This window comes from Protopterus annectens, chromosome 10.part0, assembly GCF_019279795.1.
Source record: "Protopterus annectens isolate FY-2018-M chromosome 10.part0, PAN1.0, whole genome shotgun sequence".
Classification (NCBI taxonomy): Eukaryota; Metazoa; Chordata; order Ceratodontiformes; family Protopteridae; genus Protopterus; species Protopterus annectens.
Genome location: NC_056744.1, coordinates 344,644,537 through 344,716,625, shown reverse-complemented (window position 1 = coordinate 344,716,625; position 72,089 = coordinate 344,644,537).

Sequence of the window (72,089 nt, the reverse complement as noted above, 5' to 3'; positions counted from 1 at the left end):
ATCCAGGCCTGCTGAATCTAGCTTTGTTTGTATAACTTGAGCACTAATCCAGGCATTCTTTAAGGCATTCAATTGTATTTATTACTGCTTGGTAGTAACTTGATTAAAGTGTAGCTATCATTCTAAGTCTTTTGGATTAAGCACTTGGGCTTCAGACCAGTTGTTTTACATTAGGAAGGTTTGTGGCCTGCACTGTGGTGGCAGGACAGGTAGTTTACATCCTTCTAAGTTGGGAACTGCTGATTGAGGGCCCAGTGTCTGTTATTCTAAAAGTGTATTAGTTCTGGTTTAAGCACTTGGGCTTCAGGCCAGTTATTTTACATTAAGAAGGTTCATGGTCTGCACTCTTGTGGGAGGAGAGGCTGGACTCTGCCCTTCTGAGCTGGGAATTTCTGGTTAAAGGCTTATAGTGCCTGCATATTTGAACTGTTTCTTACTGAAATTGGTACACCTTGTTTGCTGTAGCACAGACTAGATCCAGGCCTGCTGAATCTAGCTTTGTTTGTATGCTTGTTGTTTGTTTGCTTGTTATTTCCCTGAAACGCTAATTCCATCTAAAATGCATCTTTTCGGTGCTTCTGTGGATCCCTGGTGATATCTGCATTGCTTACTGTACTTATTTCCTTGTTTCACTTGAAAGAAAGTTACTGTTTGTCATTTTTGCATTTAAGTTACCTGTAACACATTGCATTTAAGTTACCTGGCACTTGCTCATTAAAGCAATTATATAAGTCAGCACTAAAAAATTAAAAGCACTACACCCTCACAAACTCCTCTTGAGTACCTTGTTCCCCATTGGCCCTTTTTTCAATTATAAAGGAATTCCCAATACTATTCTAGCATGTCCAAAGGTCAGTTGTCAATCTCCTCTCTGGTCCAGCTGGTGAATCTGGGAATCTTGAGGCAGTGTTACAACTGCCTCATGTACACAGACAACCCTCTCCTCCTCCCAACAAATTCCAACACATGTGAGAGATGCAACCATATAGCCAAACTGGAGGCTAAGCTCTCTCAGCTCAGTACTGGCATAACCAGTCAGGAGGAGAAGGAAACCACACTCACTACAATTCCAATCTCACATAGACCTACCACGACAGCAAACCAAACACATAAACACACAAAAACATACTTGGAGGCTCTAAATACAAATCTGCCTAAGCAGCAGAGACCTCCAAAGCAGACACCCAAGCAACCGCTACCCCAAAACAAAACACGTGCAACACATAGCTCACAAAGCCAGTGTGCCGAACAGTCACAGCCCTTAAGACTAAACAACACACCTGATACACTTGTAATAGGTGACTCTATCATCAGGCACAATGACGTCCCGCTCACCAGGCTGAACAAGGAGAAGGTCACGGTGAGCTGCCTGTCAGGCGCTAGGATCCGCCACATAACACAAGCACTCAGGTAACTCCAAGGCAAGTACAAATATGACTCGGCCATTGTCCATGCTGGTGTGAATGACCTGAGACGTACCTCCCTGGACTACATGAAAAGAGACATAGAGGAGCTCTCTGAGCATGTAGCCCAGGCCGGTATGACCCTGACCTTGAGTAGCATCTTACCCTCACCAAGAATGATGCCACAATATGAAGACAAGATGATCAATTTCAACAATTGTCTTAAGTATTGGTGTCATTCAAAGGGGATCCAATGCCTGTCAGCCTGGGATGACATGCTCGACAAGCCACAATGCTTTGCTAGGGACAGCTTGCACCTGTCACCCCTGGGCTTTCGGATATTGGCAAAGGCTCTTGCATCCCCCATAGTGCCTTTTTTAGGCAAGGCTCAAAAGACAAACCCACCTCCATAGTTATCACAAGGGATAAGAAACTAAGAGTAATGCTACTCAACACCAGAAGTCTAAACCTCAAGATGCACACACTCGAAACTCTCCTTAGCATGGAGAATATCGATATGTGTGCACTAACAGAAACCTGGTTCAAGACTCCCGAGAGCACCCCAGCACAACCAGGTTATACCTCATACCATGCTTTTTGGCCCCAAAACTTGCACCGAAGCACAAAAGGAGGGGGAGTATCAATATTCGTCAAACATACCCACACCTCCAGGTTGGTGGCACAGCACGAAGCATCAGAGACTATCCATGTGCAACTAACAGTGGGTAAAACTGCCTTCCAGTTTATAGCCTGCTACAGACCACCCTCCCAAACCCAGGAACCCCACTCGGCCTTCTTGAGAACACTGGAAAATATGAAGGTCTCTCCAAACACCATTATATTGGGTGACTTCAACTACCCAAATATAGAGTAGGAGCATTACTCTAGCTCCAACACCCTAGCCCAAAGGTTCCTAGAATTTATAAACTCAAATGCTATGGAACAACTTGTTACCACTCCCACAAGAGGGGAAAACATACTGGACCTGATCATCACCAACATGGGGACTCTACGCTCCAGACCAGAAGTGTATCACTCACTGGTAAGATCAGATCATAAACTAATCTCACTGGATATTCACATCCCGACCCCACCCCCTGCCCAGAAAACCACAGTGAAAAACTTCTCTAATGCAAATTTCACACTCCTCAAAACCGAAGTGGAATCCATGAAAACCCCCGAGCCTGTGGAAAATATGGTCCAGACTGCAGAATCCTTTATAAACGCATTCTATGAACACCTTCAGGAATGCATGGATCATGCAATCCCAAATAAAACCAAGACCCAGTCCTCCAAAGGCAGACGTCCTGTCTGGTGGACCCCAGCCATAAACAAACTGTACAATAGAAGGAGGAAGCTACTACATGATAGAGCAAAATCCCAAAAAGGGAAAGCATCTCTGATCAGTATTAGCAAAAAACTACGGGCACTCATAAAATTGTCTAAGGCCAGCTTCAAGAGAAAAATTGCACAGGACACTAAGAATAATCACAAGCCTTTCTTTAGTTATGTTAGGAACCTGGGTGGGAATTCCCAGATATGCTCAGAATTACTCCAAAATGACAAAAAATACATCGAACCCACAGACATTGCCAACATCCTAGCTGACAAGTTCAGCGCAAACTTCTCCCCCCCCCCCCCACCAAAAGGGCAAATATCTGTCCCAGAAGAGTGCTGCTCCCCTGACATCTCAGATGCTCAGGTAAGAGCCGCCCTCTCCAAAGCAAAAAACACAGCATCAATGGGACCAGACGGTGTCCCAGGCTGCTTCCTACATGAACTCCAAGAAGAGCTAAACCCAAACATAAAACTACTGTTCAATCTCAGCCTTACTACAGGATATGTGGCGTACAGCAACAGTGGTCCCTCTCCACAAAGGTGGTGCCTCAACGGATCCTGGAAACTATCACCCCATAAGCCTGACTAGCTTGGTCTGCAAAGCTATAGAAAGGATCATCATGGACCTCATAAATAAAGATATTGGAGACCTACAGACACTGGATCCTACCCAGTTCGGCTTTGTTAAGGGCAGATCCTGCCTCTTAAACCTGGTTGATTTCTTTGAAACAGTCACCAAGGCCATTGACGAGGGAAGGTGGTCCACACAGCCTACCTGGACCTCGCAAAAGCCTTCAATACAATACCCCACTCGGGCATTATAGATAAGCTCACCAGCTTAAATATAAACCCCTATGTCACTAGATGGGTTGCAAACCAGCTCAAGGACAGAACCCACATGGTTAGAATTGCTGGAGCCATGTCAGACTCCAAACCAGTTACAAGTGGCATCCCACAAGGCTCAGTCCTGGGACCTCTCTTGTTCGGTATATATTTCTCGGAGGTACAGGCCAACATGGAAGGACTGTGGCTGACCAAGTTTGCAGATGACTGCAAACTGGGCACCATAATCGACTCTCCAGCCGACACAAGCATCCTCCAAAAGGGCCTCATAGAAACAGACAACTGGTGCCAGAGCCATGGCCTCAAGCTAAACACCAAAATGTGTATAGTCATCCCCTTTGGCAAAACAAAGTGCCCACAAATTACCACATAGGTGGTAATCCATTAAGTACAGAAGAAGTAATTAGGGACCTGGGGACCCAAGTTGATAGCAATCTCTCATTTGACAACCACGTGGCCAAAGTGGTTAGAAAAACATTTTATATAGCCCACCTAATCATGAAGGGATTCACATCTAGATCAGGGAGGTCATCGTGCCTCTTTACTCATCCCTCATCAGGCCCATAATTGAGTACAATGCCCCTTTTGGGATGTACCTTACCAGACACCTGCAGCAACTGGAAAGACCCCAAAAGTACCTCACCAAGAGGATCAAAGGGCTCAAACAGATGCCATATGCTGCCCGGTTAAAGAAACTCCAGCTCTACTCAGTGGCATACCGCCTGCTCAGAGGCGATCTGTGCCTGACGTATAAAGCCATGTCCAAACGGGAATTAATGGACATGCTGCACCTCAGAAAATCCAAATCCCATCGAGCTACACGCTCGAGAGACTTGAACCTCAGCACTGAAATAAATAGGACATGCTGGAGGGACAGATTCATAACCCAGAGGATCCCTTCACTCTGGAATAAAATCCCAGTCCAGGTTAGGCAGAGTCCCTCATTGACTCTCTTCAAGAGGAATCTTGATGAGTGGATGGGAGATCGTAGGTTTAACCCGGGTATCACTTCTGTGTTACTGTTAGACAGAGGCACAGTATACTAACCTCGAAAAAGTGCATAGCAAAATTAATTTAAAATGGGTGGCGAAAGCCAAACACATTCTGTCTAGGCTTATAAATGCCCTAGGGCAGATAGCCTAGTATGAATCTATGAACCTATGAACCTATGAAGAAGGTGTAACAGAAACATGCCTGTGCTCAAAAGGCTATGCAGCATAATGATTTCATTACATAGCTACACTCAGAAAAAAATAAAAACTGGATAACACCCAAACAACAACAGTGCAAGTACCGTCCCCCAGGAAGTTCTACACCCAGGTTATGTGGCAACTCATAACTGGTCAGTAGCATGCCTCATATTGTGCTAAGTGAGCTACAGACACCACTGGGGTATGGCGGGGGCAGGCTTTAAGAGAAAAAAAAATATCCATTTTTGTAAATTATCCATAGACTAATTTAGAGACAGGGTTATATTAACCTTCTAATATATGGGTCTATATTAGAACATCAAAGTTTGAAAACATCGAATGTTCCAATAGCAAACCCAAAACAGTGAACGCTGAAAATAGCGAAGCTGCAGAAAACCAAATTTTTTCCTAGGGAAAGAATTTGGTTGGCCGTTTCTGTGGCTTCGCTATTTTCAGCACTGTGGTGGAAAGTTACTGGTGGGGTTCAGGTAAGTGTGCCATTGTGCGGATGTTAGGGTTAGGGTGCAGGTTAGGTGAGTTAGGGTGAGGTGAGTGTGCGATAGTGACAGACTTTAGGGTTAGGGCACAGGTTAGGTTAGTTAGGGTTAGGGCGTGAGTGAGGTGAGTGTGTGATAGTGGTGGACCTTAGGGTTAGGGTTTGGGTTAAGGTAAGTGGATAGATAGTAGTGTATGAAGAGTTTAGTGTAGGATTAGATGTAGAATTTTAAGTGTATGTGTGTGTGGATTGATGTTTTTTTGGTGTGCTTGTGTTGTGTGTGTGTGTGTGTTTTTCGGAACAGTGAATTTTTTCCTAGGGGAAAAAAATTTGCTGTTCTGAGCTTTCAATGATATCATATTTCGAGATTCCAAGCTCGAGCTTATGGTGTTCGATGTTTTGGAATTTCGATAATATGATATAGACCCCTAATATATTAGCCATGCATTTAGCTTAACAGCTGTTCTAGAATAGGCAACAGATGGCGCAGTGGTGCAGCAGTACCATTGTCGCCTCACAGCAAGAGGTTTTCCAGTTCGATTCTTGGCTGGGGTGCCTTCTGTGTGAAGTCTGCATGTCCTCCCTGTGTTCGTGTGGGTTTCCTCCCACATTACAAAGACATGCATCTGGAGTTTTTCTCCCTGGGCCTCCACTGAAAATTGGCTTTGTTCCAAGTTGGACTTTCCTGGTTAACAAATGATAAATACAAATTTCTGTTATATCCTGACATGTTTTGCTGTGAGAAGAATCCTTGTGACATGACAAGATATCACTCTGCTGACCATTGCTAAGCAGCAAACCTAAAGCTACTTTTCCATCTCTAACCACTCTGTTGCCAAACTTACCAGGATGTATGGGTAAATGAGCTGCTCTTACTCAGTAGGTGACCCATCAGTACCAGCCACAGTGACACCCCTGCATCACCAGGCTAGTCTCCAGGTCTGTAATGAAATAGGACTATATGCCGAAAACCACATCATCATCATTCCAAGATTATATCAAGTAGATGTAGATGTTACTTGCTGGAGGCACAAAACTAGGTATGGTTACCAATGTGTCTACCACCTACGAAAGCTTGGCTGTAGATGTGATGGAAGAGAAGCCTGAGAAAAGGATACTAAGATGCCAAGAGATTCTGGGAGTCTACCTCCTTCAGGGGAATCTTAGTATTTTCTGTCTCTCTCTCCCTCCTGGAGTTCAAAGCTTGAGAAGTCTACCTTCTGTCCTTCATTTCCTTGGGTGAACTTTTGATAATTCTCCCTAGGTTCTTCCTTTCCTCTAATTTGGAGATGGGAGTTGGAGAAGTCTTTCTCTGCTTTTACTTTCAGGGGATGGGAGTTTGAGAATGATATCTTAGTCCTCCTGTTCTTGGGGTGAAGGTTGAGAAGTTTATCTCTGTCCTCCTTTTTTTGTGGTGGACGTTTTAGAAAGGTTCATCCCAGACTGTATGGATGCAGCTTTATGGAGCAGAACCAAACAGTTGTTGTTTGACGCACAACAAGACCCCCTAAGGGATATTTTAATTCCACCTTCTTCTACCGGTGATCATGAAGTCGCCCATCATGACCACACTGTGGAACTTCAAGGCGGAAGGTGCACTCAAGAAAATGATGGCATGAAGATAACTGAAAAAATTAAAAACTTAAAAGAGCAGTTAGCAATCTTTTTTTCTAAGTGCATTAGTGAAAAGCAGTTAAAGTAAACACACATGATTTGGGAATGAGTATCAGTAAAATTCAGAAGGCATGTTGCGTTCTCCAAGACTCCCTTTATTACTGTTTACTTGTGTTCAGGAATAGTTCAATACCCTACATGCTCTTCTCCTTCAGAGTTGTGCCTGTGTGCTACCCTGCTGTCCTAACCAGATTATGTTTTAAAGCTGTGTTCATCATCGCTTAGGTTCATCAGTCTAAGTTCCCATCTCACTTACCTATAAACCTATCTGCTACCTGGAAAGACTGGCTTTGAGAAAATCACCTACCATTTCAATATGTTCCTGTAGTCTATGCCCCCCTATTGATTTTCGGTAAAAAATGATTTATGATGCACAAATTATGTAGATATAACTTTTTGTGTGTGTATTCATCAGATTAGAGGTGTCTCACTGACACTTGTATACTAGTTCACTATCGATCATACTATGTGTTACATGTGCCAGCCTTATACTGGTTCACTATACTGGTTCACTATCTATCATACTCTGTGTTACTTGTGCCAGCTGTATATTGGTTCACTATAGATCATATTCTGTGTTACATGTGCCAGCAGTATACTGATTCACTATCGATCATACTCTGTTACGTGCCAGCCTTATACTGATTCACTGTCGATCATACTCTGTGTTACACATGCCAGCTGTATACCAGTTCACTATCTATCATACTCTGTGTTACATGAACCAGCCTTATACTAGTTCACTATCAATCATACTCTGTGCTACATGTGCCAGCTGTATACTGGTTCACTATCGATCATACTCTGTGTTACACAGCCAGCCTATGCCAGTCTGCACTCATGCTTCTGATAATGGACAAGTTATTAAGTATATATTCCTACTACAATGTTCTAAGTAAATAAACATATCTGCTACCTGGAAAGACTGGCTTTGAGAAAATCACCTACCATTTTAATCTGTTCCTGTATTCTATGTCTCATTGATTTTCAGTAAAAAATGATTTATGATACACAGAATATGCAGCTATAACTTTTTGTGAGTGTGTATTCATCAGATTAGAGGTGTCCCACTGACACTTGTATACTAGCTCACTATCAGTCATACTCTGCGTTACAAGTGCCAGCCATTACTGGTTCACTATCGATCATACTCTGTGTTACATATGCTAGCCGTATACTGGCTCACTATCGATCATACTCTTTGTTACACGTGCCAGCTGTATATTGATTCACTATCGATCATACTCTGTGGTACACGTGCCAGCCGTATACTGTTTCACTATTGATCATACTCTGTGTTACATGTGCTAGCCGTATACTGGTTCACTGTTGATCATACTCTGTTTTACATGTGCCAGCTGTATACTAGTTCACTATAGATCATACTCTGTGTTACATGTGCCAGCCGTATACTGATTCACTGTCAATCATACTCTGTGTTGCATGTGCCAGCCATATACTAGTTCACTATCAGTCATACTCTGTGTTACATGTGCCAGCCGTTACTGGTTCACTATCGCTCATACTCTGTGTTACATGTGCCAGCCATATACTGGTTCACTATCAATCATAATCTGTGTTACACATGCCAGCCGTATACTAGTTCACTATCGATCATACTCTGTGTTACACATGCCAGCCATATATTGGTTCACTATCAATCATACACGCTTCTGATAATGGACAAGTTAGTAAGCATATATTCCTACTACACTGTTTTAAGCCCTCAGGAGAATTTTCCTATTATCACTGTGTTTGCTGCTCATTTTTCATGTTATCGTATAACACGGATCCCTAATATCGCCCCTCATTCAGTGCATTTGGTGCATGGCTCCCACCGCTTAAGACAACTCAGCTCCATGGTAGTTAATGCTGCTGATTTACATATCCACATGCTGCAGAACGATTCTAGCTTTTGAATAATGTCTGTGTATCTTATGTACTTACATGAGCTTTCTTCAATCATTCCAGTTTTCTTTCACATCCCAAAGACGTGATAGTCAGGTTATTTGGTTGCTATAATAATGAAATACAGTTTCCTATGTTTGTACTGTGGAGTTCATTTCTCCTGTAAATGATCCCTGGGCGTACTGATAGCTATCTAGTTAAACATTTCATAAATATATTAAACTACTGTTTGCACTGCTGCACTTTTTATTAGATTGTTGTTAAGCAGGACATTGTATTTTTCTCCGCATCGCACTGTGCTGAATATAAGATTATGTAGACTTACTGCTTTTCGTTGGTTGAATATAAGATTATGTAGACTTACTGCCCTTAGCCTGAGTAATGGCTCAACAGTGTCCATTTAGATAAGCTCTGCTGACCAATTACTAAATACATACAGAAATACAAAACATACAGCTTTAACGTGCAATGTGATAAGTTTATTAAGTATATTTCTTTGCTCTCTCATTTTACTGATGCCTCTGTAGGCAGATCAAACAGAAAAGAGTAGCTGTTTTAAGAGTGATTGTTTTTACATCCACCCACTACATCTGGCAGACATTTAACCCTGTCAAAATATGATATGCGCATGACCCTCAAATAAAAGAAAACTCTCCAGTCTTCTCTGAGGTGGGGTGCTGTTCATGGAGAAAAAAAAAGTAATATACCCCTACAAATGTGGGGTGCAGGTGGAAGGCTTGCTATTTTTTGTTCTTATACTCTATAGAAATTTGTGAATGTTATCAAACCAGAAACTTAAGTCATCAGTACAGAAGAGAAGTCGCCTGCAAATGGGACAGCAAACAGCATGCCTGCTATTTTTTTTTCATTTCTGTTGATCTATAATGACATGTAGCTCATGTTTCTAAAAAATATTTACAAGGCAATTTCTGTAACAGGCTTTTATTACAGTTTGTTTTCATAGCTATGCACACTGCTACTGTTCAGTTTTCTAGGCCTCATACCTTATTACTTTTTAAATCTAACTTGTTTATCTTAAGAGCACTGTAGTTTAAATCTACACTATGTAACTTAACGGCACTAATAACCGGGAGTACTTCACGGCAGAGAGCTGCCATGCCTGTTGCTACTGTCACGTTTTTTAATAAGATGAGGCTGGAAACTGTAAGCTGTTGTGCTGACTGCAGGCTGAGTGAATATCCAAGTACCTGATATCCTGTGCCAAATGCAAAATGCTCGATTCCCCATGAATAGGAGCTGGAATACATCATAAGATCCTCATTTCTCTGTCAGAGCAAACCATTAGTGCTGATTGATATTTCATGTGAATGTATTGATAACATCAAGTGTTCAGCACAGAGTGGTGTGTTATACAAAGACACAATGTAGAATATATCAGGTGGTTCTGAAAAGCTATGACAAACAATAACAATAATGTATGGAGAACAATGAAGTAAATAACTCTGATGTGTTGTGTGACAGGGTACAGATTTCCTGCTGGATTATTTCATTATACATTTAGTTCTCAGGAACTTAAGTACAATTAAAATTCATCTCATAAATCCTCAAATGTCTGATAAAGAAAATATGTATTGGTGCACCTTGTTGTTTTAGCATAGGAACAAATTCAGGCCTGCTGAATCTAGCTTTGTTTGTATAACTTGAGCACTGCTCCAGGCCATCTTTTTTTGGAGAAGGTTCACCTGCACCCTAGTAGCGGGAGTGTGCAGTTAGAACTTGTCTGATTGAAGACTGCTGGAACAGGGCTCAGTTTTGAGCTTTTTTCTGGTTAATTGGGTAACTTGTTTAAATCAGTTTATTTGTTTTCTATTGTTTTATATATATATATATATATATATATATATATATATATATATATATATATATAAATTGCACTTTATTCATCTGCTTTTACTGTATTTGTGTTTCTTCCTATTTTATTACTAGGGGCATTGACTACAACTCTGAACTGAGAGATATAACAATAAGCATCCTTATCTGCGCATTTAAAGTGTTTTTTTTTTTAATTGTATCTGCTTTATTTTCTGGGAAAAAAAAAATATATATATATATATATATATATATATATATATATATATATATATATATATATATACTTGTTTCCCACCTTTCTAAGCTAGTATAGTCCAGTTTTCAGGTTAGTGCTGAATTCAGAATTCAGGGCTGTGTTACAAATCTCTGTGTTTGCCCATATCTTACTTGGATAGAAGAAAGTTTTTCTGTTCACCTGTGAGAGAGGGGAGCTTTGAGCAGCCTATCTGTCCCTGGAGGAGTGGTTTCAGCCCAGAAATTAGTAGTTTACTGGCCATTTTGGGCTAATTTCTGTCTCTTTCATTTCCCTGCTATAGGCAGCGCCGGTTAGCTAGAGTATAACTATTCCCAGCTCCACAAAGTCTCCTGTTCAATTTTTCCCTTGGCACTAGACAAACTTTCAACTTAAGCACTCAAGCTATTCATTTCTCAGCCCGGCACTTGCTCAAACCTCAGAGCAAGCACTTAGAAACCCTAGCACTAGACCCCCCCTATACTGTACAGAAGGACAAGGCTCTCTATTCGACCTTACCAGCTATTCAGTAAAACAGTTCACTGTACCTATCCAGGCATGTCCAAAGGGCAGTTTCAGGTGCACTCTCCAGTCCAACTGGTGCATCAGAGCATTTTGAGGCAATGTTACAACTGCCTCATGTACACAGCCAACCCTCTCCTCCTACCACCAAACACTAATACATGCGAGAGATGCAATTATACAGCCAAACAGGAGGTTAAGCTCTCTCAACCCAAGACTGGATCAGACAGTCAAGAGGAGAAGGGAAATACTGGCATCACACCACCAGTCTCACACAGACCCATTAAACTAGCACTGGCAAAAAACACACATAAATACACAAAAACATACTCGGAGGCTCTAAATAAAAATCTGCAAAAGCAACAGAGACCTCCAAAGCAGACATCCAAGAAAACTCCACCCCCTAACACAAACCCTGAAACACATGCTTCACAAAGCCATCGTGCCACACAATCACAGCCCTTAAGGCAAAATAACATACCCAACATACTAGTAATAGGTGACTCTATAGTCAGGCACACTGACGTCCCACTCACTAGGCTGAATAAGGAGAAGGTTACTGTTAGCTACCTGTCGGGTGCCAGGATCCGCCACATAACACAAGCACTTTGGTCACTCCAGAACAAGTACAAATACAACTCTGTCATTGTCCATGTTGGTGTGAATGACCTGAGCCGTACCTCCCTGGACTACATGAAAAGAGACATGGAAGAGCTCTCTGATCACATAGCTCAGGCCGGTATGACCCTGACCCTGCGTAGCACCCTGCCCTCACCAAGAATGATACAATGGTAAAAAGAAAAAAAATTATCAATTTCAGCAATTGGCTAAGTTTTTGGTGTCATTCAAAGGGGATCCAGTGTCTGTCCGCCTGGGATGACATACTCAACAAGCCAAGCTGCTTTGCTAGAGATGGCTTGCACCTGCCACCTTTAGGCTTTCGAATACTGGCCAAGGCTCTTGCCACCCCCATAGTGCCTTTTTTAGACAAGGCTCAAAAGACAAACCCACCGCTGTAAATAGCACAAATAACAAAAATCTGAGGGTAATGCTACTCAATGCCAGAAGTCTAAACCTCAAAATGTATGCACTTGAGGCACTCCTCAGTATGGAGAAAATCGATACATGTGCAGTAACAGAAACCTGATTTAAGGGTCCAGAGAGCACCCCAGCACTACCAGGCTACAACTCATACCATACATTTTGGCCACAGAACCTGGACTGAAATACAAAAGGCGGGGGAATATCCATATTCATCAAGGATACCCACACCTCCAGGTTAGTGGCACAGCACGATGCTTTAGAGATCATCCACATGCAACTAACAATGGGCAAAACTGCAATTCAAATTGTAGCTTGCTACAGATCACCCGCCATGTCCAAGGACCCCCATTTCGCATTTCTAGAAACACTGGGAAACATAAAGGTCCTACCAAACACCCTAATATTGGGTGATTTCAACTACCCAAACATTAACTGGGAGAACTACTCAAGTACTAACTCCCTTGCCCAACATTTCCTAGAATTTATAAACTCAAACACCCTAGATCAACTGGTCAGCACTCCCACAAGAGGTGACAACATATTGGACCTAGTCATCACTGACATGGGTGACCGGTGTTCCACACAGGAGGTCAAACCCTCGCTGGTTAGATCTGACCATAAACAAATCACTTTGGATATCCACATTCCGCCCTCATCACTGGACAAAGAAACCACCATGAAAAACTTTTCAAAAGCAAACTTCACGTTACTTAAGATCGAGGTAGTTTCAAAGCCCCCATGCTAAAGGCTAATGCTGTCCAAGCTGCAAAATCCTTTACTAATGCATTCCATGGGCACCTACAAGAATGCATGGATCATGCTATCCCAAGCATAACCAAGACTCACTCCTCCAAGAAAAGGATACCAGTCTGGTGGACCCCTGCCATAAACAAGCTATACAATAGAAGGAGGAAACTAGTACAGAAAAGAGTAAAATCCCAAGAAGGGAAGACATCCGTGATCAGTATCAGCAAGAAACTACGATCCCTCATAAAACTGTCCAAGGCGAGCTTCGAATAAAAAACTGTCAAGGACTCCAAAGATAACCACAAGGCATTATTTAGCTATGTCAAGAATCTAAGTGGCAATGCTCAGATCTGCTTGGAGTTAATGCAGAATGGCACAAAATACACTGAACCAAATTATATTGCCAACATCCTAGCAGACAGGTTCAGTGCAAACGTCACCCCCCTCTCACCCCCAAAAGGGCCCATAACCATACCAAAGGAATGTAGAGCCCCTGAAATCACAAACACTCAGATTAAAACAGCCCTCTCCAAAGCCAAAAACACAGCATCAATGGGAATGGATGGTGTCCCAGGCTGCATCCTACATGAGCTCAAAAATGAACTAACCCATCACCTAAGCACACTGCTCAAACTCAGCCCCTCCACAGGCTACGTACCCATAGAGTGGTCCACAGCAACGGTTATTCTGCTCCACAAAAGAGCCACAATAGACCCCAGGAACTGTCACCCTATAAGCCTGACTAGCTTGGTCTTCAAGGCTATGGAGCGCATCATCATGGAACTCATTAACAGAGACATTGGGAACCTCCAAACACTGGACCCTACCCATTTCAGCTTTGTTAAGGGCAGATCATGCCTCCTAAACCTGGTGGACTTCTTTGAGATAGTTACCAAGGCTATAGATGAGGGAAAGGTGGTACACACAGCATACCTAGACCTCGCAAAGGCCTTCAACACCATTTCCCATTCTGGTATTATAGACAAGCTCACCAGCCTGAACATAAACCACTATGTCACAAGATGGGTTGCAACTGGCTCACGGACAGAACCCACATGGTGAGAGTTGCGGGAGCTAGCTCTGACTCTAAACCAGTTACAAGGGGCGTTTCCCAGGGCTCAATCCTAGGACCCCTCCTGTTTGGCATATACTTCTCAGAGGTACAGGCAAACACAGGAGGACTATGGCTGACCAAGTTCGCAGACGACTGCAAACTAGGGACTATAATTGACTCTCCAGCTGACACAGACATCCTCCAAAAGGGTCTCACTGAGACAGATACCTGGTGTCAAAATCATGGCCTCAAGCTAAATGCCAAAAAGTGCATAGTCATCCCCTCTGGAAAAAACAAAGTACACACAAACTACCACATAGGTGGTAGTCCCCTAAATACAGAAAACGTAATAAGGGTTCTAGGGACCCAAGTAGATAGTAATCTCTCCTTTGATAATCACATTGCCAAAGTGGTTAGAAAATCCTTCTATGTGGCCCACCTAATCACAAAAGGGTTTGCATCCAGATCAAAAGAGGTCATTGTGCCCCTCTACTCATCACTCATCAGACCCATCATAAAGTACAATGCCCCATTTGGGATGTATCTTACAAGACACCTGCAACAGCTGGAAAGATCACAGAAGTACCTCACCAAGAGGATCACTGGCCTCAAACAGATGCCTTATGCAGCCCGACTGAAGAAACTCCAGCTGTACTCAGTTGCATACTGCCTACTCAAAGGTGATCTCTGCCTGACATACAAGGCCATGTCCAACCCAGAATTGATGGACATGCTCCACCTAAAGAAAACCTTATCTCCTTGAGCCACACGCTCTAGGGATCTAAACCTCACCACAACAATAAATAGGACGTGCTAGAGGGATAGATTCCTGTCACAGAGACTTCCCATGTTTTAGAACAAGATTCCAATCTACATTAGGCAGAGCTCCTTGCTAACACTCTTCAAGAGAATCCTTGACGAGTGGATGGGAAACAGAAAGTTTACCCTGGGAATCACTTCAGTGGATCTGCTGGACAGAGCCACAGGGAACTAATCTAAGGGGGCTGCGAAAGCCAACACATTCTGGCTAGGCTTATAAATGCCTTCGGGCAGATAGCCTAGCACCTGCCCATGAACCTATGTATACAGTTATTTTATTAGTCAAATAAAAAAATATTACTTTTATGATGCCGTCAACCTCAAGTTTTTTCATAACAGAAAAATACATAAATTAAGAAATACAACAGATCAGTAAAAGAAAACACAGTGTCAAACAGCTGTTAATATACTAAAACTAGCCAGTAAGTTATTAATTTTTCATAAAGTACCTACTGAAAATTTTTTTTAGAAAATGCATAAACAGACACTTTCCTAAAAACTGTGTAGGAAGGGAGTTTATTTATATATTTACTTACTTTTGTATGTTGTTTAATCTGTACTTTGGTAACTTGGGTGATCATTATGCAACAATTAAGGTTTGTGATGTCCTGTAGAGAAATGGGACAATATGCCATTAACACAGATAGAGACACTACCACCTTCTCATCAACAGTGGCACAGCTGCAAGGGGTAGGTAGCAAAGGAACATCTCTGGTTATGAACCATCAAAAGAAGTGTATCTCATGACAGCCTTTGCAAATTCTACTACAGGACATTTTAAATAGATGCTTGCACCTGTCACACAAAAAGTATGCCCTACCTACGCTGTGCTGACAGCTTGTTGCGGTGCTGTGCTACCACTAGAAACATCTATTCCCTGAATTATTCTGCATTATTAATCTAAGAGGGTCTCACCTCAGCTGAATAGGTGGACCATGCAGTGCTATAAACAGTTATTTTAGGTTTCCCACATGAAATACATGCAGGGGGTTACATACTGACATCTACTTTAAAGCAAACAGCACCACAACTAAAGCAAATTATGCTTAAGAAATGTCAGTAAGGTGAACAATGTGTGCTACTCTGTGTGCATATATATTAATGGACAAGAAACAATATTTCTACAATGACTACAGCAATGTTTCTCTTCTTCATTGACGTCATAAAAGTTTATCTCAACTCAACTGACCTACAACACAACATAAAAAAAAAAACACAAGAAAAATTTATACCAAAGTAGTAGTATCACAGACAGACACAGTAAATGTGTTATTGAAAAGGTGCAATACTTTCAGGAGCAATCAACATCTGACCTTTTGCTTCTGAATAACCATAACCATAACATTTTCCAAAATGTTGACCCAGGACCAACATAACATCCAATGCAGGATCTATAAAACAAAAAAAACAAAACAAAAAAAAAGAATGTAATGTAACTGACATTTTCAATATAGTCTTGTACCTCAGATCATAACTGGCCAGTAACCCAGCAGATCATGGGCAACAATAATAAACTCTCCTCTGCCACCGAAGCAGTGTTTCACAACCTTACTCAGCTCAGACTCTAGAATCTATAGAAGACATCTTTTATCAGTAGATTGCTTAAGCAGTAACTTACATTCATGAGACGCAATGGAGGGTTTATCCATAGGTACTGTGGTCTGATTAGGAGGACAAATTCATAAATTATTTTTAAATTCTCTTCTGCATATATCTACAAATCAAACCAGCGATACTGTTCAACCTCTTAGCACAAGAAATATGGACAAAGACAAAAATAATTAGGGGGGGCAAAACTAGGGACATATTTTAAATATTGCTGTTTATTTAGAAAGTTGTTAGACTAACAAGTTTTACATTAATATGTATTAGTATGCATTTTCTGAAGGATATGAAGTTCAAAACTCAAATGTATGTCATTATTTAGGGGCTTCAATCCTTAATGATTTACCAGAAAACCTTAAACTTTATGAGAAACATATGTTCATAGATGTGTACTTGGCTAATGACCAAAGGGGCCTTTTTACGCCTAGCTATGCATTCAAAAATCTAGACATTCTGCAAAAATCTGGATAGTTGACAGGTATGAAAACAGCAGTTAAAGCAGATGTTTTATTTCTTCTCAAATCGGATAATAACTCACAAGAATCTAAAAAAAAAAATACTTCAAGTTCTACCTGTTCTTTTACTTACAGAATTTGCTTGTAAATCCTTTCAAAACAATTCTGTCTTCTTTGGCACACTACAAAAACCTCATACACTCCACTCTTCTTTTATTAACTGACACCCTGGAATAAAACAATTGTCCCCATCGGTATCTACAAGTACATGGGTGTATACGTAGATCCACATCTCTCCTTTGTTACATTTCGCATCCTCCTGAGTTGTTGCCTACATAAAGTATAAATATAAACCTATAAGCAATTATACTAAAGACACCAAACTAACCATAGTAAAAAAAAAAAAACCTTTTAAGAAATCCCTCAGAACCACCAGTATTTGGACACAGTTTCCAATTAACATTTCAGAATGATCCTTCTCTAAATGTGGGTCTACTATATGGAACTTCACAACTCCAAATACTTACAACGAGCCTTCCCTTACTTCATTTCAAAGAGCTTTCTTCTAACAATATTACTGTGCAGCAAATAGTCGTTCTGGGACTCATGAAATGTTACTGCACCTTGTATACTTTGTATAAATGAGCTTTTTATTTCTATATTTTACATAAGTTTACTGTACATTGTTCTGTTCACTTACATTACTTAGAGGTCATTCTGTCTGGGACTGTCCTGGAAAGATATGTTGGGTCAGCTGCAGCAGCAGTCTGGTTATAAAAATTAAGTAAAATAAATGCTGATAGTATAGCAAGTCACTGTAACATCAAGTTTGAGAAAGGACATGCACAGTGAAAAGGTGTAATATTACTTTACACATAATATGGATTCAGAGACAGGGTACTTACCTAACATGTAGTAAATAAGATACTTACCTAACATGTAGTCATGTAGACACTAGTAAATAAGATACTTACCTAACATGTAGTCATTTACATGTTAGCAGATAGGGCTACTTACCTCATGTTGTCATATACACAGTAACTGATAGGCTACTCTCCTAACATGCCCTCTTGTAGACAGTAGCTCTTAGAGTACATCCCTAGCATGCTGTCATGTACACAAAAGCATATAGCCTACATGCCTAACATCCCACGTACATAGTAGCACACAGAGTACATACCTAATGTTACCATATACACACTAGCTGATACGGTACACACTGAACATGTTCTCATGTGCACAGTAGCATATAGCTTAAATAGCTAAATATTTCTCATATACTTTGTAGCAGTAACATACTTTCATGTGCACAGTAGTAGATAGGATACTTACCTAACATGTTGTCATGTACACAATAGCACATAGAGTACAAACCTAACATGTTTTCATGTACACAGCAGCTGACAGGGTACACTCATAACATATTCTTATGTACAGGACACAGTAGCAGATATGATGCATATCTAATGTTCTCATGTACACAGTAGCAGATAGTGTACATACTTAGCATGTTCTCATGTACACAGCAGAAGTTAGTCTTCATACATAAGATGTTTTCATGTACGCGGTAGCTGACATGGCACACAGCTGACATTGTCTCATGTACACAGCAGCAGACATCATACATACCTAACATGCTGTCATGTACACAGTCGTAGATAGGGTATAGACATAACATGCTCTTAAGTACACCTTTGCAGATAAAATACATATCTAATATATTCTCATGTACACAGTAGCTGATAGCATACATACTTAACATGTTCTCATGTACACAGCATCAGATAGCATATATACCTAAAATGTTATCATGCATACAGTAGCTGACAGTGTACACACTTAACATGTTCACTTGTACGTAGTAGCAGAGAGCACATGCCTAACATGTTCTCATGTACACAGTAGACGATAGGATACATACAAAGCATGTTCTCATGTACACAGCAGCAGATAGCGTATATACTTACCATGTTTTCATGTACATAGTAGTAGATAGGATATGTACCTCAGAGATAGCATACATACTTAACATGTTCCCATGCACACAATAGCTGGCAGGGTATACACCTAACATTCTCATGTACACAGCAGCAGATGGGACACATACCTAACATGTCATATGAACAGTAGCAGATAAGATACTTACCTAACATGTTGTCATGTACACAGTAGCAAATGGGGAACATGTGTAACATGCTGTCATGTACACAGTAGCACACAGAGTACATACCTAACATGTTCTCATGCACACAATACATAACTAATATGTTCTCATACACACAGTAGCAGATAGTGTACATCTCTAACGTTCTCATGTACACAGCAGTTGACAAGGTACATATCTAATGTTCTCATGTACACAGTAGCAGATAAGATACATACCTAACATGTTCTCATGTACAAAGTAGCAGATAGAGCACACATGCAACATGTTCTCATGCACACAGTAGCAGATGGGATACATACTTAACATGTTATTATGCACAGAGAATCAGATAGTGTACATACTGAACATGTTCTCTTGTACAAAGTAGATAGCATACATACCTAACATGTTCTCATGTACACAGTAGTACATAGGATACATACCTAACATGTTTTTATGTTTACAGTAGCATGGAGTGTACACACCTAATGTTCTCATGTATACAGTAGCAGATAGTATACATACCTAACCTGTTCTCGTACACAGTAGCAGATAGTGAATATACCTAACATGTTCTCATATACATGGTAGCAGACAGATCATATACTTAACATGTTTTCATGTACACAGTAGCACAGATGGTACATACTTACATATTCTCATGTACACAGTAAGAGATAGCATACATACCTAACATGTTTTCATGTACATAGTAGTCAATATGGTACACATGTAACCTGCTTTCATGTACACAGTAGCAGATAGGATACATAAACAGTAGCACACAGAGCACATGCCTAACATATTCTTAGCTACACAGTAGTACATAGGATACATGCCTAATGTTCTCTTGTACACAGTAGCTGATAGGGTACACACCTAATATGTTCTCATACACCGTAGCAGATAGTCTACATATCTAACATGTCCTCTTGTTCACAGTACAAGGTACACATTTAACTTGTTCTTATACATAGAGTAGCAGATAGCATACCTACCTAATGTGTTTTTGTACACAGTAGCAGATAGGCTACATACCTAACATGTTCTAATGTACACAGTAGCAGACTGGATGCATACTTAACATGTTCTCATATACAAAGTAGCAGATAACATACATACCTAACATGCTCTCATGTACACAGTAGCAGATAGGATACATATCTAACATGTTCTCATTTTACACAGCAGCAGATTGGGTACACACATAACATGTTCTCATGTACACAGTAGCAGACAAGGTGCACAACTAACATGCTGTTATTTACACAGTAGCAAATAGGATACAAACCTAATGTTCTCATCTACACAGTAGTAGGTAGGATACATACTTAGCATGTTATCATGTACAGAGCAGCAGATTGCATATATACCTAACATGCCTAACCTGCTTCCATGCACACAGAAGCTGACAGGGTACACACCTAACTTCCTGTGTACACAGTAGCAGATAGGGTACATAAATAGCATGTTCACATGTACACAGTAGCAGACAGCATATACACTTAACATGTCCTCATGCACAAAGTAATTGACAGGGTACACTCTTAACATGTTCTTATATACACAGCAGCAAATATCATACATACTTAACCTGTTCTCATGCACACAGTAACAGATAGTAAACATATCTAACATGTTCTCATGTACACAGTACCAGATAGTGTACATACCTAACATGTTCTCATGTACATAGTTGCCGATAGGGTAAACATGTAACATGCCTTCATGTACACAGTAGCATATAGCATACATACCAACAGCATGCACAGCACATACCTAACATGTTCGTAGCTATACAGTAGCACATAGGGTGCACACCTAACATGTTTTCTTGTACATGGTAGCACATAGTGTAAGTATCTAATATGTTCTCCTGTACACAGTAGCTGACAAGGTATACATCTAATTTGTTCTTAATATAGAGTAGATAGCATACATACCTAACGTGTTCTCATATACACAGTAGCACATAGTATACATGCCTAACATGTTAATATGTGCTACATGCCTGACATTTTCTCATGTACACAGTATCAGATGTCATATATATATATATATATATATATATATATATATATATATATATATATATATATATATAAAACATGTACTCCTGTACACAGTAGCAGATAGGATATGCAGCTAACATGTTCCAATGCACACAGAAGCTGACAAGGTACAGACCAAATGTTCCACAAAAATACCAAAAACTAGGAAAATAAGACCACTCAAGAAGAAACATCATGATGACCAATAGTCAGCAGGGAAAACAACAAATGACAAACCAGAATTAGTGTATAAAATCTTTATTACCACTTTCGTCAAGACTTCTTCAGAATGAACATCTCTAACACCAACCAAAATTTATACACATGTTTAATGAATCACACCTACCCTGCTAATTAACATAGCAATTAAGTTAAAGTAACACTCTCATTTATTAAAATACAGAAACATTTAATGCATAAAAACACTCAATTATAGTTAATATAAACCCTCCTATTTTTAAAAAAACCACTTAATATTCACCATATCATTGCCTCACAGTAAGATGCTGTCCGGTTCGATTCACAGCTAGAGCATCTTCTGCGTGGAGACATGCGTGAATGGGCGTACCTTCGTTGAAGGTTGTGCATCAGGGCTGGTAACTCGGCATGTAAAAATCAACTACCAGTCATTAGCGGACCGGAGTTCCGCTGTGGCAACCCCTAACCGGGAAAAGCCGAAAGACACAAACAATTCAACATATCATTTAATCCAGGTAACCTATCAGCACATAATTTTATTTGCTGCAATGCTTTTTTTTGTTCTAAATAATTTTTAAAATCCCCCCTCTGAGATCAGAATACCCCTGTTCTATAACAGCTTAAAGGAATTTTTTTATGTCCCTGACTGTGCAAAGTATGCTTGTATAAGGCACTGTTCAAGTCTTTCTTCTTAATACAATATAAATTTTCCCTTATACGTTCATAAAGTCCTCTGGTAGTCATTCTAACGTAAAAAGCAGAGCAACCAGAACAAACACAGATATAAATAAAACCCCTACTTTTACAATTAAACCTCCCAGTAATGGTTATAGTATAAGATGGATTATCCAGTAGCACATAGGGGCCTTCTAAAATGTAACAACACATATTACATAAACCACACTTAAACATCCCATTTGATTTCTGGGTAAAGAAATTATTGGGCGCAATTTTGGTGTTATCTTGTTGTAACATAGTTTTTAAATTAACATCGTTCTTGTATACAAATTAGGTGAACTTCCAACAACTTTAAATAGTTCTTTATTCCCCCGTAGAATTTTCCAATAATTCTGAGTAATAGTACGTATTCCATGACTATCCACAGTCATTTCTAAACTACAAGCCAATCTTCTCTCAATGCTGTCATGTTTCCTAGAAATAGCCTTCCGACTAATGAAGGGATGTTTTAAAACTGGGGGAAAACGGTATTCCTCTTAGTCATTATTTCTTCTTTAGTATTTTTCAAAAAGGTTTCATTATAACCCCTATCCAAAAATAACTTAGTTATAAAAGAACATTCTTCTCTCAAACATATTTCATTAGTGGTCATTCTACTTGCTCTTATATATTGACCTCTAGGCAAGTTTTTCTTAATAAAATCTGGGTGATTGCTCTTATAAGACAAATAACTGTTGGTAAATGTTTTCTTTCTATGAATTCAACTCTCGAAACTCAATAGAACTGGAATCCCACACCAGGTTAACATCTAAAAAGTTAATTTGGGTACCACAATCACCCATCACAAACTTGAAAAACTCAGACTCATCATTTAAGGCTTTTAAAAACTTCTTACAATCAATCGCTGTTCCTTCAAGCACAAAAAACAGATCATCAACAAATCACTTATAAAAGCACACTTTAAAAGAATCTTTGATAGAATATAAAACTATAAATTCCCACCAACCCAATACATTTGCAAAACACGGGGCAGCTGAAGACCCCATAGCCACCCCTTTATTCTGTTTGTAAAACTGGTTATTAAAGATGGAGTAGTTATTATTTAATAAAACTTCTATTAAACTACAACAGAAATGAATTTGCTGCCTGGAAAAGTAAGAGAACATATATTGAAACTGTCTAACATACTCAACGCCTTCTTCGTGGGGTATAGAAACTGAATAAAGAACAAACATCAGCCATGCAAATAATATTTTTCTCAGGCAAAAACTTGTATGTAACATTGAATTCATGGAATTTATCCAGAAAGTCCTATGAATCCTTGGTATACAAACCCAATTTAACAACTAATGGTTTTAATAAGGCATCTATCAACAAAGAAATGCCCTCTGTAATATAATTAGAGGCAGAAACATAAGCCAAAAAGGGGGGTTTGTCAAATCCTTATGTATCTTTGGAATACTGAATAACACACCTACCCTAGTATTCTCAATATTACAAAAGTTATACATCTCCTGGTCCAAATTGCCCTCCATAAAATTATCATATAAAAAGGAATGTATATATTTATAACATTCATTAACACGTAAACTTGTAGTTCTTACATATTCATCTTCATTACTCAACATCTCCTCAATACTTTCACTATATTTCCCTTGATCCATTAATACAAGACTGCCCCCCTTATCGGCCTTCATTACTCTTAGCTTTTTATTTTTCTTTATTTCATTCAATGCCTGCTTTTCATGAATAGATAGATTAAAAAAACTTTTTCCTTTAATTTTGTTGTTAAGAAGTTCCGTAATGGCATTTTCATGTGTGGTTTCAAACACCCTAATGGTGTAATTCAATGTGGGATTACAACTAGAGGGTTTTATAAACAAAGATTTTTTTTTTACATTAACATCATTCAAAATATAGCTTAAATTTAACTTTCTTGAGAATTCCTTCAAGTCCAATAAAGTTCTGGACAACTCAGCCCTTCGTGCAGAAACAAAAGTTAAAGCTAACTTTAAAATATTTTTGTGAATGTCACTCAGTTCACAAGTTGACTGGTTATATATCTTATTTTCATACTTGTCTAGTTGTTCACTGATGAATCCGACCTGTTTCGTCCCCGTGTTCATAATCGTCAAACCCTTTCTGTCTTCTCCTCCTTCCTTGGAAAAAAGCTTTTGGCCTCGCTTCATTTTTGACAAATTCAATTGAATCTTTCTTTGAGGGGGACAATAACAGCAGTTTGTCAAAATCCTTCTCTGTACTGCATTCCTTCTTTCTCTTGTCGGCTCCATTGCTGTGCAAGCTCTCAGCAATGACATAATGGTCCTTCTCCTTTACAGAATGCATTCCTACTGATTGGTTCTTCCCTCATGAGTCTGTTATATATATATATATATATTACTGAATCACTGTTTGAGTCCTAGTATATTTAATTCTCCACAAAAGTTTTAAACAGTTTAACTGTCACAGAATTTTTTTTCAGTTTGGGTTCTTCAGGACCTGAACCAATCAATAACTCAAATACATTAGTCAGGTGATTTAATGCTCCTCAATTGGTAAACAGTTGGGAACTGCAGCAAACTCCAGCAAGTCTGTGAGTCTCAGAGAAGTTTTTTTATTTTGTACCAAAGAGCTAGTTGATATTAAATTAAAAATTTTAAAAAGACTTGTCAGGTAAAGTGTTAATGTAATGTCACATTGTGTGTTTAGTGCCTACATTTAAAGTGGTGCTTTTACATGTAGTGGTGTTTTTGTCATGTCTGTGTTTTAGTATAAAAGCTTAATGCCATTTTGTAGCTGGTTAAATTTATTAATTTATAATTGATTGCTTAGCTAGCATGTTAACAGTTGAACAGTATAAAATTTATATATTTATTTGAAGTATGATAGATTCAATTAAATTATTTGGCCCAAGATTTAATTTCATGACTATCAGATCAAGAATATGTGTGTGTGTGTTTTGCAGTCTTGATAGGTCTGCAGATGGTGAATGTGTGCATTTTAAATGTTTCAACTAAATGTTTAAAATGTTTGCAGCATATATCATATCTGTATATATGTCTGTGTGTGCATATTTTATCTGTAAATATTTTAATTTCATATGGGGTCCTATTCACCCAGGCTGTGCCTTCAAACAGTCTGAGAGAACAAGACATCTGGACACAGCCCCAAAATTAAGGCCGCTTTTAAATCTTGCTCTTACTACCACTTGTGACAAAATGTACTGGTAGAACATTTAGCAGAGCTATATTATATCCCATACTTTGTGAACTCAGAGCTGTCCTTGACTGTGGTGTGTGAGTGCATTCTCAACTGTTTCTGGTTTTACTTCTCAGAAGAATCTGTTTGTCTTCAATTGTTCCTCAAAAAAATGACTTTTCTGGTAAATCTCTGAAACATCGGAAACCAAAACTGAGATTAGAAATTTAGGTAGCCTGAATCAGGGTATTAGGGTTAGTAATTTACTCACAGAATACTGTGCCATGCCTCTGTTTTGTTATCATGGTGCCATAATGGCATTGTAGATGTGATCTGCAGTCACTGAGTCATGGAGAATCCACTAGCTTTGCAGTTTGCAGTCATCATAATGGTATGCAGGCTGATGGGACCTATTGGGCTTTGAGCTGTGGACAAATTTTTCACTGGATTTCATTATGTTGAGCACTGCTTTCAGGATAAAGTGTGCTACTTTATACTTAAAACATTATTGTAATGAATTAGTAAGATTCAGAACTATCCACCATAGCTATCACTTTAAAACAATCTTAACTATGAATGTCACTAAGATCCCAAATGTGGAACGCCTTGTAATGAGAGGTACCCATAAGAGGCTTGACTTTGCACTGGGCATAAGGCTTAAGATATTCACAGAGCTTTGTACTTGTTGGCTGGGATAACCATTATGTAAATCTATAAATAATGATTTACTGGGAAATGCTTAAGTGAGCCTTTAGATTAGGAAGCTGTTGTAAATATTTACAGTGTAAATAGTTAATCAGTTCACGTTTTCAAAACTCATTCTGCAGATGTCAAACACATGAAAGAAAATGTACATTTATAGGTGCTTGACAAGTTGTTGAGTGTACTATGACCTTATAAAACATCAATTGCAGCTAAAAACAGTATGTAATGCTACAGTGATAAGCTTGACTGGATGCAGTTACAATCAGTATTCATAACAGTCTTTCTGAGCAGGGTGATTTCACAAAATGCACATCTCTTACAGCCCCTGTCACACTGCCAGCAACATGCCTGTCCCAGTCTTCCTGCACCACCCCAAGGGCAGTACCCCATCTCCTTCCTCCACAGTTCAGAAGCAAACCTCTCAGGACCCAAAGAAATCAGCCGACAAGACCAGGGCCTGAATGTTTCAAATGAAATAAGTCCTCCGCTATAAAAGATCAGCCAATCAGCCCACAGCATACAGGAAGGCCAACACTCTTGTCTCCCAAACCTGAAGGTATCAGCACCCAACACTGACACATCAAGGAATGAAAATGGGTAGTGCTTTCTCCACAGTGGTATGAGCTCCAAAACTACATGTGCCCAAGTTATAAGCAGTTAAATGAAACATTTGGTCTGTCATCAAATTGGGATTTTGAGGCTAACCCATTGAGGTTCGCAGTCAGAAAATAATGAGAGACATCTATTTGTGTTTCAGACTTCATACCCTTCAGAAAATTCATGCTGATGCAAAATCTGTTATGCTGTCAATTATGTGTGAAAGAGCAATACATTAAAGTGGCCCAGTTTTGTGCCTTTTTATGTATGGCTTTGGCCAGTTTCTTGTTTTAAGAGGTTGAGAGGTATGCTTTCCATTAATTCCAAATTTGTCACAATAGTCACAAACTGCAGTAGACTATCTCTTCAGATAGCGAATCCTGTATTTACAGTAGAACAAACAGCAGTTCCACACCTCTCATGTGTACCTCATTCAGCCCCTCTGATTCTAGCTTTGACTTTTTCATTCAGACTACCCTTCTCCTCAACCACCCCTCCCAGATACTTGAAGCTGTTTACCTGTTCCACTACCTTCCCATCTATCTATTCTCAGCTTCTTCTGATTTCCCCAATCTGCTGCCATTACCACTGTCTTATCCGTGCTTAGTTTCATCCCATGTGCCTTCAGATTTACATTCCATTCTCCTATCCTTTGCTGAAGTTCTAGATCAGAGACCAGATGGATTAGTGGTTAAGGTCATCGCCTCCAATGCACAAGGTTTGATCCTGACCTCCGACTAATGCCTGTTTGGAGTTTGCATGTTCTCTGTCTCTGTGGGGTTTCTCCCATGTCCGAAAAACATGCTGAGTGTTTCCAACTTCAGTGGGATTTTTTACAAGTTTATAAGAGTCCATATGCCCACTATGCCATGGAAGGAGAATGTGAGTTGGTATGGTCAACAATTTTTTCCAGGCATGCACTGAAAATAGATGTGCTGTATAGGAATTACTTTTTCCTGCTACCACATCCACAGTAAAATCATGTGTAACTGAATGTAAAGTGATGTCTTTCCAGACGTGATGTCAGACCTTTGTGTCCCACTTTCTTGCTTCCACCCCGGTAGTCAACTATCGAGACTGCGCCCCCCCCCATTCTGCAAATTCCTGGATCCGCCACTGTCTGTTATACATTTAAAGTGTTTGTCCTTACCATTTGCATAACAGTAATTACGTACACCCTGCTTAGCTGCTTCTTTCTTGAAAGCGGGATTAAAAACAGTGTAAACAGTGTAGTTTTTATATGCTAAAAAGTCTATTTGTATTTTCCTGTTCTTACGAAAGGCAATCTGATTTTTTATGTGTTCAAGTTGCTCTAACATAGAGCCATATTCTAGCTGGAAAACAGATTCACTGGCAAAGTTACTCACAATACTCCCATCCAGTTTAATAATCTCCTCCCTCAGAGACCTCATTAAGGCCAAGTTACTTTTAATTAATAACTTTAAAAACTCAATCCCAGCATTGTTAAAAAACTCTGTTAAGATACCAAAAAATGGATCAGATGTTTTTATACCATTTAGGCCTTTCGGAACAATTTTCAACTCTATACAACGTTCAAAATATTTGCTTTCCAAGTCCAGAGACCTATATTTCTTAAGTTTTTCCCAAGTTCCACACAAAATTCTTTACACTTACTGGAATCATTGACAGGAGAAATGGTTGCTATCTGTCCGATCCTTTTAAAAGGATCACAGTTTGTGTTGAGTACTGAAGCCACATCCTTATAGTCTAATCCTTCTTCGGTAGTCAAAACCTGAACTCCAGGATTGTTGGCTTCAATTACAGTCACACAATCATCATCAGAGCTAAAATATTCATTCTCCAATGGGAACTCTTGCATTGTTATGGGCTAAAATACTGAGAGATCTTTTAGTGTCTCCCATGGTATCCAACAGTAACTGCATCATACTCTAGTCCATAGATCCAGGTGCAGGGTGAATAGAGACATCCAGCAGAGCATCCCTAGGAGCTTTGGCCATAATGGTGTAAACACAAAATAAACCACAAAAAACATCAAAAAATTAGGAAAATAAGACCACTCAAGAAGAAACCTTGTGATGACCAATAGCCAGCAGGGAAAACAACAAATGACAAACCGGAAATGGTGTATAAAATATTTATTACTGCTTTTGTCAAAAGACTTCTTCATTGCTTATACAAGCACACTTTACGCTGTCAGGGACATAAAAAATTCCTCTTCACTGTTATAGAACTGGGGTATTCTGATCTCAGGGGGGCGGTTAAAAATTATTTAGAACAAAAAGAAACATTGTGGCAAATGAAATTATGTGCTGATAGGTTACCTGGATTAAATGATATGGTGAATATTAAGTGTTTTTTAAAAAAAACAGGAGAATTTATATTAACTATAATTGAGTGTTTCTACGCATTAATTTTTTTCTGTATTTTAATGAATAAGAGTGTTACTTTAACTTAATTGCTATGTTCATTAGCAGGGTAGGTGTGATTGGTTAAACATGTATAAAGTTTGGTTGGTGTTAGAGATGCTCATTCTGAAGTCTTTTCATGAAAACGGTAATAAAGATTTTATATGCTAATTCCAGTTTGTCATTTGTTGTTTTCCCTGCTGGCTATTGCTCATCACGAGGTTTCTTCTTGCATACACACCTAATGTTCTTGTGTACACAGTAGCAGATAAGGTACATACATGACATGTGTAACTGTACACAGTAGCGGATAGGGTATACACTTAACATGTTCTCATGTACAAAGTAATTAACAGGGTGCAATCCTAACATGTTCTTGTGTGCACAGTAGCAGATAACATACATACCTAACTTGTTCTTATGTTACATACTAGCAGATTGGGTACACACATAACATGTTCTCATGTATACCTAACATTTCCTTATATACACAGTAGAAGATAACAAATATACCTAACGTGTTTTCATGTACACAGTAGCACATAAGGTACATACCTAATATGTTCACACATACACAGTAGCTTATAGTGTACACACCTAACATGTTCACATGTACACAGTAGTAGATATGGTACACATGTAATATGTTCTTATATACACAATAGCTGACAGGGTACACACCTGTCTTGCTCATGTACACTGTAGAAGACAGAACAGATACCTAACATGATGTCATGTACATAGTAGCAGATAGGCTACACACGTGATGTTCTCATGTACACAGTAGTATATGGAATAAATATCTAACATGTTTTCATGCAGACAGTAGCACACAGAATGCATGCTTAACATGCTCTTGTGTACAGAGTAGTTTACCACTTCCCAGGCCAGACATTGTTGTGAATGATACGCATGAGGGCTGGGACAGAGTATGTGGCATCTATACCACACAAGCACACAAAAAAATACAATAAAATGTGCCGCATAACAGTAGAAGGTAACAATGCAGAATAGCTACACCAAAGAAAAAGTGGTGGAACTGCTGCTTCAGATCTACAACCCAGGGGTAAAGAAACAAAGGGTAGGGTGTAAGGGTAGGGTGCAAGGGTAAGGTGTAAGGGTAGGGTCTAGGGTGTAAGGGTATGGTGTAAGGGTAGGGTGTAAGGGTAGGGTGTAAGGGTAAGGTGTAAGGGTAAGGTGTAAGGGTAGGTGTAAGGGTAAGGTATAAGGGTAGTGTCTAGGGTGTAAGGGTAGGTGTAAGCATAAGGTGTAAGGGTAGGGTCTAGGGTGTAATGGTAGGGTGTAAGGGTAGGGTGTAAGAGCAGGCTGTAAGGGTAGGGTGTAAGAGTAGGATGTAAGGGTAGAGTGTAAGGGTAGGGTATAAGGGTAGGGTGTAAAGATGGGGTGTAAGGGTGGGGTGCAAGGGTAAGGAGTAAGGGTAGGGTGTAAGAGTAGGGTGTAAAGGTAGGGTGTAACAGCAGGCTGTAAGGGTAGGGTGTAAGCGTAGGGTGTAAGGGTAGGGTGTCAGAGCAGAGGATTAAGTTCAAGATGACAGCAAGACTTGAATATATTGCTAACTATTTTGATTAAGTTACTATTAAGGCTGCAGATAAGCCAAGGTGGTGAAGAAGCAAGAAGAAAAAGTGTAGCAACAGTCATAAGATACAGGATTAGAACTATTTAACAGATCTTGACAGACAGGGAAACACTGAACAGTTCACAATGACAAGCACAGTAATAGGCACCTTACCTCTAAATCTGACATGCAGAAAACTACACAGGTCATCGCTGTCCAATATGAGAAGCCATATGTAGTAATACATACTGTGTACCAGGATATTTAGTCATGCTGACCATACGAGGTCATATCAACTTGTCCTGATATCTGCATTCTTCATTCTGAACCACTTCTTTAATGCACCCAGGTCACTAGAAGTCTGGCTGGTGAATGGGGTGGGGGCAGGTAGCAGCCAGAAGCCAGTTTTCCATTCTTAAGAGAATATGTGAGTGTCTCTTGTCACTTTATCACTAACTATGTCACTATATCACATGATGCAGATCGAGGACTAACCCTGGAGAAGGAGGACCGAGTTAAAGCATTGCTGGCAGAAGGCTTCTGTTGCTGTACAGAACAACTGGACCAGAATAAAGCATTCTGTCCAAGGTTTCCTGTCAGCTGATCCAGGGCCTGTGCCTAATGCATTCTATCCAACATTTCCTGTCAGCTGATCCAGGGCCTGTGTCTAATGCATTCTGTTCAAGGTTTCCTGTCAGCTGATCCAGGGCCTGTGTCTAATGCATTCTGTCCAAGGTTTCCTGTCAGCTGTCCAACGTTTCCTGTCAGCTGATCCAAGGCCTGTGTCTAATGCATTCTGTAAAAGGTTTCCTGTCATCTGATCCAGGGTCTGTGTCTAATGCATTCTGTCCATTTCCTGTCAGATGATCCAGGGCCTATGTCTAATGCATTCTGTCCAAGGTTTCTTGTCAGCTGATCCAGGGCCTGTGTCTAATGCATTCTGTTCTGTCCAAGGTTTCCTGTCAGAGGGGGGGGTTAAAATGATTTAGAACAAAAAGAAGCATTGTGGCAAATGAAATTATTTGCTGATAGGTTACCTGGATTAAATGATATGGTGAATATTAAGTGTTTTTTTTTAAAAAATAGGAGAATTTATATTAACTATAATTGAGTGCTTTAACGCATTACTTTTTCTGTATTTTAATGAATAAGAGTGTTACTTTAACTTAATTGCTATGTTAATTAGCAGGGTAGGTGTGATTGGTTAAATGTGTATAAATTCTGGTTGGTGTTAGAGATGTTCATTCTGAATAAGTCTTTTGATGAAAACAGTAATAAAGATTTTATACGCTAATTACGGTTTGTCATTTGTTGTTTTCCCTGCTGGCTATTGCTCATCACGAGGTTTCTTCTTGCATACACACCTAATGTTTTTGTGTACACAGTAGCAGATAAGGTACATACCTGACGTGTAAATGTACATAGTAGCAGATAGAGTATACACTTAACATGTTCTCATGTACAAAGTAATTGACAGGGTGCACTCCTAACATGTTCTTGTGTGCACAATAGCAGATAACATACATACCTAACTTGTTCTTATGTTACATACTATCAGATTGGGTACACACATAACATGTTCTCATGTACACAGTAGCAGATAGGATATATGCCTAACATTTCCTTATATACACAGTAGAAGATAACATATATACCTAACGTGTTTTCATGTACGCAGTAGCACATAAGGTACATACCTAATATGTTCACACATACACAGTAGCTTATAGTGTACACACCTAATATGTTCACATGTACACTGTAGCAGATAGGTTACACATGTAATATGTTCTTATATACACAATAGCTGACAGGGAACACACCTCTCTTGCTCATGTACACTGTAGAAGACAGAGTACATATCTAACACAATGTCATGTACATAGTAGCAGATAGGATACACACGTAATGTTCTCATGTACACAATAGTAGATGGAATACATATCTAACATGTTTTCATGCAGACAGTAGCACACAGAATACATGCTTAACATGCTCTTGTGTACAGAGTAGTTTACCACTTTCCAGGCCAGACATTGTTGTGAATGATACGCATGAGGGCTGGGACAGAGAATGTGGCATCTATACCACACAAACACACAAAAAAAATACAATAAAATGTGCTGCATAACAGTAGAAGGTAACAATGCAGAGTAGCTACACCAAAGAAAAAGTGGTGGAACTGCTTCTTCAGATCTACAACCCAGGGGTAAAGAAACAAAGGGTAGGGTGTAAGGGTAGGGTGCAAGGGTATGATGTAAGAGTAGGGTCTAGGGTGCAAGGGTAGGTGTAAGCGTAAGGTGTAAGGGTAGGGTCTAGGGTGTAAGGGTAGGTGTAAGGATAGGGTGTAAGGGTGGGGTGTAAGGGTGGGGTGTACGGGTAAGGTGTAAGGGTAGGGTGTAAGGGTAGGGTGTAAGGGTAGGGTGTAAGAGTAGGATGTAAGGGTAGGGTGTAAGGGTATGGTGTAAGGTTAGGGTGTAAGGGTAAGGTGTAAGGGTAGAGTGTAAGGGTAAGGTGTAAGGGTAGGGTGTAAGGGTGGGGTGTAAGGGTAAGGAGTAAGGATAGGGTGTAAGAGTGGGGTGTAAGGGTAGGGTGTAAGAACAGGGTGTAAGGGTAGGGTGTACGAGTAGGATGTAAGGGTGGGGTGTAAGGGTAAGGTGTAAGGGTAGGGTGTAAGAGTAGGGTGTAAAGGTAGGGTGTAAGAGCAGGGTGTAAGAGTAGGGTGTAAGGGTAGGGTGTAAGGGTGGGGTGTACAGGTAAGGTGTAAGGGTAGGGTGTAAGAGTAGGGTGTAAGGGTAGGGTGTAAGGGTAGGATGTAAGGGTAGGGTATAAGGGTATGGTAAGGGTAGGGTGTAAGGGTAAGGTGTAAGGGTAGGGTGTAAGGGTAAGGTGTAAGGGTAGGGTGTAAGGGTGGGGTGTAAGGGTAGGGTGTAAAGTTAAGGAGTAAGGGTAGGGTGTAAGAGTAGGGTGTAAGGGTAGGGTGTAAGAGCAGGGTGTAAGGGTAGGGTGTAAGAGCAGGCTGTAAGGGTGGGGTGTAAGGGTAGGGTGTAAGGGTAGGGTGTAAGAGTAGGGTATAAAGGTAGGGTGTAAGAGCAGGGTGTAAGGGTAGGGTGTAACAGCAGGCTGTAAGGGTAGGGTGTAAGGGTAGGGTGTAAGAGCAGAGGATTAAGTTCAAGATGACAGCAAGACTTGAATATATTGCTAACTATATTGATTAAGTTACTATTAAGGCTGCAGATAAGCCAAGGCGGTGAAGAAGCAAGAAGAAAAAGGGTAGCAACAGTCGTAAGATACAGGATTAGAACTATTTAACAGATGTTGACAGACAGGGAAACACTGGACAGTTCACAATGACAAGCACAGTAATAGGCACCTTACCTCTAAATCTGACATGCAGAAAACTACACAGGTCATTGCTGTCCAATATGAGAAGCCACATGTAGTAATACATACTGTGTACCAGGATATTTAGTCATGTTGACCATACAAGGTAATATCAACTTGTCCTGATATCTGCATTCTTCATTCTGAACCACTTTTTTAATGCACCCAGGTCACTAGAAGTCTGTCCGGGTGAATGGGGTGAGGGCAGATATCAGCCAGAAGCCAGTTTTCCATTTTTAAGAGAATATGTGAGTGATCCTTGTCACTTTATTACTAACTATGTTACTATATCACATGATGCAGATCGAGGACTAACCCTGGAGAAGGAGGACAAAGTTAAGGCATTGCTGGCAGAGGGCTTCTGTTCTGTACAAAACGACTGGACCAGAATAATGTATTCTGTCCAAGGTTTCCTGTCAGCTGATTCAGGGCCAATGTCTAATGCATTCTAAGAAACGTTTCCTGTCAGCTGATCCAGGTCCTGTGTATAATACATTCTGCTCAAGGTTTCCTGTCAGCTGTCCAAGGTTTCCTGTCAGCTGATTCAGGGTCTGTGTCTAATGCATTCTGTCCAAGGTTTCCTGTCAGCTGTCCAACGTTTCCTGTCAGCTGATCCAGGGCCTGTGTCTAATGCATTCTGTCCAAGGTTTCCTGTCAGCTGATTCAGGGCCTGTGTCTAATGCATTCTGTCCAAGGTTTCCTGTCAGCTGATCCAGGGCCTGAGTCTAATGCATTCTATCCATTTCCTGTCAGCTGATCCAGGGCCTGTGTCTAATGCATTCTGTCCAAGGTTTCCTGTCAGCTTTCCAAGGTTTCCTGTCAGCTGATCCAGGGCCTGTGTCTAATGCATTCTGTCCAAGGTTTCCTGTCAGCTGATCCAGGGCCTGTGTCTAATGCATTCTGTCCATTTCTTGTCAGCTGATACAGGGCCTGTGTCTAATGCATTCTGTCCAAGGTTTCCTGTCAGCTGTCCAAGGTTTCCTGTCAGCTGATTCAGGGCCTGTGTCTTTTGGACACTGCTACCTTTCTCCCTCTTGCTTCCTGGTCTCCCTAGCCTATCAGCAGCCTTAACATTAACTCAACAAACAAAGTGGTGCAGCTTCACCTTCAACTCCAGTTCTTATTAACCTGCTTATTTTTATTACAGGATTAATCTGAAGCACAAATGTATAATACAATAATATATAAACTAAAATATTGCAAATGTGAACCATTCAAAATAAAATGTACTCTGAATACAGCACAAGCTAGAATAAAACAAAAAAGTAAAAAACAAGCTGCCTGTTTTAATTTCAAGACTTTTAACCATCAGTCCCAACATTAAGTAAACAAAAAAAAGGGGAACAGCAAAAAATGAACCTGATTATTCTAATTCTTATCATGTTTTGTAAGAGTAGGCCTCTGTACCTCCCACATCCTGCTTTTTATATACTAACTCTGACATCACTGTACCCCAACATCCCTAACTCTGAGATCACTGTACCCTGAAACCCCTGCTACTTATGTATACTAACTGTGAGATCACTGTACCCCCACACCCCTGCTACTTATATGTACTAACTTCAAGATCACTGTACCCCCACACCCCTGCTATTTATATATACTAACTCCGAGATCACTGTTCCCCCACACCACTGCTTCTTATTAACTGTGGGATCATTGTACCCCACATCCTGCTACTTATATGTACTATCTCCAAGATCACTATACCTTATATATATATGTACTAACTATATATCTATCTATATATATATATATATATATATATGTACCCTATATATATATATGTATATATATACTAACTTCTAGATCACTTATGTGTACTAACTGTGAGATCACTGTACCCCCACAGCCCTGCCACCTGCCACTTATATTAATTAACAATGAGATCACTGTATCCTGAAACCCCTGCTACTTTTATATATATATATATATATATATATATATATATATATATATATACATATATATATATATATATATATATATATATATATATATATACTAACTCCAAGATCACTGTACCCCCAAACCCTGCTACTTATATGTACCTCGGCACTTATGTGTACTAACTCCAAGATCACTGTACTCCCACAGCCCTGCTACTTATATAAACTAACAGCGAGATCACTGAACCCTGAAACCCCTGCTACATATATATATATATATATATATATATATATATATATATATATATATAAAACTCCAAGATCACTGTTCCCCCACACCCCTGCTACACACACACACACACACACACACACACACACACACACACACACACACACACACACACACACACACACACACACACACACACACACACACATATATATATATATATATATATATATATACTAACTCTGAGATCCCTGTACCCCCACACCCCTGCTACTTATATATACTAACACCAAGATCACTGCACCCCCACACCCCTGCTACCTATATGTACTAACTCTGAGATCACTGTACCCCCACACCCCTGCTATTTATATAAACTAACTCCAAGATAATTGTACCCTGAAACCCCTGCTACTAATATTTACTAACATCAAGATCACTGTACCCCAAACCCTTACTACTTATATGTACCCTTGCACTTATATGTACTAACTCAGAGATCACTGTACCTCTACACCTCTGCTACTTATATATACTAACTGTGAGATCACTGTACTCCCACAGCCCTGCTACTTATATAAACTAACAGCGAGATCACTGAACCCTGAAACCCCTGCTACACACACACACACACACACACACACACACACACACACACACACACACACATATATATATATATATATATATATATATATATATATATATATATATATATACTAACTCTGAGATTCCTGTACCCCCACACCCCTCCTACTAATATGTACTAACACCAAGATCACTGTACCCCCACACTCCCGCTACTTATATATACTAACTCTGAGATCACTGTACCCCCACACCCTGATACTTATATATACTAACTATGAGATTACTGTACCCCCACATCCTGCTACTCATATATAGACCTTATATATATATATATATATATATATATATATATATATATATATATATATATATATCTATACATATACCTACATACATACACACAGACACACACACACACACACACACACACACACATATATATATATATATATATATATATATATATATATATATATATATATGTGTGTGTATATTTATATATATATATATATATATATATATATATATATATATATATATATATATACACACACACACATACACATACATACAATACATACATACATACAAATATTTCAAGAAAGGGCATTAATGCCCTTCTAGCTTGTCAATATACCAAAACACATGTTCCCATAATGAGTATTCAGGCTGTTCTTAAAAATATCTAAACTAGTATGTGCTTCAATTTAATTTGGTAGTTTGTTCCATGCATCAACTGCTGTCTCAGAAAACCAACTGGTACACTTCTCATTCCTATAGAATCTTTTTTCTAATTTTTCCAAATCTTTTGGGTTTCTAATACCGTAACAGGAATGGACGCCATTCCTAAGTCAAAGTATGATTTTAGTATTATGAAATTAGTATCGTTTCAATCTTTGATGTCAGCTAAAAGTGCTCTTCTCAGCACCCACAATGCACCCAATAATGACTCCTTCTGCAATTCATATGGGGTTTCATGGATTGGTAACATATCTAAATATGATTGTAAATTCTTTTTTTTAAGACCCGTTGCTCCTACTACTATTGGAACTGTTGGGTATCTTTCTTCCACATTGCTCTCATTTCTGCCTGCAGATGCTGGTATTTTATGACTTTGTGTCTCTCTGTACGCAAGACACTGTAGTCACTGGGTGTGGCAATTTCAATGATCAATGCTACTTTTGTCTTCTTTTCTTGGACCACTATATCCAGTTTTCTAGTATCTATCTTTTGAACTGTTGGTAATGGATGATCCCATGTGATGTAGACCATCATTTTCTGTGAGGCTTTGTGACTTATGTTTCCAGTGTTTTTCAGCCACTTCGATATCATAATGTTTGCACAATCCACAGTGCAACAGTCTCGCCACACTATTATGCCTTTCAGTATACAGTCCTTCTGCCATTAATGTGTCGCAACCAGAAACAAGGTGTGTGACTGTTTCCAATTCAGTTTTACAAAACCTACATTTGTCTGTTTCTCCTACATGTTCAATGGACTTTGTAAACCAGCGTGTACATAGCCCACTATCTTGGGCTTCTTTCATTTCTTGATGTGAATTCACCTCTCCTTAACCATTCCTGCATTCGTTCTTGATCAACATGAGGCTCTTCCAGAAGTTTTCTATACTTGCAACTATATTTATGTTTTTTTCCACATTTCTTGCCTTCTCATCTGGTCCTTCACCTTATATTCTTTCTTTTGTTTTTTAGCACATTCAGTTGCTGCCTGGTTTTTATCTACTTCTGGTTTGATTTCTATTCCTGCTTGATGTCGATATGCTTCTGCTAAATTAAGCAAAGAAGTCATATTAGATTTATTCTCCTCATGTTTCAAAACTTTTACTACATTTGGATCTTGTGAGGTCAGTAGATATGTGTGGAATCCCAAGATTGCAAATCTATACATGTAATCATTTTCAAGGAGGCCCATCCCTCCTTCAGAATGGTGAATATATAATCTTGGTATACAGATTTTTATAAATCATTTGGTGAACATGAAGCATCCTTCTTGTTTTAATATCTAATCCATCCAACACTTTTTGGGGCCAGTCAATCACTCCAAAACTGTACATTAGGACAGGAAGAGCAAATTGGTTTATAGCTTGGATCTTGTTCCTAGATGTCAATGCTGTTTTAAGGATTAATTTAAGTCTTCTGAAGTATTCCTTACTGAGTTTTATTTGCATTTGTTCATGTTTTACTGCTGATCTTTCATTTCCCAAGTATTTATACACTCCCTCTAGCTGAAGTTCTTTTATATCACATTCTTCTCCTAAACTGATGTTTTCCTGGTGCTGCAGTTTTGCTTTTTTAAAGGTTGCTTTTGCACATTTATCAAGACCAAATGACATTCTAATATCATCTGAAAAAGTTTTGACATCCTGCAGCTGTGCTTTCAGTTCCTCATCTGATGAGCTACACAGTTTTAAATCATCGACAAAGAGAAGATGAGAAGTCATTAGACTCTGTTGTTTTCTAGGAGCCAAATCGTAGCCATGACCTAAGCTATTAAGTAAACAGCTTAATGGATTAATGGCAAGGCAAAATGGCAACAGTGACAAAGAGTCACGCTAGAATATACCCCTTTGAATTTTTATCCCTCGGATAACAATTTGCCCTTTATCATGGCTTAATTGCAAAGTGGTCTGCCATTGTTTCATGGTTACTGTAATGTAGTCAATCAGTGTAGAGTGTATCTTACACATTTTTAAGCACTCATTTATCCATGACTGTGGGATACTATCAAATACTGTTTTGTGATTAATCCATGCCATACTTAGATTCGTCCCCTATTTACAGTTCTCCACTATAACTGCTATGTAGGTTGCCTGATGATCTCTAGTACTTTTTGATAATCCCAAACATTCCCAGAGGTAGCTGTCTCTAAATGCTTTACATACCTGAATACAGTCTCCTCTTAAATATCTATATGAGACACTGTACAAGTTCAGATATTATAGTCTTTCATAATAACTTAACTTTTCACATCCATGGATGCCCTTGCTATATTTCTGCTGTACTCTTTCCAGTTTACTCATGCATATTTTCTTATAATGCTTCCATATTGTTATTCTATACTCAAGTTTGGGTCTAATGTAACTAACAAACAATGACTTAATTATGTTTGATTTCCTAGACTTTATAAATCTTTTTATACAACCTATAGTTCTGTAACTATCATTAGCCAATTGGTTGATATGATTAGAAAAACTCATAGCTGACTCTACCCATATACCCAGGTCCTTAAATGAGTCTACAGTTTCAGTTCCTGTGTGCTGTATTAAATATTCACCTTTCAATTTATGTCTCCCAAATCTCATATATTTAGTTTTTGATGCATTTATCAGCATAGTATTCTCGTGTGCCAAATGGTTAAATTTAGTCAAGTTATTTTGCAGACATGCCCTATCTGTAACTTCTTCTTCTTCTTTCGGCTTTTTCCCGGTTAGGGGTCGCCACATGCCCTATCTGTAACACGTGTAATAATTTTTCCCAGTTTAAAGCCATCTGCATACAGATTGTAGAACACTCAGATGAAAAGATATAATCATAATAGAGGATTGTAATTGTAATTTAAGAAAACAGTAGGAAAATTAAGTAAGGATATTTATATATGCAATAGGATTATGGAAATGGGTGCATTGCAGGTTGGAAAAATAATTTTTCATATAATATGAGAAAAATCAGAATTCAATTTTATTTTCTGAAGGTTTGCAGGAAATGTAAGAAGACACATATGAAGTGTCTTTTACAGATCATTGTGCTACTAAATCTGAGATTACAAATGTAGAGGACTATATAACAGAAGAAAAGGGTAAGAAGGATTATAGGCAAAGTGAAAAAGTTTTATTCTTCAAGAAAGAAATAAAGCAATTGTGGCAAGATCACTGTTCAATGGTAGCTTTTTACAAGACTCTTGCACATTGGCAGGTTGTATTTAAAACTATATGATATGATTAGAAGCATTATTCTGAAAAATGAAATGAAGAAAATATGCTAACTTAATTCTTGAGCATGATGAACTGACGGGAAATAATAGTGATGGAGAAAAGAAATATTTAAAGTGAGAATGAAAAATAAGTTTTATGATATATAAACAAAAATATTTATTACAGGGAAAATGTATGGAAATTTCTCCTTTTTTAATGAAAAACAAAACATTAAAAAATGAAAGAGAATGACATATATAAGAACAAAAGAGGAGAGAGAATTGTATTATAAGAGAAATATTATGAGTGAAGTTGAAAAGAATGGCATGGATTTATATGATAGTAAAAGGTTAGTGAGAAAAGATACATGGGAAGTTAAAAAGATAGAAAAGAACTTGAGTGAAGCATTAGTTATAAATATGGATTTGAAAGACTATAATGATATGTTAAGGAAAGTGAAACGACTGCTCTAGGTCCTGATGGCATATTATGTGAATGTCATAAAGAAACTGATGATAGGAAAAAGCATTTTATTATTGATATGAACATATGGGTGGAAAGGCACAAATGATAAGAGAATATTTGAGGGGATAATACAATTTATAATTAAAAGAGGCAATAGATCTATTATTACAAATTCAAGGCCTTTAACTCTTACTAACAGTGATTATAAATTGTTGCTGTTGTATCCTTCGGCTTTTCCCGGTTAGGGGTCGCCACAGCAGAACTCCGGTCCGCTAATGATTGGCAGTAGATTTTTACGTACCGACTTACCAGCCCTGATGTACAACCTTCAATGAAGGTACGCCCATTCATGCATGTCTCCACACAGAAGACGCTTTAGCTGAGAATCGAACAGGACGTCTTACTGTGAGGCGACAGCACTACCACAGCAGCACCACCACCGCAGCTAGTGATTATAAATTGTATATGAGAATATTAGAGAAAAGATTTTTTGTTTAAAAACAGACACGATCATGATTGTCTATGGATTATATGACAATGAGGATGAAAGAAGTATTGACAATTTAGAAAAGCTGCTAATAAGCACAATTTGGATTGTATGGAATATGAGATGTTGGGAATTATTGTATAATCAAATTGGAATGTGGGGAATATTCTAAATAAGATGCAAATGGTCCAAAACCAGGTACCCAACAGCGTACTGTAAATCCAAAAATACAAAATGACTGCTGCAAGGGTAAATCCAAACCTTTTTAATGTCTTAAAACCAGAAGTCTTAGTGCTTTCCTTCACCACCATTGAACTTCATCAGAAACTGGTTAAAAATAAACTAAGTCCCTTTTATAACCTTTTGAAAATTGCTCAAAAAATTTTAAAGTGACATACATCAAATAAACATACACAAACCCATCACTTTAAAACACAGACCATTCAGTGATGTAAAAAATACTGATATAAATTGAAATACATCTTATTTAAAATAACACTTAAAAGGTTGGAAAAATAATCATAATACATTTATGAAATACAAGATGCTCTGATCTTTAGAGCAGGTTTCAGAGAAACCACATCATTGATGTCAGGCAAGCTAGTGGCATCCAACAAAATTTGCCAAAAAACTCTCTTTTTTCGAGGAGAGTTTCCCAGTCACCACCCTAGGTTGCAATTCCACCTTTTCAAGTACAGAGAAGGAAAATTTCTTGAAATCATTGCATCTTATACTATGTCAAAAAAGGGCATTACACTGGTGAGACTTTTTTATAGCATAAGTGTGTTGGTAAATACGGGACTTAAGGGCACCAATGGTCTTTCCTATGTAGAAGGCAGGACAGAAAGAACAAAAGGCAATATAAACCACCCCTTGGTGTTGCAGTCATATCTGCCTTTAACAGTAATCAAATTCTGAAAGCCAGAGACCTGAAAACTGTTACCCTCCAGGATGAACCTGCATTGCCTACACAAACCACATTTCTTCATACCCCAATTCCTCATAAATGTATCTGAGTTCCTACCACTTCATTCAAACATGTTTTTTAGATTCCATTTCTTTTTGTAAACAAATCTAGGGATAGCGCTAAGCTTCTCCAAGTGCCATAGGTTCCCTAAAACTGTGGTCCAGTGGCTTTTTATAGCATCCTGAAGGGAATCTATCCCTGTACTGTATGGCCATACCAAAGCCTGAACATAGTTATTACCACTCAACTCTGACATAGGGGTTATTGGATCTCGACCATTGCTATTGCCATCACCAAATCCCAGGATGGGATGGTATCTGGACAACTGATTTTCACAAACATACCTAGAAACCTCCTCTACCACAGAATCTAGGTATCCCCTCTCCTTAAACATATCAATCAGAATCTGAACTTCATGCAAAAATTGGGAATCATCAGGCACCAATCAACTTGTTCTGATAAGTTGACCCTTCAACAAGCTACGCTTTTGCCATATGGAGTGCTGGCTATCATAATGTAGGTAAGAGTTAGAGAAGGTAGTTTTCAGGTGTCTGGCTTTCCATATTTGATTACTGTTAAAGGCAGATATGACTGCAACACCAAGGGTGGAGACCACTGGTGCCCTTAAGTCCCATATTTACCAACACATTATGCTATAAAAAAGGTCTCACAGTAATGCCCCTAGGGGTGGTGACTGGGAAACTCTCCTAGAAAAAAGAGAGTTTTTTTGGCAAATTTTGTTGAATGCCACTTTGCCTGCCTGGCATGAACCATGTGGTTTCTCTGACACCTGCTCTAAAGATCAGAGCATCTTGTATTTCACAAATGTATTGTGATAATTTTTTTCAACCTTTTAAGTTTTATTTTAAATAAGATGTATTTCATTTCATAGCTGTATTTTTACATCACTGAATGGTCTGTGTTTTAAAGTGATGGGTTTGTGTATGTTTATTTGATGTATGTCACTTTAAAAATTTTGGAGACAGTTTATTTTTAACTAGTTTCTGATGAAGTTCAATGGTGGTGAATGAAAGCACTAAGAATTCTGGTTTTAAGATACACATGGTTATGGATTAAAGGGTAGGGAGAATAGCATGCCAGATATTATGTTAAAGACTTGAATATTGAAAAGGAATGCAAAACTGGTTAACCAGTTATTTATATGATGATTTTTTGTGATGATGAAATCTTATGATGTGTATATAAAATAAAGTCCCTACTTTTTTTATTATTGCCATTGAATAGTTACCATCATCTCAAGCAAAGAAGTGCAGTACACCTAATGCTGCACAATTAGTTAGCAATACAGTCACCTGGAGTGGGACTAGAACCCACAGCCTTCTGCTATTTCAGCACTAAAGGCAAATGGCTGCCCATTGAGCCACTGACTGTAGACATGGTCAATGCATGTGCAATACAACAGGAAGCATTTCTCAGTCAGAAGACATAATGCTGTTATTTAAAAAGGTGCACAAGCTTACATTTTTAAATAATAGCATCATATAATAGCAATAATGTTCAATAACTGGGTGTGGGTAATGCTAGTTTATCCATACCTAGCTTAGTAATGTGATCATTCAGTCTTTGCTGCCATGATCAAATAATAAAAGCTATGGAGAAACCCAGCATTACCCACACCCAGTCATTGAGTATTTCTAATTTACCCTTGGAGAGGCTTCCAACTTCAAAGAGCTAAGATATGATTCATGCACAGCCTTGTTGATCATATCTAGCATGGATCTTCTGCCTTGTCTTTGTCTTTTGGCTTTTACCGGTAAGGGGTCACCACAGTGGATCACTGGTCCGCTTATGATTGGCAGTAGATTTTTACAGTGTCGAGTTGCCAGCGTGGCACCCAGCCTTTAAAGAAGGCACACCCACTCACACATGCATCTACCTGCATATCTTTAAAGTTCATTTGACCATGGGGAGGACATGCAGACTCCACACAGAAGGTGTTCCAGCCAAGAATCATACCGGAGAGCCTCTTGCTGTGAGGCAATGATGCTAACCGTTGCACCACCATGGCCATTACCAAAATATGATATTTCACTAGGATTTAGTATAACCACTTAGCCAACAAGTATACCTGGATATTAATGATCCACTTATCTTTCGTGTGATTAGATGTGCAGACCAGAGTAGTACATTCCTGATTAGGGTTCTACAGGTTTTTATACAATGATGTAATCTTCTTCACATGTGTATGGATGGGGCATGGTTTCATACAATGTTCATCCCAGATGTATGAGGGAAACTCAGAGAGGTATGGAAATTGGCATCACTGCCTCTCACTGTCTGGTTCACCAGCCTGAGTATTCTGCATGTTTTCCCCACATATTTTACTAGGGTTTGCCATTTATTCCCATATTTCAAAAACATGCTTGTCAGTAAGATAAATTTTGAAAATGAAATATTTACCCTAGATTTGCATCTAACTGTGCATATCCTGTAATCCCTGGGCTGAGACCACAGTTGGTCAATTGTGATCAATTCACCATCTCAATAAATACATTTTAAAAGGGTAAAAATAAATAATGGACTGGCATCCCATCCAGGGAGGTGATTCTGCATTTGCAACAGTGACAATGAAACAGGACACATTTTTCTACATTTCTGTTTCACAGTCAGTTCCATGCCTTTGTTTTAAATTTTGATTGTTTCTGTACTATTTTTCACTTAACATCACACGTTTCTACATTCAGGCTCTCTGTTTGAACAGTCTGATTAACTTTGTAGACAAAATATAATGGCTACCTCTGAGACTTATACTGGCTGCCCTTGTAAACAAGCAAATATTAACCTCACACATTCTTACTATACTGTTTATCTCGCTCTGTTTCTGCTTTTATAGTTTGAAGTCTGTCAGTTATGTCCATAGGTCCTCATTCATCTCTGTCTACTATATTGCCTTGATTGACTAGGTGTACAGAGTTACTGCTTGAAACATTTATCCATATAGCCTATTTTTATGAATTCAGGTAGATTTAATATAATGTCTTCAGTTTATGATAGGAATAAGACAAACATACCCAAGCAGGCTTGTTTAACAACACCAGTCTTTTGAATATAGCTTCTGACACTGTTTTACATTCTCCCCCAGCATCACACTTATTAATGTAATGTGTTCTCAAACTAGACCACTTCTAAAACAAATTCTCAGATGTTAGTGCTTGTTGCCTCTGTTTCTGGCTTTATGTTACACTGTATTCATATATATCATATGCCCAGTATTTAGGATCCTTTCAGAGTTCTCATCATTGCCTGTCTATAATGCATTAATTATCTGTTCTTGCTGTTTTTGTTCTGTTAAAGCACACTCTTACATAACAGCCAATTTCACCACACATTCTACTTCTTTGATCTTTAGCTTATGCTTACTGCTGCAACTCTTATATCAGGTCTGGCTCTTTGCTACTCATTTTTTATTAGATCCTTTCCTGGAGAATGTATTTGCTGTCATGCTGTCATTTGTACTCCTATCATTTTTTTTTTATTTTACAGTCTAGGTTATTGTATGCTTATTCTCCTTTTCTATGTCCATTAAAAAAACTTTCAACTCATCAGTCAGTGGTTGCAGCAGTACAGTCAACAGTTCCCTCACTCAACACACATCACTGGCTTTTTCAAATGTCAGGTTTTCATTTTCTCAATGGTTTGACTCTTATGTAGTCATTATTTATCATGCAAACAATTCTATTACTGATCAATGAATCATATAACTCTATGAATTTATACTCACATGCCCTGTGGCTTATATCAGTCACATATGCCCCAATAGTCTCTTAAACACTCTGGTTTCTAGTGCAAAATAAATGCTTAAAAAACATAGTCCTTCTTCGGATCATAATATGCCTGGAATTTGGTTTTCAGTACAATCACTCAGATCCCTCCAACTCATAGCAAATGTATTAAATGCATTGAGAGTTCCCCCACCGCACCTGTTGAAGAAATACAACACACATGATTTTCTCAGGTTGCCACATTTCCTGCAGATTCAGAGCAATTCAAAGTTGAAATGTCATCATTTTGAGAGACAAAAAAGAAAAAAAAATGAAGAAAAGCATCCCAAAAGCTGAAGTAATGGTTATGTGCATGTGATGATATGGGCTAATGCCAACATAGCCAGCTGGAGTTCTGCAAAGAATGATATGTCCTTTGAATATCAAACTGATTTATACAAGATGCATGTGTTACAAATGTATTAGAACTATATGGCATTGGAATATCAAACTGATTTCACAAATACTTAAGTTACAAATGTATTAGAACTGTATGGCATTTGAATATCAAACTGATTTGTACAGATGCTTTTGTTACAAATGCATTAGAACTGTATGGCATTTGAAAATCAAAATCTGTTTGTAAAGTTGCTAGTTTTAAAAAATGTATCAACAGTTGGTCCTGCTGGACAGAGAGAGAATATACATGTGAGACTGTATGTATATATGTTAGTAAAGGACACTGGAAGAGAAGTGGTTAAACAGCTAGCTTGCTTCTTACTTTAAGAAAAATACTGTTAATTGGACCACTTGTTGGGCCATGGAAGTGTTTATCTCACAGCTCTGAACAGAACTGGAGATGGCATGTCTGAAAAAAGCCTTTGTTCATTAGCTCAGTAAATAGAGGGGAAGCCCCAGGCACTGCCATAAACATTAGCAAAACTTTAGATATACATCTTATCACATCTATGCTAACATCCTGTCTCAAGTTTCAAAGGGGAATAGTGTGAGAACCTAAAGTCAGGTGACCAGATGAGGTTGTTCTGCCAGCCATCTTGGAAATTTTAGATATTACAAAGAGAAATCTCTCAGTATTGAGTATTATGTCTTGGGCCTGACAACAAGAAGGACCACACATCATCTGCCTTGCTCTAGTAAGTAAATGGGAATAGTAATTCTCCTAGATTAAGTCAGGAAAATATAGTAAAGCTTAATTTAGATATTGTTTTTCTTTATTTGTCTGAGACTGTCCATCAATGTTATTTTCAATGTTTCCTATGATTTGAACTCTGTGGTTTACTATAAATATACATTCAGTATTTTCATGTTCTTTTATTATTTATTATTAAATATAGTTAAAACTTTTATTGTGACTGTTCCTTTTAGAAAGTATTTAACCTTTGAGAGTGCTTATATTTATTTGGTGACACTGTGTGGGTCTCTCCTGAAGGCCTAGCTGTCTTGGTCAACTACTACCATGTGTATTAGTATTAATATTATACAGTGTAATTGGGCAACCTTTGTTAAAAACCTTAGAGCATCTGACTGTGGAGTGTTTGGTGGCAGTGATAACTACCTTACACTCTGTGAAGAAGGGGGCAAAGCAGGTAAATCTGTGCTGTGTGTGTGTGTGTGTGTGTGTGTGTGTGTGTGTGTGTGTGTGTGTGTGTGTGTGTGTGTGTGTGTGCCAGCTACTGGAAGCAGGGACATGAACCACTGGTTTCACAGAGTGCTGGAGGGCACCCAGCTGAGGACTTAAAGATGTAGCTGTACTGGTGGGGAGTCTTATTGGGGTCATGGAGGGAGACACATATAAAGAAATCCAGACCCTGGGCTGACTGAGTTCCCTGTGTGCCCTTAAGGGAAATTGTACTTGGTGCAGAGAGCTGCATCTGGAAATACTGAGTGTATCTACTTCTGAAAGTGAACATTCCCCACAGGTGTCAGTGGAGAGGATTGAGGCTCCTTGATCACTGGCCTAGAGAGGGGTCATCACAGTACACTCTACCTCTTCATGAGACTCTGCAATCTGGTATCTTGTTATACTAGGCTAGTTATCCAGTGGACCATTTATAGCCTAGCCAACAATCCCACCCATTTGCCAAGATATGAAATAATACCAGATCTCTGACCTAGATTTGGACCCTTTCTATAACAGGTAGTGGAGCCACACTGGTGGTGTACTTACAATTGCCCATTCAGTCATCCAGGTTACACTTAAAAATGGTCATGAAGCTACTCTGCTTGGCCTCTAAGGGGAGTTAACATGTCCTATTTAACTTTTGGTGGAAGTTTAAGTCTGTTGAGCAGGTGTTTAGGGTGGTATTAGTTTGTAGAAATTTAGCAGGTTACAAAAGAGTTTTCAGAGCTTTGTAGACAAGGCAGATATCTCCACTGAGCAGTCTGTAGGAAATGGAAAAGACTGTGAGAGCCTAAAGGTGATTAAGGTAACTCCAAGAAGTCATGCTCTTGTCTTTTTTTTGTAAAAAAATGCTGTGGTTTCTTGACCTGGGTCATGTGCGTTGCCTAGTACATACCAAAGGAGGCATTGCATTCTATTAATGGACTGATAAGGGAGGAGAAGAGGGGGTGATTACCTCCCTGGATCTGGAAGATATGCCCCTGCTGATTAGTCTAGCTATATAAAAGAGTTTGCTAATAACAGTGGTCAAAGGACAGTTCAATGCCAATGAAAGTGCTCAAGTTCCTAGTACTCAGATTTGCTAAAGGACACAATGCTGCATTGTTTGGCATTTAATTTCACTCCATGGTCCAAACACCACTTGTTAGCATGAGTTAGGCCTTCCTGGAAGAATATGTATGTAACTGGGGTATTTATGACAGCTCAAGGTATGTAGTCATTGGCAAGCTCATCAGATACAGGCCTTTAGTGTCTGCTTTAACATCAGAGAAGCAGATACTAAGAGGACTGGTCCCAGAACTGATATCTGGGGGACTCTGCTGATAACTACTCCTTTTTTTATAGGATCATAGGATCATAGAAAGTTACTTGGCTAATGGCCCTAGGGCCCTTACAAGCTTAGCCAAGTTCTACCCTTATTTCCGGAATCAGCACCTATTGCCCCTGTCCAAGAGGGACACAGGTGGAACCCCAGGATGAATTTACGGTAACCCATTCAATCATCCAGATTGCATTTGAAGAGGGCCAATGAGGTGATCTGTTTGACATGAAGTGGGAGTCTGTTCCAAAGGTGTGTTTTTCTCTGGGAGACAACTCTGTCCCTCCAGCAGGTTCTATTAGTGACACATACCAGATTAAGGTCTTTAGATCAAGTAACCCTTGTACTATTTGATTTGTGGATATGCAGCATTTCCAATTAAGCAGGGTCAGAAATTGCCTTATATGCAAAGCAGAGATCGCCTCTGAGTAGTCTGTATGAAACAAAATAAAGTGACAGTGATTTCAGATGATCCTCATAGGACAGATGCTGAAGATCATGAATTTTTTTGAGGAACCTTTGTGGTCTCTCCAATTGCTGCAGGTGCTTGGAAAGGACCAAAAGGGGTGTTGTACTCAATTATTGTCAATTATTGGCCTGATGAGGGAAGAGTATATAGAGGTTATAACTTCAGTTTTTTTCTGGATGCAATGCCCTTGCTTATATGGTGAACAAAACAGACTGCTCTTCTTACCACTGTGGAGACAAGGTGATCAAAGGTAAGGTTGCTGTCAGCCTGTGTGCCCAGCTCTCTCACCACTGAGTGTGTACGTAGGGCATTGCTATTGATATGGTAGTCAACAGGAACATCTCTCTTACCAAAAGGGATAATAATACATTTTTTTGCATTGAGTTTAAAGTCATGACTTTGGCACCAATCATTTGTTTGTGTAAGACCCTCTTGTAGGATGTTGACATCATTTGGAGATTCTATGACCACGCCTAGTTTGCAGCCATCAGCAAACTTTGTCAGCCACAGACCTTAATTTTTGCTTGTACTTTGGAGAAATAGATTCCAAACAGTAGAGGTCCCAGGCTGATCCTTGTGGAACATCACTGGTTACAAGTCTGCTGTTGGAGGTGGATTCCCCTATTTTGACTATAGGTGTTCTACCAGTGAGCAAGTTAGTGACCCATCTAATGATATAAGCGTTGATACCTAGATGGGTGAGTTTGTCAATGATGCCTGAGTTGGGGATAGTGTCAAAAGCCTTGGCTAAATCTAGGTAGGCTGTATGCACAGATTTCTCCTCATCCAGGGCCTTGGTGACTGTCTCTAAGAAGTCCACCAGGTTTAACAGGTATGTTCTCCCTTTAACAAATCCAAACTGAGTAGAGTCTTGTGTTTGGAGATTACTTGTATCTTTGTTGATAAGGTCCATGATGATTCACTCCATGGTCTTGCAGATAAGGCTAGTCAGGCTAATAGATCTATAGTTCCCAGGATCAGTGGAAACACCACCATAACGGTGGCCATTTTGCATTCAGCTGGGATGAAGCCGGTGCTTAGACTATGACTGAAAAGCATACCCAATGGTTTTGCTAATTCTTGTTGAAGCCCATGTTGAACACAGCCTGGGATGTTATTATGTCCCATAGATGCTGTGTTTTTGGACTTAGACAGGGCATTTATGACTGCTCTTTAGAGATACAAGGTAGGGGACAGGTGGTAGGGATGTCATGGGGTATATGTGGCGGGGACAGGGGGGTGAAGTTTTCATAGACCTTGTCGGCCAACAGGTTAACTACATCCACAGGCTCAGTATATGTGGTATCATTAACTACCAGTTCAACACAAATCTGGGCCTTTCCTTTTAGGTTACAGATGTAACTAAAGAACTCCTTATGGTTGTCCTTAGTTCAGGAAGCTAATTTGGATTTGTAGTTTGCTTTGGAGGACTTCACAAGAAGTCTTATTTGCTTGTTTAAGCTGAGCAGGGAGTGTTTCCAGTTTAGGGCTCACTTCCTCTTACTGTTAGACAGCAATTTCTTCCTCTTATTGTAAAGCCTGTTAATGGCAGTTGTCCACCAGGCAGGTGTGCTCTTCCTTGAGGAGCTTGTTTTGGTCATATCAGGTATGGCCAAGTCAATGGAATTATACAGCTGTTCGTATAAAGCATTAGTGTAGAACTCGGCATAGATGCCAGTTCCATCTGAGGGGGGAGGTGCAGTGAAGCTATTTATACAATCTCATAAGAGGCTATAATCTGATTTGGAGACTTTTTTTAGTTTAGTTGCTGCTGGGGCGGAGTCCTGTGTGATAGTTACTTTGAATGAGACTGATTTTTGGTCAGACCTCACCAGGGAAGAACTCACAGTGGGGGTGCTACAGTGGTCCCCCATATGGGTAAACACCAGATCCATGATGTGGGCACCCCTTGTGGGGGTGTCAACCAGCTGTTCACTGACATTGGAGTTAACAAAGTCAAGGAACCTTTGGGCAAGTGAGTTTGAGCACGAGTAATTTACCCCGTCAATGGATGGGTAGATAAAGTCACCCAAAACCATGGGGTTTGGATGTATCTTGATAGACTGAAATATATTCAAATAGGCAATGTGGGTGTCCTGATTCATGGAGGGGGTCCTGTAGCTGGCAATGACTCAAATAGGTGTCCTATCAACAGTTAATTGTACCCAAGTATCTCCAGGGAATCATGCTGTTTAACCAATCTGGAGATGTATTTATCTTTTATGAATACTGATAGACCGCCTCTTTTAGTTTTCACACCTTCAGTTTGTGGTCTGAATGTGCGGAAGGATGTGTAGCCCAATATGGCTGGGGTGCTCTCCACTGCCTAGTACCAGGTCTCTGTGAATGCACACATGTCTGAGTCTTCAAAGGCAGTTTCATGTTAAGACTCATGTCCTTGAGACACTGCTTAAAAAGGCACTATGTGGATGGCAAGAGCCTTAGCCAGTAGCTGACATCTCATGGATGACAGATGAAGACCATCTCTGGCAAAGCATTGAGGTCTGTCGATGATGTCATGCCAGGCCGACAGACACTGGATCCCTTCAGAATGATACCAGAAATGAAGCCAATTATTGAAGTCAATCATTTTCTGTACGTATTGAAGCATCATCCTAGGTGAAGGTAAGATGTTGCTTAAGGCTAGGGACATACCTGCCTGAGACACACAGTCCGAGAGCTCAGTCATGTCTCTCTTTGTATAGTCCAGAGAGGTATGTCTCAAGACATTCACACCAACATGGACGATGACAGAGTCATAACAGTACTTGTTGTTGAGAGACATGAGTGCGTGTATGATGTGGTGGATCCTGGCACCTGACAGACAGCTGACCATGACCTTTTCCTTATCCAGCCTGGTGAGAGGGACATCTGTGTGTCTCACGATGGAATCACCTATAACTAATATGTTTGGTTTTGTGTTTTGTCTTAAGGGCTTGACAGGTGAGACACTGGTGTGTGAGCTATTATGCATATTGTGTTCTGCAGAGGAAGTATTATGTGTAGCGTGCTTGTGTTTGTGCTTGGGAGGTATCTGGTGTTTAGGTATGTTTCAGGTGAGGACCTCCGCATATATAGATATTTGTGATATGTGTTTGGGTGGAGTAGAAGGTGGTTTCTGCATGCTGACAAACTGCTCAATGTCATATTTACTGACTGGTGTGTGAGAGAACACAGATTCAAAGTTCTTAATATAGTTGCATCTCTGATTGAGTTCATGTTGAGTTTGTGTGGATTAGGAGTAGAGGGTTGTCAGTGAACATGAGGCAATAGCTACACTGCCTCAGGATACCCATGTTGACCAAGCTGGCTGGAGAAACTGTGAGAAATTGTCCATCCAAAGTGTTAGGCAAATTTATATGGTCAGGAAAAGAGGACACACTTAGGAATGGCTAGTGGGTGAGAGGTGTGTTGGTACCTGTGAGGCTAGGCTTAATGTTCTACCTGACAGTAGAGCAGAGCCATGAAAAACTTCTGGAGGACTACAAGCAAAGTTCTAAGGGAAAATTAAACAAGCAAAACATTTGTGTCTATAACCACAGTGGTAACCACCACTATGTGGCATTGCACAAGAGTGTGCTACATGCAAACAAGCGCAAACACGGGCTTAAATAAAACAAGGAATAACACTTTTAACTCAAACTGGCCAATAAGGATGCTTTCTCTGAGATCTAGTCCAACCACCGTCGATTAGATGGGACCTAGACAGCACTCCCCTCCCACAATGGTGCAGAAGGGCCTTCCCCAACAAAGATGGCTTGAATTTGATGCTCAGAAGTTACAAAACAGACCAAGAAACAGCCAACCTGGAACTGAGCTATGCTACAGCTGAACTGGTACAGTATACAGTAAAATCTGGCAAAAAACAGTTCATTTTTTTCTTTTCCCCAATGGTAACCGCTCTTTTAGTTGAAAATATGTCTGCAGCAGTAACAGAGCGGGTTCTTCCAGTAAACCAGTTTGCTATCCAGTGAGTAACATAAGGGTTTACATTTAATCAGATTAGCGTTTGGATGATGGTTGAATGTGGAAAAGTATTTAAGATGTTGTCCAAATCCAGGTATGCCATGTTACTTGAGTTTCTTAAGTCTAATGTTTAGTGACTTGTTCAAAAAAGTCCACAAGTTTCAAGAGGCAGTATCTACCTTTAAAAAACTCAAAGTGGTTCAGGTCGTGGCTTTGAAGACTGCTGCAGCCTAGGTCCTTACTTATGAGGTCCATAATGATGAGCACTATTACCCTACAAATATGCCAAGTCAATTGTCTGTCCCCCTTTGTGGAGTGAGATGACCATAGCAGTTCTTCACACCCCTGGCATAAATCCAGTAGATAAACTGAGACTGAATAGATGTCATAAGGCTTCAACAGCTATGCACCGACAAGAAGATAACCAGCACTTTGTCAGGGCCCATACAGCTTGTGTTTCTAGCCTTGGAGAGAACAGCTAGGACTTGCTCGGGGGTGATTCATGGGGGTGGGGTAGGCATGTGACATGCTTTCAGCTGAATTTCTCTGCTAATATGTTAGCGATGTCCTCAGAAGGTGAGACTGAGATGTTATTTTGTATTAGCTTTGAGTATCGTTGGTTATTATTTCTTAGGTTCCTGACATAGCTGAATAAACCTTTGTTGTTATCTATAGCATAGGTGGTGATTCGTAGCTCTTATCTGCATTTGGAAGATTTGATTTTGTTTCTAAGTTTTCTGTTCATTACTTTGATCACTTCCCTGGCTGAAGAGATGGTAAGTTTGCTTTCATAGGTTAAGAGTTTGTTCTCCTATTTCATAATTTGTTGATACTGGGTTTCCACCATGTAGGTTTGTTGTTAGCTTGGAGGTAACCACAGAATTTATAAGAGAACATTGCAGAGTGTGACTCAGGGTCATCTAGGTACAGAAGGTGTTTCTACATCAGATTGTCAGGTAGCTGAAGTAGATTTGCCTTGGAGTAGTCTGTGAAGATAAACAGCTTCCAGATAACTCAAGTCTCACGCCTAAAGTAAATGTTGCTGAACAATGGAATGGTGTTATAACTGTGGGCTCTGAGCACAGGGGACAATATTTGTGAGAAAAGTTCAAATCCTCACTGGGATTTGGACTAGTTGATTCAAGGAGTTGACATTAATGAAATCCAGGAATCTCTGTGCATACTTTTTGTGGTAGTGTAGGTCCCACAGTTACCCTCTATATGGCACAGGCATACTAAGAGGCATATCTCACAAAGCTGACATCTCTTGCCATCAAACCAAACACTATCTTCTCAGGTGGTGCCTGGCCGCCTTCTCTCTTTCTTTTCAGATGCAGGAGTAAGTTAAACAGTGAGGTCACATGGCTGATCTCTCTGCAGTCTTCTTAGGGAAGTCTGAACTGGGCCCATGCAGTACATACAACACAAGAAAAAAGTGTCAGAGAAAACTAGATGTGTTCTAAAGTCAAAGGGCTGTAGATCTAACTTCATGACGGCTGGCGGTAAACGGTAAAGGGACAAATGAAGGAACAATTGTTAACAGACTTCCACCTTCACTCTAACCTTTCCAAAACACTCACCCCTCTCTAGAGCGTTTTATAAAATCAAAGTGGATTATCAAAGCAAGACTAAGACTGCAGCACATCTGTGTCTGCAGTTCTTGGGATCGTATTACACTGCTGGTAAGATCCTTCTTTTGTTTTTTATTAACAAGAAGCATCTTTATAGATTATCACTGATGACACAGGCAATCATACATTTAATAAATGAATACAAACCATATTGACATACTCTTAGTTGCATACATTATACATCACTTATAATCTGTCCAGTCATTGTCAGCTAAATATTGCATAGTTCATTCAAATCCTGCATTCTTTTAAACCCTATTCCTTCCCTGTATGTATTGTTCCCACAGTTCTTATTTTTTCTTATGTGATTTGCTCCTACCCTTTTCTAAAGATCCCAGTTCCAGTTGTTTTACCTCTGTTACTATATTCACTACTTATAGCGCAGTTGGTTTAGACTTTGATTTCCATTTTCTAGTAATTGCTTTTTTGGCAGCCATCATAATTTGACTCAGCAAGGCCTTACTATGTCTAGGCAAATCTGATTATGTATCACAGCTCAAAAAATTATTTCCCTAGTTACACTAGTTTGCTCACCCTGTATCTCAGTTTGCAGGGAATCTTTAAAGTCTGCCAACCCATTACACTCCCAGAAAATTTGTTCCCAATTACTTCTTTCTTCTCCATCATACCTCCAGCATTTGCTGTCTATCTGAGGAAGAATTCTCTGGAGTAGTAAGATTGTTATACATAAAGGACATTTCTCCACACTTAAACCACAAATGCTAAGAAGCTAATACGAAGTAAGTGTCGTAAGGGTACATGAGCTTGTTTAAGTCTGGGATGTTGATTCCTGGGGTGCAGCGTTATTCTGCATTTGCTTACCCACACCAATATCCGATGGCAAGGATTTACCCAAGCTAATAAACCCACTAGAATAACTAACCCTGACAGTTAGTTCAAAGGTTTAAGACAATGTATACAGCTGTCCTTGGTTTGATCCTAATAGCTTCCAGGTTTGGTAGTATAACTCAGTGGCAAAGCATTCAAAGTTTGGGAGTTGGTATGATGGTTAAGGTGCTTACCTAAAAGACACAAGATACAGTGTTGGAGTCTCACCTCTGAAGGGGGAAACTGGCTAGGCTTAAAATTGCCCGACAAGGGCAGCTAGCCTAATATTTTCCTATGAACCCATTTCTTAGTCTACCACTGACATACACACACACACACACACACACACACACACACACACACACACACACACACACACACACACACACACACACACACACACACACACATGTGCACACACATACACACGGGTGCTAATTTCATGATCATGGACACAGCTGATTGAAGGTTTTGAGCTCTGGCTCAGTCTATCATAATGCATAATGATAAAATGCTGGGTGGATTTTTTTAAAAGTGTCAGTTGGCTTTTTTCTGTGTTAGACTGCAGTGCGGTAATGATCAGGAATATGTCCTTTCCCCCACGTAATCCAGTTTTGGAGCTGGCATATATTATTACAGGGAGTGTTGGGGTGGATTGGGGTCTTATCCCCTGCCCCCTGCAAAGAACACATTGAGAATTTAGGAGATTAGTTTGCGTGTTTGTGCATGTCCAAAAGTGAATGGTTACAGTTGGTGTGAATGTACAATGGAATATGAGGTTAAGATGAGTTTTGTTTGACAGGTTGAATGTCATTGCTTGTGTATTTCAATACAATATGTTTGCACATACATGCACACATAAGTCGCAATCAGTAGTATGGAAGCCAATGAGTTAATAGAAATAAAGCAGCCAGCCAAGCTGAAATAAAACAGAAAAAGAAAGAAGAAGGTAGTAACATATGTGAATGCTTGTAGTAAGTATTAACGGAGTTACTCCAAATTCATGAGTGTTAAAAAGATCTAAGAAGGAAGGAAATTAATGTTTCCTAAGAAGGAAAATAAAATATGCTAAACTGTCTGGCAGTTACTGCAGATGATTAAGGCTTTGACCTGTTAATCAGTTGCTTCCTGTAGCCAAAGATACATGGTTTGATTCCTTCCACCCCCATTTGTCTGCTGTGTGACTCCAAGCAAGTCGCTTAACCAGACAGTTGTCCTGGGTTGCCCCTTAAAAGGGACACTTGCGTCCAATGGGTTGAGTTGGTTAAATAAAATAAAAAATAAATAAATAAAAATAATCAGAGTGGAGACAGAAAGAGACAACTACAAAAGCAGGAAGAAGACAGCAAACAGCAGGGAACAGAAGAGCACAAAACAGAGGAAATGAGGTTCAGCAGGAGCTAATGAGAAAGGGAAAGCAACAATAAAGCAAAATGGATCAAAAGGAGGCGACATTTAGCAGGAAAAAAACAGAAGACAGATTATAGACATAATAGTGAGGATGATATAATTGTCTAGCTGCAACTAAGAGGTACTGAAATGTCCAGAACAAAGACTGAAAGAATGAGATATATGGTTGTATACTAAATATTTACTGAAGTTTGCACAACAACAAAGTCAGGGATAGCAGACAAGCATCAGTTCAAAAAATTGGTATGGCTAAACAGAAAAAGCAGCAATAAACAAGATAGGCAATTAGTGCTGAATATACAGTGATAGGAAAGAATGTTTGAATAAAGACAAACTGCGTCACAGAGATAGTGGGGGTGTATGGTGAAAGGGCAAGAGAAAGAAACAATAAACTCACTCTGCTTACTCTTATTAAATGATAACTCGTGTTAGAATGTCCAGAACAGAAGGAACCGGATTCAACTTGACAGCGGCAGATCACTGTCAGACCCCACTCTGATGGTCCTCCTGCATATCCACAAAACAAACAGTACCAGAATTACCCATTCTAAAGACTTAAACCTTGCCTGTGATATAAATAGGACCTGCTGGAGAGATAGGCATGTATCCCAGAGACTACCCTGTCTATGGAACAGGCTCCCCATCGATGTGAAGAAGAGTTCCACCCTAACCCAATACAAGTGCAACTTGGACTATTGGATGGGGAATAGGAAATTCATCCCTAGTTTGGCATCTATGTCTGTAATGGACACATGCAACCTGTAAGTGGTTCATCTCCCAGGCCCTAGCTTATAAATGTTTCATCTCCAAAGACTCTGCTTACGCTTATCAAGGGTATCAGAATTTGTCTGAGATTTGGGATGCATGGCTAGGCTTAAAAAGGCCCTTGTGGTTATTAGCCAAGTAAACACCTTCTTCTTTTGGCTTTTCCCGGTTAATATGGCAACTCAGACTAAATGCAACGAAACCACCTGCCTTAAATGATGCTATCAGCATCAGTAGTTTATTAAAACTTAGACGAGCGAAACTATAACCATAATTAATATCTTATGGAACAAAGAATAACACAGTTGCTCACAGGTTGACCATTTGGAAATTCATTTACACAAGATGTCATAGCTTGAATGTAAGAAGTTTTAAACATTTGTATGTTTTCAACAAGTTTTTGTAATAAAAAACGCACTATTATAAAAACATCATAACACACGCATATGTTAAGAAATCAATAATTTATTAATTAAAACCATATTTTATAGGCATTTTTTAGGTATTTATTACACAACAGTAGATTTAATACACAAGTTTAATATATATTATATTTATTATATTTATTATGTTTATTGATATTTATTACATATTAACTAGAAATAATATATATATTAAACTATGTATTTTTATATTTATTGATATTTTATTGGCACTGAGTGCACAAAGGAATTTTTTAATGCTCATTTTAATTGAATATTTTTATATGCACAGTTCTTAGAAGGTTTCATTTTTAAAAAACTAAAACAAAAAGATACAGTTGTCACACCACTCAGATTTCATTTTTCATTCGTCCATGTTATTTACAACATTTAAAATATTCAAACAAAGAAAGTTTTTTCAATGATTTTAGAATGTACTGATAGTATTCAGTATTACAAGATAGTGTTCATAGTTCTTGTCAGACAACATCTACACATTTGTAGTTTAATATGTTTTTATCTGCTTGAAATCAAAAGTATTGTGCACAACCATGCTTCCATCTCAACAAAGTATATTTTGTATCTTGGTGTTGAACAAAGCATTTCAATCAATTTAATTCAATTAATTTAATTCAATTAATGTAATTGTTTAATTGAAACAATCATCATTGAATGCCTCTATTTAAATGAACTTGGTTACCCTGCTGTTTCATCTTGAAAAAGCCTGACATCTATGCAGGCGAAAGCGCTTGATCTATTTGTGTTTCGTTTACCTCATTGTGTTGTTCGTGTTTAATAAAGGATTTATCAACAGTTGCAGCTTGGAGAGGTTCATTGGACTACCACTGTGCTTACTGCTTTTTTCCTTTTGGTTGTTGGGACTTAGTTCGTGTTTTGGCTTATTAATGGTTGTATACTAAATATTTACTGAAGTGTGCACAACAACAAAGTCAGGGATAGCAGACAAGCATCAGTTCAAAAAATTGGTATGGCTAAACAGAAAAAGCAGCAATAAACAAGATAGGCAATTAGTGCTGAATATACAGTGATAGGAAAGAATGTTTGAATAAAGACAAACTGCGTCACAGAGATAGTGGGGGTGTATGGTGAAAGGGCAAGAGAATGAAACAATAAACTCACTCTGCTTACTCTTATTAAATGATAACTCGTGTTAGAATGTCCAGAACAGAAGGAACCGGGTTCAACTTGACAGCGGCAGATCATTGTCAGACCCCGCTCTGATGGTCCTCCTGCATATCCACAAAACAAACAGTACCAGAATTACCCATTCTAAAGACTTAAACCTTGCCTGTGATATAAATAGAACCTGCTGGAGAGATAGGCATGTATCCCAGAGACTACCCCTTCTATGGAACAGGCTCCCCATCCATGTGAAGAAGAGTTCCACCCTAACCCAATTCAAGTGCAACTTGGACTATTGGATGGGGAATAGGTAATTCATCCCTAGTTTGGCATCTATGTCTGTAATGGACACAGGCAACCTGTAAGTGGTTCATCTCCCAGGCCCTAGCTTATAAATGTTTCATCTCCAAAGACTCTGCTTACGCTTATCAAATGTATCAGAATTTGTCTGAGATTTGGGATGCATGGCTAGGCTTAAAAAGGCCCTTGTGGTTATTAGCCAAGTAAACACCTTCTTCTTCTTTCGGCTTTTCCCGGTTAGGGGTCGCCACAGCAGATCACCTTGTCCGCTCATGATTGGCAGTGGAGTTTTATGGTGTCAAGTTGCCAGCCCGGCACCCAACCTTCCACAGAAGGCACACACATGCACACACTCACACCTAGGGCCAATTTAGAGTGTCCAATCCACCTGCAGCATGTCTTTGGGATGTGGGAGGAAACTGGAGCACCCAGAGGAAACCCACATGAAGGACATGCAGACTCCGCACAGAAGGCACCCCAGCCAAAGATTGAACCAGAGAACCTCTTGCTGTGAGATGGCAATGCTAACCACTGCACCACCGTAGTAAACACCTATGAACCTATAAACTTGTGAACCTATTAGAAATCAATTCAGTTGTATTTAAGAGAGGGAAGGACAGGTTTGATAACAACATGGAGGTTGAAGAGACACCAGAGGGAAACCAGTGCACCCTTTTCCAATTTGGAGAGGTGGACCATTGACAAGAATCGATATGGTGAAAAGGAATCCTGGCCTTAAGAAGTTAAGCCAGGTGATGTGGTTGAGGAATTAATAAAAAAATAATTTTGAACCCCAGCAAACATAAATGTTTCCTACAAAACTTTTGTAAGAGAAGTGAATGTTAATCAGTACAGGCATTCTCCCGAGGCCATTTACCAAAAGAATAAAAGTACAAGTTCAGAAAAATTTATTAGCATACTAGCGGGTCATTCTAATTGAATTCATCTGCTCAGACTGTTTATTATTCTCAGTATTACATTACATAATAAAAATGACTAACAGTGAACAACAGACAGCTCTTGTCACAGAGATTGGATAATTTAATTACTACATGAGAATAGCTTCATTTACTGTGTGAAGGGGAAAGCAGTAGTTACTGACCGGAAAATATTGTAGCATATGGGATCAGAAATGTCAGGCTATAGTCCCCCCTCCCCCACCTTGGTTTCAGCCTTTACTGTTTTTCTGAGAATGCACAGGGATCAAATGACTAACACATCCTGTATATTTACTCAGTATGCTATGCCCACGTCTTATGTAATACTGTAAAGATATGACAATATGTGATATAGGGCAAAGAAATGAAATAGTATCACACCCCTTTCAAGCAGTGTATTTATTTATTTATTTGTTTTATGCAATCATTTCTTAACCAAGTAAGTGAACTGATGCTATGAACTCTTTTCTGTGATGATGGGAGGGTGGCCTAATGGTTAAGGTGTTTGCCTTATAAACACAAGATGCAGGGTTTGAGTCTCACAAGGGATAATTGGCTAGGCTTAAAATGGCTCGCAAGGGCAGTTAGCTTAATACTAATCTATGAACTTATAACCCACAAAGTTAAGTAAGATAAGCTATGAATCAACAATCTGGCAGTTGGTGCAGAAGAGTAAAGCAATAACTACTTCTTGTGGTTCAGGATTTGATTCCTTCGACCTTTATTTGCCTACTGTATTGGCCTTGAGAAAGTCACTTAAACAGACACGGCTTTGTGGCAACTGAGAATTTGGGCTAGGCTCCTAAATGGTCTCTGGACTGCATAACTAGTAAAACCGATGAACAATTATGGGCATTTTAGAGAAGCCCATCAACCATCATGTATTTAGTAGTAGAAGTACATGAAGACAGGGCACGATACAGGGAGAATGTGCAAACTCAGCACAGACAGACAGTAAGCATTAGTCAGGATCAAACCCCAGACTGGAAGGTACTAACACTAACCAATGCACGACTATGAGATTCATTTGCTGACTGAAGTGAGACAGCAGGAATAACAGGCTTACGGATGTTTTTGCTTCATTTGTATGTAACATTATATTTATATAAATATGTACATATTTGCATGTAAAATAACTGCATTTTAATGAATATTATGGTTACTGTGTCTCCATCTCCAAAAGTAATATAGTGAGTATAGCACCAGAGCCAGAAGCACTGATGTTGTAAGCATACCTCTGAAATGTCTCTAATTTTCAGATACCTCTGTTTTTGGATCTTAACTTCCCTGCATCCTAAAAAAACTGGTGGATTATAAACAACTATTGACATTCATTACAATTACATACTTCCTTTTCTTTAGAAGAATGATTAAAATTCAAGCACCCTTATTTTATCAACTTCTTAAATCAGTAGTATTAATATTTAAAGAGTGCCCCTGATTTGGGGTCTTTGTCCTTTCATTTTTTTTTGGATTTATCCCTCATTCCTGTGGTAAGAGTTCATGGGGTATGCAAAAGTAACATATTCTCTGCTTTCTCAGCCAAAGAATATGTTCCTTCAACATACAGCAGAAGTTAGAGTCAAATCATATTATATCAAAACAACATTTTCCATTAGTACAATGCAACAAGACCAGTTCCCCATTCTGCCAAGCAGAAAATGATTCTACTACATCTCCTAAAGGCACCCTTACAGTATAACATGCTCATATTGTATGAGCTTGAGTAACGTAAAACACACATCACAGGTACCGAAAACTGAAAACACTGTAAGGCACAAACAGACCACCTCAAAATCACTTTGATGAACACTTTTGTCAAAATGACTTCTACAGAAAATAAAAAGTGCTTTTCAAGGTGGTCTGTTTGCACCTTACAGTGTTTTGGGATTTCAGTATTTGTTGCTTTACACTGTAGCCATGGGATTTCCTTTTTTTCTCTTCACATATCACAGCTATGTTTTCTTTTGTTTTTTCTGTTTGGTTTTTTTGCATGCATCAACACTGAGACTTGACGTATGCATAGTAGTGTGCCTATGTGCATAGTTTTGGTCATTTTTTGTTGACATTTTGCACGTCGACATTTGTGCTGTTCAACTAAGTTAAATATAGATAGATAGATAGATAGATAGATAGATAGATAGATAGATAGATAGATAGATAGATAGATAAATTAGATAGATAGACAGACAGACAGACAGGTAGATAGATAGATAGATAGATAGATAGATAGATAGATAGATAGATAGATAGACAGATAGATAGATAGACATAGATAGATAGATAGATAGATAGATAGATAGATAGATAGATAGATAGATATAGACAGATAGATAGATAGATAGAGAGATAGAGAGATAGATAGATAGATAGATAGATAGATAGATAGATAGATAGATAGATAGACAGATAGATAGATAGATAGAGATAGAGATATATAATGTGTATCGTTTCTTCAATGGTAGGTGTGGCTTAAAAAAGGATAGATAAAAATGATTGAAAGTATATTTGATTGAAAATCCATTTCATCAAAAATATGCTACACAACATATTTTTATTTATTTATTTATTTTCAGTTTGGTTACCGGGGAAGTCCACTGGGCCAAGAAGTGCCCATTTTCAGTGGAGGCCCGGGGAGAAAAGCTCCATGAACAGTATAATACAATATAGGTTACAAAAATGCAAATAAAGGTTGCAAAGCGAAATACCATACAATAAAAGATTGCAAAAACAAATAAAGGTTACAATGTGAAATAAGAGTAGGGTACATACATTCGAGAGATGCAGAGTATAAACATCATAAAAAGCTGTTTTGGAAGAGGCAAGCCCCCTACACACCCCAAGAAGGGGGCTCAGCCCCCCATACTCACCTTAATTATATACTCTAACGTCATGGTTGCACACCTGTGTAGAAAAGAAAAAACACCACACACAGTGAATTAGGGATGGTACACAAACACAGATATCTACAAATCTGAGACTAAAATATAATGTCCATTATTAATCCACACCAAAGCTTCCAAATCATGACATCTAATGACTCCCACAATCAAAAAATGACACCAGAAATAGCATCTATAGACTTTTACAGTCTTTTAACAAAATGTTTTTTTTGTCAAATGTACTTTCAGTCATTTTTTTTTAATCATTTGTGGTTCAATTAAACCTATCTTCAATGAAACAATACAGAGTCATCTCTCTCTGTATGTATATGTAGTTGGATATATATTTTTCCCAGGTACAATCCCAAACAAATTTTTTTGAAATAATCTTATTAGGCTATTAATTATTTTATTATGAAGGGCCTCTGTTACTAACTTGTAATTTAATACTGAAATTGGGCAATAATGTCCATCTTCAAGCCCTACTTTATAGTCTTCTTTAAGTAATATCAGTTGAGCTTCTGACATCGAGGGTGGAATCTTATATTCATGTACTGTCAGATTAGTCAGGTTACTATGAACCGGAACCAATAAAACAGTTTAAACAAAATAAGTTTCTAATGATAGCCCATATGAATTCAGAGTCACACACACACACACACACACACACACACATATAGCTACATATTCTTATGTATCTATATCTCTATATATAGAGAGAGAAGGCGAGAGAGCTTGATCTCTGACTAGACTATAGTAATCAAGGAGAGGTTTGTAACCAGTCTCTTAATTTGTCTTGATTGTGTTCTCCTTGTATTACATTTAAATAATAATAATAACAATTCATTATACAGGTATTCATCACATCCTCTGGTTGTGGGATTTGATTATTACCATCTTTAATTTGACAGACGGTAGTTCTTGTTCTATGTAATCTAGTTTGATTAACCAAAGGTCGATCATTTCTAAATGACAAAAACAGATGAGTTTCACTTTCACTCATCCTAGATAAAAATAAAACTCCTCTTCTATTTTTTTCTTTTTGTTATTAAATCTGTTCTGGAGAATATATATTCATTATGTCTAATTGGAGCAGTTTAAAGATCATGTAAGTCTGAAGTTCTAATCCTCCAACGTGTCTGTCTAGGTTTCTTAATTGTATATCCTTTATGCTCACTAGTAAATTATATACAATGTAATAATGACTTGCAGATGTAAATCCCAGGAACTGGCTGCGGTATATTCACATAATTCTGCTTTAGCACATAGTACAGCATGTGCGTATTCTATGCAAAAATGTGAGCTACATTTTTTACACTTTCTATCTTTCATGGATATTATCTGTGTACTTCAGGTACTTTGCCCAACACTCACCCAGTAGCTAACAAAAGATAATATCTATAAACTATTTTAAAACATGTTTTCAAAAATTAGCAGAAAGCAATACAAATTGTCAGAATAAAGATCTTAGACTGTAATGCAGGCTGGTTATATTTTTAGGGCAGCAGGGCTCCTATACCTCCAAAAAATCTATTAACGAATGAAATATCATAAAATTTTTAGTAGAACCTCGTGTATTTCCAGGTAACTCACAGATGACATTGTAGGTGTTCAATCCCATTGTCTACTTAAAAGTACATTCCAGTCTCCTGGAACAGCAACAATACCACAGTGATGTTCCTATAATCCATAGAAATATCATCCAAAAAGGATTATATTCATAAAACAGAGTGCAAACCAATCCTATTATTAAACTGGTATTATTAAACTGGTATTGTTATATTCATCATTAACAAAGCGTACACACTCCCTGTTATCTGATAATATGTATGCATAATCTGCAAAATGTTTTAATCAGGATTATCATTCTACATTATGCAGTACTTTGTTTTGTTATGGGGTTAGAGCCCAGCTTCTTCTGTTGTTAATGTCAGAAACTTCATCAACAGAAATATGATTTTCCTGGATGCAAAAGATAAGCTCCCACAACTGAAAAACTGTTTTATTTTCTTTGTGCATTTTAAAACTTTTATATTAATGAGGTAAATTTCAGGCAATCCAACTTGACTTTTATCATATTGTTAACTTTGCTTATTCAGTCATTAATTAAACCAAATAAAAAGGGAGGTTAAAGACCTAATAGAAGAAAATAAAAACAGACCACAATACAAATGACTTCTTGAAGAAGCTGTAAACGTTAGGCATACTGTTGCTTCCTGGAATTAAATAAGTTACATCTTGAAGCAGGAGAGACATAAGGGGTTAACAGGATCCTTATACTGTATTAAACCTTTTCTAACCCCATCTTCTAGAGCTACTATCACCCACTACCATCTTACATCCACTCTCTTTTATGCCTCTCCGATCTTCACTAACCTCAAGAAAGCGAACCTAAACAAACTAGCTACTTGCTATAATAATATTGCCCGCTTCGCCACTGGTAACCCCTTCAGAACCCATCACTGTCTTAATTTGAAACTTTTAGGCTGGCTAGAACTACAAAACTGTCTTGTAATCTCACAACTCACTATTGCCCATAAAATACTGCACCAACCTGATAACACCCTTATACTCTCACAACTTTTTATCCCTTATAGCAATCTTACGTCCCTTCGATCCTCTTGTAAACTCTTGGCCAGATCTATAAAGTCCAACAACTCAGCTGGCGACTCTCTATTCACTAATTCTGTAGGTAGAATATGGAATCTTCTACCTAGGGATATAACACTGATCACTTCTTTACCTCTCTTCAAACATAAAATTAAACTGTACTTCCAAAATCACTGGCTTTGTTCTTGTAGTACACCTGACTAACTTTCTTCACTCTACCCCTATCGTTTCATCTACTCTTATGTTTAACTTATCAGTTAAGTTACTACCAAGATTATCCTGTGCCCTTTGGACTCCTTCTTTGCTTAGACCTACTCCTCTCTTTCTCTCCCCTCTCTTCTCTTTGTCTTCTCTTTTGACTTTTCACTTTTCGACTGTTCTACTCCCTCTTCCTCTCTTCTAACTTTTGTGTTGCTCCCTCTTTTCTTCTTGTCTCTTGTACTTCAATATCTTTCTTTTATTACATGCTATCATTTTGGTGTCCACTTTACTCCATTAATTAATATGCTCTGTAATCTGATTCTGTCACTTTGTCTACTAGAGTTTAGTGTGGCTTGACTTTTTGTTAGATTTTGTTAATAATTAGCTTATTACTACATTTAATATTGTTGTATTTTCTGTGGAGCTTTTCTCCCCGGGCCTCTACTGAAAATGGAAATAAATCCAGCTAGACTAGCCCGGTCAACAAATGTAAAATAAATAAATAAAATAAAATTTTTAGTTTGTGTTCGACTTTTACTGGTGTGTGAAAAGTTATGGTTAGTAATTTCCAAACCACTTTAAGAACTGCTAGGTAGAGGAAATTAAGATTTGTCTTCTACCAAAACATCATGCTTCTAGTCCATGTACAACAAAATCCAGTAGAGAGAGGACATAATACAACAGGAAATAGTGCATGTAACTTCCCTGCATTAAGCAAATATTCAATATCTTAATGGCAGATTGCCTCCCAAAGAAAATAACTTTCATAAGCAGCTTAAAACATTATAAGCAATGGTTCTCAGTCAATACTAGAAATTATTTTTTTTATCATGATTGGAATTGTTTGCAATATCAAACTGCATCATTTTACATCTACATACCTATTTAAATTCCAGAATGAGAGCACAGTCTACAAATGGACAAGTCTCTTTAAAAAAAGATTCTGCAACTCAATCCTGATAAAAAGAATGCTCATGGCTTCCTATTCCTAAGTTCCATTGACATGAGCTATGAGTTGAACATTAACTGATCTTTGAATATTGAGAAGGAGAACTTAAAAAAAGAGAAAAAAATATTGTTATACGTGACAAAGTGCTCCAACCATAGCCGGCCTTAGGCATAGGACAACTAGCCAGCTGCCTAGGGTGCCCCTGAAGCAGGGGTGCTTTTCCAGTATTTATTTGTTTACTATCTTGTAGTAAAGACATGGTTTCTTTAAAATGTGTTGAATAAATACAGGAAAAACTGAAGACTAAGACAAACTGTGAGAAAAACAGAGAAAAAAAGTAATCTGTATGGTGTAGGTAGATGAGGATGAGGGCATTGGGTGGTGTGCGTGGGGAGGGCACCGTGGAGACTTTTTGCCTAGGGCACCAGTTGACCAAAGGCCGGGCCTGGCTCCAACACATCCATGTAAGAGGCTTAGCCACTCTCTCATCCTAACTTATATAAGTTAACTCAGTGTTTGCTCTACAACATCTTAATTCCTAGATTAGAATATGTTTTGCCTATTATAATAGTAAACTTCCCACAAAGCAGATATTAACTACAATTTTCAGAAAACAAAATGTTAAGATTTATTCATCAAGGCACAAATGGACAGTTCTAATGCTAAACAATGTTCAAACCAAATTGGATTAATGTTAACAACAAGGACGACCTACCTGCTAAATCCCCCAGTGTTCAAACTACAACATAATAGCAATAGTCCTCTGCTAATGAATAAACTAAGAATAGCAGCAACTTCTTATTCCCTAAGAAACTAAGAGGAGGTTTTGTTGTTACATGCATACTGGTGGTTGAGATTAGATTCTGTGAGTGTGGCCAAATCACAAGACACTAAGGTACAGTACACTTATAGCTGTTTCCCTAGGTGTGGTTTCTAACAAGGCAAAGGCACAGTCTGCTGATGACTGTTTTCTCTAGGAGTGGTTACTAACAAGACACCAAGGCACAGTACACTGATAGCTGTTTTCTCTAGGTGTGATTACTAACAAGACACTAAGGTACAGTGCACTTATGGCTGTTTTCCCTAGGTGTGGTTTCTAACTACACAATGAGGCACAGTGTGCTGATGGCTGTTTTCCCTAGGCGTGGTTTCTAACAAGACACCAAGGCACAGTCCTCTAATGGCTGTTTTTCCTAGGCGTGGTTTCTAACAAGACACCAAGGCACAGTCCACTAATGGCTGCTTTCCCTAGGTGTGGTTTCTAACAAGACACCAAGGCACAGTGTGCTGATGGCTGTTTTCCCTACACATAGTTTTTAACAAATTCACTAAGGCACAGTGCGCTGATGGCTGTTTTCCCTAGGCGTGGCTTCTAACAAGACATCAAGGCACAGTGTGCTGATGGCTGTTTTCCCTAGGTGTGGTTTCTAACAAGACACCAAGGCACAGTGCACTGATGGCTGTTTTCCGTACGCATGGTTTTTACAAGGTACCAAGTCATGCTGCCCTGATGGCTGTTTCCTATAAGTATGGTTTCTAACAAGACACCAAGGCACAGTGCGCTGATGGCTGTCTTCCTTAGGTATGATTACTAACAAGACACCAAGGCACAGTACCGCTGATGGTTGTCTTCCCTAGGTATGATTACTAACAAGACACTAAGGCATAGTACGCTGATGGCTGTTTTCCCTAGGCATGATTTCTAACAAGACATCAAGGCACAGTGCGCTGATGGCTGTTTTCCCTAGGTGTGGTTTCTAACAAGACACCAAGGCACAGTGCACTGATGGCTATTTTCCCTAGGTGTGGTTTCTAACAAGACACCAAGGCACAGTGTGCTGATGGCTGTTTTACCTACACATAGTTTCTAACAAGAGACTAAGGCACAGTGTGCTGATGGCTGTTTTCCCTAGACATGGTTTCTAACAAGACATCAAGGCACAGTGCGCTGATGGCTCTTTTCCCTAGGTGTGGTTTCTAACAAGACACCAAGACACAGTGCGCTGATGGCTGTTTTCCCTACACATGGCTTCTAACAAGACACCAAGGCACAGTGCGCTGATGGCTGTTTTCCCTATGCGTCGTTTCTAACAATGTACCAAGGCACAGTGCACTGATGGCTGTTTTCTCTAGATATGTTTACTAACAAGACACCAAGGCACAATGTGCTGATGACTGTTTTCCCTACGCATGGTTTTTACAAGGTACCAAGGCACAGTGCACTGATGGCTGTTTTCCCTAGGCGTGGTTTAACAAGATGCCAAGGCACAATGCTGATGGCTGTTTTTCTCTAGGCGCGGTTTCTAGCAAGACACCAAGGCACGCTGCCCTGATGGCTGTTTCCTATAAGTGTGGTTTCTAACAAGACACTAAGGCACAGTACACTGATGGCTGTCTTCCCTAGGTATGATTACTAACAAGACACCAAGGCACAGTACTGCTGATGGTTGTCTTCCCTAGGTATGATTACTAACAAGACACTAAGGCATAGTACGCTGATGGCTGTTTTCCCTAGGCGTGATTTCTAACAAAACATCAAGGCACAGTGCGCTGATGGCTGTTTTCCCTAGGTGTGGTTTCTAACAAGACACCAAGGCACAGTGCACTGATGGCTGTTTTCCCTAGGTGTGGTTTCTAACAAGACACCAAGGCACAGTGTGCTGATGGCTGTTTTACCTACACATAGTTTCTAACAAGACACTAAGGCACAGTGTGCTGATGGCTGTTTTCCCTAGGCATGGTTTCTAACAAGACATCAAGGCACAGTGCGCTGATGGCTCTTTTCCCTAGGTGTGGTTTCTAACAAGACACCAAGGCACAGTGCGCTGATGGCTGTTTTCCCTTGGTGTGGTTTCTAACAATTCACCAAGGCACAGTGTGCTGATGGCTGTTTTCCCTTTGTGTGGTTTCTAACAAGACATCAAGGCACAGTGCGCTGATGGCTGTTTTCCCTAGGTGTGGTTTCTAACAAGACACCAAGGCACAGTGCACTGATGGCTGTTTTCCCTAGGTGTGGTTTCTAACAAGACACCAAGGCACAGTGTGCTGATGGCTGTTTTACCTACACATAGTTTCTAACAAGACACTAAGGCACAGTGTGCTGATGGCTGTTTTCCCTAGGCATGGTTTCTAACAAGACATCAAGGCACAGTGAGCTGATGGCTCTTTTCCCTAGGTGTGGTTTCTAACAAGACACCAAGGCACAGTGCGCTGATGGCTGTTTTCCCTAGGTGTGGTTTCTAACAAGACACCAAGGCACAGTGTGCTGATGGCTGTTTTCCCTACACATAGTTTCTAACACGACACTAAGGCACAGTGCACTGATGGCTGTTTTCCCTAGGCATGGTTTCTAACAAGACATCAAGGCACAGTGCGCTGATGGCTGTTTTCCCTTGGTGTGATTTCTAGCAGGACACCAAGGCACAGTGTGCTGATGGCTGTTTTACCTACACATAGTTTCTAACAAGAGACTAAGGCACAGTGTGCTGATGGCTGTTTTCCCTAGGCATGGTTTCTAACAAGACATCAAGGCACAGTGCACTGGTGGCTCTTTTCCCTAGGTGTGGTTTCTAACAAGACACCAAGGCACAGTGCGCTGATGGCTGTTTTCCCTACACATGGCTTCTAACAAGACACCAAGGCACAGTGCGCTGATGGCTGTTTTCCCTATGCGTCATTTCTAACAAGGTACCAAGGCACAGTGCACTGATGGCTGTTTTCTCTAGATATGTTTACTAACAAGACACCAAGGCACAATGTGCTGATGGCTGTTTTCCCTACGCATGGTTTTTACAAGGTACCAAGGCACAGTGCGCTGATGGCTGTTTTCCCTAGGTGTGGTTTAACAAGACGCCAAGGCACAATGCTGATGGTTGTTTTTCTCTAGGCATGGTTTCTAGCAAGACACCAAGGCATGCTGCCCTGATGGCTGTTTCCTATAAGTGTGGTTTCTAACAAGACACTAAGGCACATTACACTGATGGCTGTCTTCCCTAGGTATGATTACTAACAAGACACCAAGGCACAGTACCGCTGATGGTTGTCTTCCCTAGGTATGATTACTAACAAGACACTAAGGCATAGTACGCTGATGGCTGTTTTCCCTAGGCGTGATTTCTAACAAGACATCAAGGCACAGTGTGCTGATGGCTGTTTTCCTTAGGTGTTGTTTCTAACAAGACACCAAGGCACAGTGCACTGATGGCTGTTTTCCCTAGGTGTGGTTTCTAACAAGACACCAAGGCACAGTGT